The sequence below is a fragment of the Coregonus clupeaformis genome, unplaced genomic scaffold (assembly GCF_020615455.1).
Source record: "Coregonus clupeaformis isolate EN_2021a unplaced genomic scaffold, ASM2061545v1 scaf1011, whole genome shotgun sequence".
In the NCBI taxonomy this organism is placed as follows: domain Eukaryota; kingdom Metazoa; phylum Chordata; class Actinopteri; order Salmoniformes; family Salmonidae; genus Coregonus; species Coregonus clupeaformis.
Window position 1 is genome coordinate 1 of NW_025534465.1, and position 72,089 is coordinate 72,089.

At 43.2% G+C, this 72,089-nt stretch overlaps 1 protein-coding gene and 1 pseudogene across 1 annotated transcript in view; one reads left to right on the forward strand and one right to left on the reverse strand.

Annotated features, from left to right (window-relative positions):
- Positions 1-312: 312 nt before the first annotated feature.
- Positions 313-22,179, reverse strand: LOC123486122 (annotated as a pseudogene).
- A 20,628-nt stretch (positions 22,180-42,807) lies between these two features.
- LOC121562181 (receptor-type tyrosine-protein phosphatase O-like) overlaps positions 42,808-72,089 on the forward strand; it is a gene marked incomplete at its 3' end in the record, with an annotated part of 138,739 nt that continues 109,457 nt past the window's right edge. The window contains 1 exon segment of the mRNA XM_045217329.1: positions 42,808-43,171. Within this exon segment, the coding sequence (XP_045073264.1) occupies positions 43,103-43,171 (69 nt within the window).

Genomic DNA, 72,089 nt, shown 5'->3' on the forward strand with positions numbered 1-72,089 from the left:
TAACCCCTGATACACCTATTTATTTTTCAACCCACAGTGCACACCCCTAACCCCCTACACACACCCCTAACCCCTGATACACACCCCTAACCCTAACCCCCTGACACACAGGGGCGTGGGAGAGAGGTTTCAGCGTTGTGTCATTTTTCTTGGACATTGGCAGTCAGTGTGAAAGACCCCACTGTATATAATACCATGGCTCTGCTCTGTAGCTGCCAGATATATGAACAAAAACACATGAAGACTAGAGCCTTACAACACTAATCATTAACACTGTTCACAACACAGAATGAGGATGAAGGTGAAACTAACCTTAGCCAGAAAGCGTTTGACCGCTGGGTACGGACTCAATCAGGTCCAGGAATGGAGGCATGAGCTTCCTGAAGCGTGTGGTCGTGATGCCAACCAGGAAGGTTCCACGGTCGCTAAGGACGGATGTTGTCAGGGTAACCGGGCATATTGCTCATGATGACCTCCTTTGGTGCCAGCCTTGGGGCCTTTCAGCCAGTACCTGGAGGAGAGAGAGAGAGAGAGGGAGAGAGACTGAGTGAGAGAGACAGAGAGACTGAGTGAGAGACAATCAATCATTTCCAGACCCAGGGACATGTACTAGTCTGTGGCAACCTAAATGCCAGAACTGGACAAGACACCTGACACCCTCAGCACACAGGGGGACAAACACCTACCTGGAGGTGACAGCATTCCCTCCCAATATGCCCCCCTAGGCACAACTACGACAACATAACCAACAAAAACGGGTCACGACTCCTGCAGCTCTGTCGCATGCTGGGTATGTACATAGTCAATGGTAGGCTTCGAGGGGGACTCCTATGGTAGGTACACCTATAGCTCATCTCTTGGCAGTAGTACTGTGAACTACTTTATCACTGACCTCAACCCAGAGTCTCTCAGAGCATTCACAGTCAGCCCACTGACACCCCTATCAGAAAACAGCAAAATCACAGTCTACTTGAACAGAGCAATACTCAATCATGAGGCATCAAAAGCCAAAGGAACTGAATAATATTAAGAAATGCTATAGATGGAAGGAAAGTAGTGTTTAAACCTACCAAAAAATAATTAGGAAACAACAAATTCAATCCATTCTAGACAACTTCCTGGACAAACGTTCCACTGTAATAGTGAAGGTGTAAACTTGGCAGTAGAAAACCTAAACAGTATATTTGACCTCTCAGCTTCCCTATCAAATCCAAAAATCTCTAACAGAAAACCAAAGAAAAGTAATAACAGGATAAATGGTTTGATGAAGAATGCAAAAACCTAAGAAAGAAATTGAGAAACCTATCCAACCAAAAACATAGAGACCCAGAAAACCTGAGCTCATACCTTCACTATGGTGAATCACTAACACAATACAGAAATACACTACGGAAAAAGAAGGAACAGCATGTCAGAAATCAGCTCAATGTAATTGAAGAATCCATAGAATCTAACCACTTCTGGGAAAATTGGAACACACTAAACAAACAACAACACGAAGAGCTATCTATCCAAAACGGAGATGTATGGGTAAACCACTTCTCCAATCTTTTTGGCCCTATAACAGAGAACAAACAGCAAAAAAATATACATGATCAAATGCAAATCTTAGAATCAACTATTAAAGACTACCAGAACCCACTGGATTCTCCAATTACAATGAATGAACTACAGGACAAAATACAAACCCTCCAACCCAAAAAGGCCTGTGGTGTTGATGGTATCCTAAATGAAATTATAAAATATACAGACCACAAATTTCAATTGGCTATACTTAAACTCTTTAACATCATCCTTAGCTCTGGCATCTTCCCCAATATTTGGAACCAAGGACTGATCACCCCAATCCACAAAAGTGGAGACAAATTTGACCCCAATAACTACCGTGGGATATGCGTCAACAGCAACCTTGGGAAAATCCTCTGCATTATCATTAACAGCAGACTAGTTCATTTCCTCAGTGAAAACAATGTACTGAGCAAATGTCAAATTGGCTTTTACCAAATTACCGTACGACAGACTACGTATTCACCCTGCACACCCTATTTGACAAACAAACAAACCAAAACAAAGGCAAAAGTCTTCTCATGCTTTGTTGATTTCAAAAAAGCTTTTGACTCAATTTGGCATGAGGGTCTGCTATACAAATTGATGGAAAGTGGGGTTGGGGGGAAAAACATACGACATTATAAAATCCATGTACACAAACAACAAGTGTGCGGTTAAAATTGGCAAAAAAACACACACATTTCTTTCCACAGGGCCGTGGGGTGAGACAGGGATGCAGTTTAAGCCCCACCCTCTTCAACATATATATCAACGAATTGGCGAGGGCACTAGGAACAGTCTGCAGCACCCGGCCTCACCCTACTAGAATCTGAAGTCAAATGTCTTCTGTTTGCTGATGATCTGGTGCTTCTGTCGCCAACCAAGGAGGGCCTACAGCAGCACCTAGATCTTCTGCACAGATTCTGTCAGACCTGGGCCCTGACAGTAAATCTCAGTAAGACAAAAATAATGGTGTTCCAAAAAAGGTCCAGTTGCCGGGACCACAAATACAAATTCCATCTAGACACCGTTGCCCTAGAGCACACAAAAAACTATACATACCTCGGCCTAAACATCAGCACCACAGGTAACTTCCACAAAGCTGTGAACGATCTGAGAGACAAGGCAAGAAGGGCCTTCTATGCCATCAAAAGGAACATAAAATTTGACATACCAATTAGGATCTGGCTAAAAATACTTGAATCAGTTATAGAACCCATTGCCCTTTATGGTTCTGAGGTCTGGGGTCCGCTCACCAACCAAGAATTCACAAAATGGGACAAACACCAAATTGAGACTCTGCATGCAGAATTCTGCAAAAACATCCTCCGTGTACAACGTAAAACACCAAATAATGCATGCAGAGCAGAATTAGGCCAATACCCGCTAATTATCAAAATCCAGAAAAGAGCCATTAAATTCTATAACCACTTAAAAGGAAGCGATTCCCAAACCTTCCATAACAAAGCCATCACCTACAGAGAGATGAACTTGGAGAAGAGTCCCCTAAGCAAGCTGGTCCTGGGGCTCTGTTCACAAACACAAACAGACCCCACACAGCCCCAGGACAACAACAACAACAACAACACAATTAGACCCAACCAAATCATGAGAAAACAAAAAGAGAATTACTTGACACATTGGAAAGAGCAAACAAAAAAACAGAGCAAACTAGAATGCTATTTGGCCCTAAACAGAGAGTACATAGTGGCAGAATACCTGACCACTGTGACTGACCCAAACTTAAGGAAAGCTTTGACTATGTACAGACTCAGTGAGCATAGCCTTGCTATTGAGAAAGGCTGCCGTAGGCAGACCTGGCTGTCAAGAGAAGACAGGCTATGTGCACACTGCCAACAAAATGAGGTGGAAACTGAGCTGCACTTCCTAACCTCCTGCCAAATGTATGACGATATTAGAGACACATATTTCCCTCAGATTACAGCGATCCACAAAGAATTCGAAAAAACAAACCCAATTTTGATAAACTCCCTTATCTACTGGGTGAAAAACCAGTGTGCCATCACAGCAGCAAGATTTGTGACCTGTTGCCACAAGAAAAAGGGCGGTGTCCAAAGAGGGTGTCCAAAGTTTTGGGACACTATAAAGTCCATGTAGAATAAGAGCACTTCCTCCCAGCTGCCCACTGCACTGAGGCTAGGAAACACTATCACCACCGATAAATCTACAATAATCGAGAATTTCAACAAGCATTTTGTACAGCTGGCCATGCTTTCCATCTGGCTACCACTAACCTGGCCACCAACTCTGCACCCTCTGCTGCAACTTGCCCATGCCCCCCCCGCTTCTCCTTCACACAAATTCAGACAGCTGATGTTTTGAAAGCGCTGCAAAATCTGGACCCCTACAAATCAGCTGGGCTAGACAATCTGGACCCTTTCTTTCTAAAACTAGCCGCCGAAATTGTCGCAACCCCTATTACTAGTCTGTTCAACCTCTCTTTCATAACGTCTGAGATCCCCAGAGATTGGAAAGCTGCCGCGGTCATCCCCCTCTTCTAGATCCAAACTGCTACAGACCTATATCCATCCTGCCCTGCCTTTCGAAAGTATTCGAAAGCCAAGTTAACAAACAGATCACCGACCATTTCGAATACCACCGTACCTTCTCCGCTATGCAATCCGGTTTCCGAGCTGGTCCGGGTGCACTTCAGCCACGCTCAAGGTCCTAAACGATATTAGAACCCACGATTGATAATAGACAGTACTGTGCAGCCGTCTTCATCGACCTGGCCAAGGCTTTCGACTCTGTCAACCACAGCATTCTTATTGGCAGACTAAATAGCCTTGGTTTCTCAAATGACTGCCTCGCCTGGTTCACCAACTACTTCTCAGATAGAGTTCAGTGTGTCAAATCGGAGGGCCTGTTGTCTGGACCTATGGCAGTCTCTATGGGGGTGCCACAGGGTTCAATCTTGGGCCGACACTTTTCTCCGTGTATATCAATGATGTCGCTCTTGCTGCTGGTGACTCTCAGATCCACCTCTACGCAGACGACACCATTTTGTATACATCTGGCCCTTCATTGGACACTGTGTTAACAAACCTCCAAACGAGCTTCAATGCCATACAACAATCCTTCAGTAGCCTTCAACTGCTCTTAAACACTAGTAAAACTAAATGCATGCTTTTCAATCGAACGCTGCTAGCACCCGCCCACCCGACTAGAATCACCACTCTCGACGGGTCTGACCTAGAGTATGTGGACAACTACAAATATCTAGGTGTCTGGTTAGACTGTAAACTCAACTTCCAGACTCACATAAAGAATCTCCAATCCAAAGTTAAATCTAGAATCGGCTTCCTATTTCGCAACAAAGCCTCCTTCACTCATGCTGCCAAACATGCCCTCGTAAACTGACTATCCTACCGATCCTTGACTTCGGCGATGTCATTTACAAAATAGCCTCCAACACTCTACTCAGCAAATTGATGTAGTCTATCACAGTGCCATCCGTTTTGTCTCCAAAGCCCCATACACTACCCACCACTGTGACCTGTACGCTCTTGTTGGCTGGTCCTCACTACATGTTCGTCGTCAAACCCACTGGCTCCAGGCCATCTATAAATCACTGCTAGGCAAATCCCTGCCTTATCTTAGCTCATTGGTCACCATAGCAGCACCCACCCGTAGTCTGCGCTCCAGCAGGTATATCTCACTGGTCATTCCCAAAGCCAACACCTCCTTTGGCCGCCATTCCTTCCAGTTCTCTGCTGCCAATGACTGGAACAGATTGCAAAAATCTCTGAAGCTGGAGACTCTTATCTCCCTCAATAACTTTATGCATCAGTTGTCAGAGCACCTTACCGATCACTGCACCTGTACACAGCCCATCTGAAATTAGCCCACCCAACTACCTCATCCCTATATTGTTATTTATTTTGCTCTTTTGCACCCCAATATCTCTATTTGCACATCATCTCTTGCACATCTAGCATTCCAGTGTTAATACTATTGTAATTATTCTGCACTATAGCCTATTTATTGCCTTACCTCCATAACTTGCTACATTTGCACACACTGTATATATATTTTCTGTTGTATTTCTGACTTTATGTTTTTTTTTACCCCATATGTAACTCTGTGTTGTTTTTATTGCACTACTTTGCTTTATCTTGGCCAGGTCGCAGTTGTAAATGAGAACCTGTTCTCAACCTGGCTTACCTGGTTAAATAAAGGTGAAATAAAAAATAAAAATAAAAAATAAACACCATTGTAAATACAACCCATATTTATGTTGATTTATTTTCCCTTTTGTACTTTAACTATTTGCTCATCGTTACAACACTGTATATAGACATAATATGACATTTGAAATGTCTTTATTCTTTTGGAACTTTTCTGAGTGTAATGTTTACTGTTAATATTTATTGTTTATTTCACTTTTGTTTACTATCTACTTCACTTGCTTTGGCAATGTTAACATACGTTTCCCATGCCAATAAAGCCCTTAAATTGGAGAGAGAGAGAGAGAGAGAGAGAGAGAGAGAGAGAGAGAGAGAGAGAGAGAGAGAGAGAGAGACGGAACCATGATTGTCATCAAACAAAAGGCCTTTCTGTAGTGTGAAGGTTCCAGCCAACACCTCTGATAACAGAATAATATTTACATGTTAAAAGGAAAAAGAGAGGGAGGACAGTTACTATGGAAAACACTGTCCTCCGTATGTGTGTGCGTACCTAAAGATGCATCCGATGCTGGTCTCGGCCAGCAGCAGGAAGCTCTCGTCAGGTGACAGGGCGATGCCGTTGGGCATGTAGAGACCATCCAGCAGGACACGCACATGCCCTGACACAGGGTCAAAGGTCAGGAGACGACCCAGAGCGTTGGTCTCTATCACCTAGAGGTCAGGGTCAGGGGTCAGGGGTTATAGAGCTTCTGAAGAAGAAAGGTCATTTCTAGGAATACAGACGGACAGACCTCAAAGCTTGAGCGTGATCGTCGTCCCCAGCGAGAGGAGGAGTCAGTAAAGTAAATGGTTCCAGTCTGAGAGGAGATCTCCAACCCGTTCAGGAATGCAAACGGAACCCCGTCAGCTCCTAGAGCACAGCACACACAGATATTCCATATGTTAACTGGATTAGGCTTGTTGTGGTAATATCAGTTCTAAACAGATATTCCATATGTTAACTGGATGTACATTAGGCTTGTTGTGGTAACATCAGTTCTAAACAGATATTCCATATGTTAACTGGATGTACATTAGGCTTGTTGTGGTCATATCAGTTCTAAACAGATATTCCATATGTTAACTGGATTAGGCTTGTTGTGGTAATATCAGTTCTAAACAGATATTCCATATGTTAACTGGATGTACATTAGGCTTGTTGTGGTAACATCAGTTCTAAACAGATATTCCATATGTTAACTGGATGTACATTAGGCTTGTTGTGGTCATATCAGTTCTAAACAGATATTCCATATGTTAACTGGATGTACATTAGGCTTGTTGTGGTAACATCAGTTCTAAACAGATATTCCATATGTTAACTGGATTAGGCTTGTTGTGGTAATATCAGTTCTAAACAGATATTCCATATGTTAACTGGATGTACATTAGGCTTGTTGTGGTAACATCAGTTCTAAACAGATATTCCATATGTTAACTGGATGTACATTAGGCTTGTTGTGGTAACATCAGTTCTAAACAGATATTCCATATGTTAACTGGATGTACATTAGGCTTGTTGTGGTAACATCAGTTCTAAACAGATATTCCATATGTTAACTGGATGTACATTAGGCTTGTTGTGGTAACATCAGTTTCTAAACAGATATTCCATATGTTAACTGGATGTACATTAGGCTTGTTGTGGTAACATCAGTTCTAAACAGATATTCCATATGTTAACTGGATGTACATTAGGCTTGTTGTGGTAACATCAGTTCAAACAGATATTCCATATGTTAACTGGATCAGGCTTGTTGTGGTCATATCAGTTCTAAACAGATATTCCATATGTTAACTGGATGTACATTAGGCTTGTTGTGGTCATATCAGTTCTAAACAGATATTCCATATGTTAACTGGATTAGGCTTGTTGTGGTAATATCAGTTCTAAACAGATATTCCATATGTTAACTGGATTAGGCTTGTTGTGGTAATATCAGTTCTAAACAGATATTCCATATGTTAACTGGATGTACGTTAGGCTTGTTGTGGTAACATCAGTTCTAAACAGATATTCCATATGTTAACTGGATTAGGCTTGTTGTGGTAATATCAGTTCTAAACAGATATTCCATATGTTAACTGGATGTACATTAGGCTTGTTGTGGTAACATCAGTTCTAAACAGATATTCCATATGTTAACTGGATGTACATTAGGCTTGTTGTGGTAACATCAGTTCTAAACAGATATTCCATATGTTAACTGGATGTACATTAGGCTTGTTGTGGTAACATCAGTTCTAAACAGATATTCCATATGTTAACTGGATGTACATTAGGCTTGTTGTGGTAACATCAGTTCTAAACAGATATTCCATATGTTAACTGGATGTACATTAGGCTTGTTGTGGTAACATCAGTTCTAAACAGATATTCCATATGTTAACTGGATCAGGCTTGTTGTGGTCATATCAGTTCTAAACAGATATTCCATATGTTAACTGGATGTACATTAGGCTTGTTGTGGTCATATCAGTTCTAAACAGATATTCCATATGTTAACTGGATTAGGCTTGTTGTGGTCATATCAGTTCTAAACAGATATTCCATATGTTAACTGGCTGTACATTAGGCTTGTTGTGGTAACATCAGTTCTAAACAGATATTCCATATGTTAACTGGATGTACATTAGGCTTGTTGTGGTAATATCAGTTCTAAACAGATATTCCATATGTTAACTGGATGTGCATTAGGCTTGTTGTGGTATTATCAGTTCTAAACAGATATTCCATATGTTAACTGGATGTACATTAGGCTTGTTGTGGTATTATCAGTTCTAAACAGATATTCCATATGTTAACTGGATGTACATTAGGCTTGTTGTGGTAACATCAGTTCTAAACAGATATTCCATATGTTAACTGGATGTACATTAGGCTTGTTGTGGTAACATCAGTTCTAAACAGATATTCCATATGTTAACTGGATGTACATTAGGCTTATTGTGGTCATTTCAGTTCTAAACAGATATTCCATATGTTAACTGGATGTACATTAGGCTTGTTGTGGTAATATCAGTTCTAAACAGATATTCCATATGTTAACTGGATGTACATTAGGCTTGATGTGGTAACATCAGTTCTAAACAGATATTCCATATGTTAACTGGATGTACATTAGGCTTGTTGTGGTAACATCAGTTCTAAACAGATATTCCATATGTTAACTGGATGTACATTAGGCTTGTTGTGGTAACATCAGTTCTAAACAGATATTCCATATGTTAACTGGATGTACATTAGGCTTGTTGTGGTAACATCAGTTCTAAACAGATATTCCATATGTTAACTGGATGTACATTAGGCTTGTTGTGGTAACATCAGTTCTAAACAGATATTCCATATGTTAACTGGATCAGGCTTGTTGTGGTCATATCAGTTCTAAACAGATATTCCATATGTTAACTGGATGTACATTAGGCTTGTTGTGGTCATATCAGTTCTAAACAGATATTCCATATGTTAACTGGATTAGGCTTGTTGTGGTCATATCAGTTCTAAACAGATATTCCATATGTTAACTGGATGTACATTAGGCTTGTTGTGGTAACATCAGTTCTAAACAGATATTCCATATGTTAACTGGATGTACATTAGGCTTGTTGTGGTAATATCAGTTCTAAACAGATATTCCATATGTTAACTGGATGTGCATTAGGCTTGTTGTGGTATTATCAGTTCTAAACAGATATTCCATATGTTAACTGGATGTACATTAGGCTTGTTGTGGTATTATCAGTTCTAAACAGATATTCCATATGTTAACTGGATGTACATTAGGCTTGTTGTGGTATTATCAGTTCTAAACAGATATTCCATATGTTAACTGGATGTACATTAGGCTTGTTGTGGTAACATCAGTTCTAAACAGATATTCCATATGTTAACTGGATGTACATTAGGCTTGTTGTGGTAACATCAGTTCTAAACAGATATTCCATATGTTAACTGGATTAGGCTTGTTGTGGTAACATCAGTTCTAAACAGATATTCCATATGTTAACTGGATTAGGCTTGTTGTGGTAATATCAGTTCTAAACAGATATTCCATATGTTAACTGGATGTACATTAGGCTTGTTGTGGTAACATCAGTTCTAAACAGATATTCCATATGTTAACTGGATGTACATTAGGCTTGTTGTGGTAACATCAGTTCTAAACAGATATTCCATATGTTAACTGGATGTACATTAGGCTTGTTGTGGTAACATCAGTTCTAAACAGATATTCCATATGTTAACTGGATGTACATTAGGCTTGTTGTGGTAACATCAGTTCTAAACAGATATTCCATATGTTAACTGGATGTACATTAGGCTTGTTGTGGTAACATCAGTTCAAACAGATATTCCATATGTTAACTGGATCAGGCTTGTTGTGGTCATATCAGTTCTAAACAGATATTCCATATGTTAACTGGATGTACATTAGGCTTGTTGTGGTCATATCAGTTCTAAACAGATATTCCATATGTTAACTGGATTAGGCTTGTTGTGGTAATATCAGTTCTAAACAGATATTCCATATGTTAACTGGATTAGGCTTGTTGTGGTAATATCAGTTCTAAACAGATATTCCATATGTTAACTGGATGTACGTTAGGCTTGTTGTGGTAACATCAGTTCTAAACAGATATTCCATATGTTAACTGGATTAGGCTTGTTGTGGTAATATCAGTTCTAAACAGATATTCCATATGTTAACTGGATGTACATTAGGCTTGTTGTGGTAACATCAGTTCTAAACAGATATTCCATATGTTAACTGGATGTACATTAGGCTTGTTGTGGTAACATCAGTTCTAAACAGATATTCCATATGTTAACTGGATGTACATTAGGCTTGTTGTGGTAACATCAGTTCTAAACAGATATTCCATATGTTAACTGGATGTACATTAGGCTTGTTGTGGTAACATCAGTTCTAAACAGATATTCCATATGTTAACTGGATGTACATTAGGCTTGTTGTGGTAACATCAGTTCTAAACAGATATTCCATATGTTAACTGGATCAGGCTTGTTGTGGTCATATCAGTTCTAAACAGATATTCCATATGTTAACTGGATGTACATTAGGCTTGTTGTGGTCATATCAGTTCTAAACAGATATTCCATATGTTAACTGGATTAGGCTTGTTGTGGTCATATCAGTTCTAAACAGATATTCCATATGTTAACTGGCTGTACATTAGGCTTGTTGTGGTAACATCAGTTCTAAACAGATATTCCATATGTTAACTGGATGTACATTAGGCTTGTTGTGGTAATATCAGTTCTAAACAGATATTCCATATGTTAACTGGATGTGCATTAGGCTTGTTGTGGTATTATCAGTTCTAAACAGATATTCCATATGTTAACTGGATGTACATTAGGCTTGTTGTGGTAACATCAGTTCTAAACAGATATTCCATATGTTAACTGGATGTACATTAGGCTTGTTGTGGTAACATCAGTTCTAAACAGATATTCCATATGTTAACTGGATGTACATTAGGCTTATTGTGGTCATTTCAGTTCTAAACAGATATTCCATATGTTAACTGGATGTACATTAGGCTTGTTGTGGTAATATCAGTTCTAAACAGATATTCCATATGTTAACTGGATGTACATTAGGCTTGATGTGGTAACATCAGTTCTAAACAGATATTCCATATGTTAACTGGATGTACATTAGGCTTGTTGTGGTAACATCAGTTCTAAACAGATATTCCATATGTTAACTGGATGTACATTAGGCTTGTTGTGGTAACATCAGTTCTAAACAGATATTCCATATGTTAACTGGATGTACATTAGGCTTGTTGTGGTAACATCAGTTCTAAACAGATATTCCATATGTTAACTGGATGTACATTAGGCTTGTTGTGGTAACATCAGTTCTAAACAGATATTCCATATGTTAACTGGATCAGGCTTGTTGTGGTCATATCAGTTCTAAACAGATATTCCATATGTTAACTGGATGTACATTAGGCTTGTTGTGGTCATATCAGTTCTAAACAGATATTCCATATGTTAACTGGATTAGGCTTGTTGTGGTCATATCAGTTCTAAACAGATATTCCATATGTTAACTGGATGTACATTAGGCTTGTTGTGGTAACATCAGTTCTAAACAGATATTCCATATGTTAACTGGATGTACATTAGGCTTGTTGTGGTAATATCAGTTCTAAACAGATATTCCATATGTTAACTGGATGTGCATTAGGCTTGTTGTGGTATTATCAGTTCTAAACAGATATTCCATATGTTAACTGGATGTACATTAGGCTTGTTGTGGTATTATCAGTTCTAAACAGATATTCCATATGTTAACTGGATGTACATTAGGCTTGTTGTGGTAACATCAGTTCTAAACAGATATTCCATATGTTAACTGGATGTACATTAGGCTTGTTGTGGTAACATCAGTTCTAAACAGATATTCCATATGTTAACTGGATGTACATTAGGCTTGTTGTGGTAACATCAGTTCTAAACAGATATTCCATATGTTAACTGGATGTACATTAGGCTTGTTGTGGTCATTTCAGTTCTAAACAGATATTCCATATGTTAACTGGCTGTACATTAGGCTTGTTGTGGTAATATCAGTTCTAAACAGATATTCCATATGTTAACTGGATGTACATTAGGCTTGATGTGGTAACATCAGTTCTAAACAGATATTCCATATGTTAACTGGATGTACATTAGGCTTGTTGTGGTCATTTCAGTTCTAAACAGATATTCCATATGTTAACTGGCTGTACATTAGGCTTGTTGTGGTAATATCAGTTCTAAACAGATATTCCATATGTTAACTGGATGTACATTAGGCTTGATGTGGTAACATCAGTTCTAAACAGATATTCCATATGTTAACTGGATGTACATTAGGCTTATTGTGGTCATTTCAGTTCTAAACAGATATTCCATATGTTAACTGGATGTACATTAGGCTTGTTGTGGTAATATCAGTTCTAAACAGATATTCCATATGTTAACTGGATGTACATTAGGCTTGATGTGGTAACATCAGTTCTAAACAGATATTCCATATGTTAACTGGATGTACATTAGGCTTGTTGTGGTAACATCAGTTCTAAACAGATATTCCATATGTTAACTGGATGTACATTAGGCTTGTTGTGGTAACATCAGTTCTAAACAGATATTCCATATGTTAACTGGATGTACATTAGGCTTGTTGTGGTAACATCAGTTCTAAACAGATATTCCATATGTTAACTGGATGTACATTAGGCTTGTTGTGGTAACATCAGTTCTAAACAGATCATCCATATGTTAACTGGATGTACATTGTCAGACCTTGACTGCTGTCCAGTCAGAGTTAACCCTCTGGAGTCTAAGCCCTGTCTAAGCCAGGGAAGGGTTTCTAAGCTAACATACTGTATGGAACTGTTTTAAGATGGTCACACCAAGGATTACCCCCTCCCCCCTCCCCCTCCCCCTCCCCGGCTTAGACAGGGCTTAGACTCGAGAGGGTTAAGGTTAGGGTTAGACTGTCAGACCTGCTGTCCAGTCAGAGTTAAGGTTAGGGTTAGACTGTCAGACCTGCTGTCCAGTCAGAGTTAAGGTTAGGGTTAGACTGTCAGACCTGCTGTCCAGTCAGAGTTAAGGTTAGGGTTAGACTGTCAGACCTGCTGTCCAGTCAGAGTTAAGGTTAGGGTTAGACTGTCAGACCTGCTGTCCAGTCAGAGTTAAGGTTAGGGTTAGACTGTCAGACCTGCTGTCCAGTCAGAGTTAAGGTTAGGGTTAGACTGTCAGACCTGCTGTCCAGTCAGAGTTAAGGTTAGGGTTAGACTGTCAGACCTGCTGTCCAGTCAGAGTTAAGGTTAGGGTTAGACTGTCAGACCTGCTGTCCAGTCAGAGTTAAGGTTAGGGTTAGACTGTCAGACCTGCTGTCCAGTCAGAGTTAAGGTTAGGGTTAGACTGTCAGACCTGCTGTCCAGTCAGAGTTAAGGTTAGGGTTAGACTGTCAGACCTGCTGTCCAGTCAGAGTTAAGGTTAGGGTTAGACTGTGAATGTGAAGGATCAGACCTTGTTTGCTGTCTAGTAGCAGGGTCTTGTGTCCAGTCTGGGGGTTAGGGGTTAGGGGTTACCTGTCTTGCTGTCTAGTAGCAGGGTCTTGTGTCCAGTCTGGGGGTTAGGGGTCAGGGGTTACCTGTCTTGCTGTCTAGTAGCAGGGTCTTGTGTCCAGTCTGGGGGTTAGGGGGTCAGGGGTTACCTGTCTTGCTGTCTAGTAGCAGGGTCTTGTGTCCAGTCTGGGGGTTAGGGGTCAGGGGTTACCTGTCTTGCTGTCTAGTAGCAGGGTCTTGTGTCCAGTCTGGGGGTTAGGGGTCAGGGGTTACCTGTCTTGCTGTCTAGTAGCAGGGTCTTGTGTCCAGTCTGGGGGTTAGGGGTCAGGGTTACCTGTCTTGCTGTCTAGTAGCAGGGTCTTGTGTCCAGTCTGGGGGTTAGGGGTCAGGGGTTACCTGTCTTGCTGTCTAGTAGCAGGGTCTTGTGTCCAGTCTGGGGGTTAGGGGTCAGGGGTTACCTGTCTTGCTGTCTAGTAGCAGGGTCTTGTGTCCAGTCTGGGGGTCAACAGAAAACAGTCCAAAGTAGGAGTCAGCTACGATCAGCTGACCACCGCTGTCCAACCGCACGCCATGAGGACGACCACAGACTGGCTCGTAGTCTGTACTGCTACCTAGAGGAACAACAGACATAACATCATAGTCTGTACTGCTACCTAGAGGAACAACAGACATAACATCATAGTCTGTGCTGCTACCTAGAGGGACACCAGACATAACATCATAGTCTGTACTGCTACCTAGAGGGACACCAGACATAACATCATAGTCTGGACTGCTACCTAGAGGAACACCAGACATAACATCATAGTCTGGACTGCTACCTAGAGGGACACCAGACATAACATCATAGTCTGGACTGCTACCTACAGACACACAACAACAACAGATGGAAATAGACAAACTCATAATTCAGTTATTCCTTTAGCTCAGTCTTCCCTTCTAACCCTTAACCCTTAACCTTCTAACCTTCGAACCCTCTAATCTGAGGTCTTGGGTTGAGATATCAGCTGAGATATCAGAGGAAGACAATCAGCTGCCGGCCACTTCAACAGAGATCTGAACAGAACACTCACATAGTCTGTTTTGGCCTGAGCTCAGAGGAAGACAATCAGCTGCCGGCCACTTCAACAGAGATCTGAACAGAACACTCACATAGTCTGTTTTGGCCTGAGCTCAGAGGAAGACAATCAGCTGCCGGCCACTTCAACAGAGATCTGAACAGAACACTCACAGTCTGTTTAGGCCTGAGCTCAGAGGAAGACAATCAGCTGCCGGCCACTTCAACAGAGATCTGAACAGAACACTCACAGTCTGTTTAGGCCTGAGCTCAGAGGAAGACAATCATCTGCCGGCCACTTCAACAGAGATCTGAACAGAACACTCACAGTCTGTTTAGGCCTGAGCTCAGAGGAAGACAATCAGCTGCCGGCCACTTCAACAGAGATCTGAACAGAACACATATGTAACAGTTTTGCTTCCGTCCCTCTCCTCGCCCCTACCTGGGCTTGAACCAGGGACCCTCTGCACACATCGACAACAGTCACCCTCGAAAGCACCGTTACCCGCCGTGGCCCTTGCAGAGCAAGGGAAACAACTACTTCAAGGTCTCAGAGCGAGTGACGTCACCGATTGAAACGCTACTAGTGCGCACCGCTAACTAGCTAGCCATTTCACACCGGTTACACATACACACAGCTAAACACTTCCCAACAGAAGAAAGAGACATTCTCAGTGTTCCACACCAGGGGCGCACTCCAGTAGAACATCTGAAATATGTTTTCTCACCTGTTTCATACCTACTGAACACAACCCTGATCCGTAGACAGGAGACCCCAAAACAGATTCCATCATACAGTGGGGAAAAAAAGTATTTATTAATTATTAATATTAATATGCCATTTAGCAGACGCTTTTATCCAAAGCGACTTACAGTCATGCGTGCATACATTATTTTTTTGTGTATGGGTGGTCCCGGGGATCGAACCCACTACCTTGGCGTTACAAGCGCCGTGCTCTACCAGCTGAGCTACAGAGGACCACAATTTAGTCAGCCACCCACTTAAAAAGATGAGAGAGGCCTGTAATTTTCATCATAGTGTGATGTCACGAGAGGCTACACAGCTTTCAGCGGGATTGCTCAAGTAGTGCAAGGAGACCAGGTTCAACCAAAACAAGGATTTTATTAAAGGTCTTGGGAAACTAACGAAATTATAACACAATTCTGTTCTCTGGTGGCTCTTAAGGGTTAACAGTTCAGGGATGTCTCTTCCACATCCAAAATCATAACTCTCCCTCGCTCAAATAACTTTTCCCCAGCCTTACTGTATTCCACGTTGCAGCTAGTGGCCAACCCAGCAAAACGTCCTTCCAAATGTCCCACACGTATTTCCACAGGTGCATATATCCAAAGGTGAGTATTTCCCAAAGGTAAGTATCTCCAAATCCTTATATTCCTCATGGAAGTGGACGTGCAGCACTCTTGTCCTCCCGAGAGCCCAGGTTGGAGACCGTGTCTCTTCCCTTCAACAAACCCTCAGCTCATCAGCTCCTGATTGGTTTCAGCTGCGTGGGAAGATTGGCCATAGAGGGTTGGAGTTCCCGACCATACCAGCAGATGGAGCCATAGCTGTCTGGGTTTGCAGCCATCTCAGGGGGATGTAACGTCCCTCCAGGACACAGCCTCTCGTGACATCACAATAGGTACACGTCAACTATGACAGATTACATGGCCATTAAGGCCAGATGGTTCTTCAAGATGTTCAAACGTTCATAAATGACCAGCAATAGTATAAAGTAATACTTCTACACCACCCCCCACCCCACCCCACCCCCCATAAAAAATAAAATACAATAAAAGGTGGTTGTCCCACTGGTTATCATAAGGTGAATGCACCAATGTGTAAGTGGCTCTGGATAAGAGCGTCTGCTAACTGATGTAAATGTAAACGATATTCCCAGTGGTTGTAGAGGGCGCAACAGGTCAGGACCTCAGGAGGAAATGTCACTTGGCTTTTTATAGCCGAGCATTCAGAGGTCGAGACAGCGGGAGAGAGAGAGAGAGAGAGAGAGAGAGCGAGGTTTCCCATGCCAATAACACCCTATGAATTTAATTGAATCGAGAGAGAGTTGAAAACAGCAGGTCCGGGACAAGGCAGCACGTCCGGTGAACAAGCAGTTAAGTTAGTTACTGACCACACTCCTGTAAGTCCTGTCCCATGTGGGTGATGAGGGTTAGAGTCTCCTGCTGGATCCTCCACAGCTTCCCATCCACCGTCCCTGTGTACACGTTACCTAGGAGACAGCAGGGGTTAGAGGTCAGGGGTCAGACAGGCCACAGGGTCTCATAACAGTGGTAGGAGTTCTAAAAAGGTATTTCCAGTGAAAGGTCATATAAACACTGACGAGGCTGATGAAAAGACACGATTAAATTAAAACCTGCTGAGTGATAAAACAACTCAGACAAGAGTTCTTACCCTCCTGGTCGGCAGTGAAGGATTCTGGTCCATGTAGTTGTCCAGTGAACAGTCTGCGTCCGTTCTGTAGTCTGGTGTTGACAGCCAGTGGGCCCTCCAGGAGTGGAGGGGGTCCTTTGAATCTGACAGACAGACAATAACTCTTCAACCCCTAAACTGACAGACAGACAATAACTATTTAACCCCTAAACTGTTTCCCTCTGATAACACCAACCTGTCTCTATACACAACCCTTCACCTCCAACCAAATCCCTAATAACATCTCCTTTCTCCCGAACAACATGTAAGGCTCAGAGTCTATGGGTGAGGGGAAGATGTGTGTGTGTGTGTGTGTGTGCGTGTGTGTGTGTGTGTGTGTGTGTGTGTGTGTGCGTGTGTGTGTGTGTGTGTGTGTGTGTGTGTGTGTGTGTGTGTGTGTGTGCGTGTGTGTGTGTGTGTGTGTGTGTGTGTGTGTGTGCGTGTGTTTGTGACATCACATTTTATATGTCACATGCGCCGAATACAACAGGTGTAGACCTTACAGTGAAATGCTTACTTACAAGCCCTTAACCAACAATGGCATTTAAAAGTTTAAAAAAATAGTTAAGAAATTATTTACTAAATAAACTCAAGTTTAAAAAAAGTAACACAATAAAATAACGAGGCTATATACAGGGGGTACCGGTACCGAGTCAATGTGCAGGGGCACAGGTTAGTCGAAGTAATTGAGGTAATATGTACATGTAGGTAGAGGTAAAGTGACTACGCATAGATAATAAACAGAGTAGCAGCAGCGTAAAAAAAAGGGTGTCAATGCAAATAGTCCGGGTGGCCATTTGATTAACTGTTCAGCGGTCTCATGGCTTGGGGGTAGAAGCTGTTAAGGAGCCTTTTGGAACTAGACTTGGCGCTCCGGTACCGCTTGCCGTTCGGTAGCAGAGAGAACAGTCTATGACTAGGGTGGCTGGAATCTTTGACAATTTTTAGGAGCTTCCTCTGACACCGCCTGGTATAGAGGTCCTGGATGGCAGGAAGCTTGGCCCCAGTGATGTGCTGGGCCGTACGCACTACCCTCTGTAGTGCCTTGCGGTCGGAGGCCAAGCAGTTGCCATACCAGGTGGTGATGCAACCAGTCAGGATGCTCTCGATGGTGCAGCTGTATAATTTTTTGAGGATCTGAGGACCCATGCCAAATCTTTTCAGTCTCCTGAGGGGGAATAAGCATTGTCGTGCCCTCTTCACGACTGTCTTGGTGTGTTTGGACCATGATAGTTTGTTGGTGATGTGGACACCAAGGAACTTGAAGCTCTTGACCTGTTCCACTACAGCCCCATCTATGTGAATGGGGGCGTGCTCTGTCCTCTTTTTTTTCCTGTAGTCCACAATCATCTCCTTTGTCTTGGTCACGTTGAGGGAGATGTTGTTGTCCTGGCACCACACGGCCAGGTCTCTGACCTCCTCCCTATAGGCTGTCTCATTATTGTCGGTGATCAGGTCTACCCCTGTTGTGTTGTCAGCAAACTTAATGATGGTGTTGGAGTCGTGCCTGGCCACGCAGTCGTGGGTGAACAGGGAGTACAGGAGGGGACTGAGCACGCACCCCTGAGGGGCCCCCGTGTTGAGGATCAGCGTGGCAGATGTGTTATTGCCTACCCTTACCACCTGGGGGGCGGCCCATCAGGAAGTCCAGGATCCAGTTGCAGAGGGAGGTGTTTAGTCCCAGGGTCCTTAACTTAGTGATGAGCTTTGAGGGCACTATGGTGTTGAATGCTGAGCTGTAGTCAATGAACAGCATTCTCACATAGGTGTCCCTTTTGTCCAGGTGGGAAAGGGCAGTGTGGAGTGCAATAGAGATTGCATCATCTGTGGATCTGTTGGAGTGGTATGCGAATTGGGGTGGTATGCGAATTGGAGTGGGTCTAGGGTTTTCTGGGATAATGGTGTTGATGTGAGCCATGACCAGCCTTTCAAAGCACTTCATAGCTACAGACATTGTGTTACGGGTCGGTAGTCATTTAGGCAGGTTACCTTGGCGTTCTTGGGCACAGGGACTATGGTGGTCTGCTTGAAACAGGTTGAAAATGTCAGTGAAGACACTTGCCAGTTGGTCAGCGTATGCTCAGAGTACAAGTCCTGGTAATCCGTCTGGCTCTGCGGCCTTGTAAATGTTGTCCTGTTTAAAGGTCTTACTCACATCGGCTACAGAGAGCGTGATCACACAGTTGTCCGGAACAGGTGGTGCTCTTATGCATGCTTCAGCGTTGCTTGCCTCAAAGCATGCATAGAAGTGGTTTAGCTCATCTTCCCTTTGTAGTCCGTAAAAGCCTGCAAGCCCTGCCACATCCGACGAGCGTCAGAGCCGGTGTAGTGTGTGTGTGTACTTACACGTAAGGCTGAGGGTCTATAGGTGAGGGGAGGAGGTAGATCCCCACAGCCACAGATAGCAGGACCACTGAGAGCGCTCTCTTCCAAAGCCTGAAGACAGGAGACAACACAACAGATATCACATACCACATATACACTGAGTCAAAATTTGAGATTTTTGGTTCCAATCGCCGTGTCTTTGTGAGACGCGGTATGGGTGAACGGATGATCTCTGCATGTGTATTTCCCACCGTAAAGCATGGAGGAGGAGGTGTTATGGTGTGGGGGTGCTTTGCTTGTGACACTGTCTGTGATTTATTTAGAATTCAAGGCACACTTAACCAGCATGGCTACCGCAGCATTCTGCAGCGATACGCCATCCAATCTGGTTTGGGCTTAGTGGGACCATCATTTCTTTTTCAACAGGACAATGACCCAACACACCTCCAGGATGTGTAAGGGCTATTTTACCAAGAAGGAGAGTGATGGAGTGCTGCATCAGATGACCAGGCCTCCACAGTCCCCCGACCTCAACCCAATTGAGATGGTTTGGGATGAGTCGGACCGCAGAGTGAAGGAAAAGCAGCCAACAAGTGCTCAGCATATGTGGGAACTCCTTCAAGACTGTTGGAAAAGCATTCCAGGTGAAGCTGGTTGAGAGAATGCCAAGAGTGTGCAAAGCTGTCATCAAGGCAAAGGGTGGCTATTTGAAGAATCTCAAATATAAAATATATTTTGATTTGTATAACACTTTTTTGGTTACTACATGATTCCATATGTGTTATTTCATAGTTTTGACGTCTTCACTATTATTCTACAATGTAGAAAATAGTAAAAATAAAGAAAAACCCTGGAATGAGTAGGTGTGTCCAAACTTTTACATTTTTAGTCATTTAGCAGACGCTCTTATCCAGAGCGACTTACAGTTAATGCATACATTATTTTATTTTTTCATACCCCCTGTGGGTATCGAACCCACAACCCTGGCATTGCAAACGCCATGCTCTATCAACTGAGCTACATCCCTGCCGGCCATTCCCTTCCCTACCCTGGACGACGCTGGGCCAATTGCGCGCCACCCCATTGGTCTCCCGGTCGTGGCCGGCTATGACAGAGCCTGGATTCGAACCAGGATCTCTAGTGGCACAGCTAGCACTGCGATGCCTTAAACCACTGCGCCACTCGGGAGATGACTGGTACTGTATATATACACACAGTATATACTGATAACATGTCATCTCTCCCACCATCAAACAACAACTGAACCTTAACCCTAACAGCCCCTCGCTCTCATATCTTGTAACAAGGAGATACAGTGATTTATCACCTCCTCTCTTCTGTCTCTAGTTAATAAATTAACTGTGTTGTTGTGTCATACCCCCATACCTCCATGTCATTCCCCCCGCCAAGGTAGTGGGTTCGATCCCAGGGACCACCCATACACAAAAATGTATGCACGCATGACTGTAAGTCGCTTTGGACAAAAGCGTCTGCTAAATGGCATATTATTACTATGATAGAGCAAGGTATTTCCACACCATCTTTAATCTCCTCTGAGCTGCAGTTATTGGGTAATATTCTAATAGGCAGTGGTGGAAAAAGTACCCAATTTTCATACTTGAGTAAAAGTATAGATACCTTAATAAACAGTTACTCAAGTAAAAGTGAAAGTCACCCAGTAAAATACTACTGGAGTAAAAGTCTCCATTAAGTATCAAAACTAAATGTAATTGATAAAATATACTTAAGTACCAGAAGTAAAAGTATAAATCATTTCAAATTCCTTATAGTAAGCAAACCAGAAGGCACCACGTGTTCTCTTGATAAGTGCATGAATTGGACAATTTTCCTGTCCTGCTAAGCATTCAACAAATGTAAAAAATGTATGGAGTAAAAAGTACATTATTTTCTTTGGGAATGTAGTGAAGTAAAAGTTGTCAAAAGTACAGATACCAAAAAAAAACTACTTAAGTAGTACTTTAAATTATTTGTACTTTACACCACTGCTAATAGGCTACAATCAAAGTTTAATTTCAATCGTTTCATAACATGTCTTTTTCCCAGGTGAGTTGCACTTGTGTAACAATATCTTTATCATAATTAACAACTCGGACAAAAACGTGAACTCAAAATTCTACCAAAACATGACTGCGGTCTTTCCTCCAACAGTAGCCTATCTAAACTATCTATCTACCAAAAACATAGTTCATCTGCCAACTTGTTTTTGAGTGACAAATACACTCATGCTTAAAATCGTTCACGCTTCTTCAATATTGTTCTATCACGAAGCAAAACAACACCGGTAAAAACGTACATGGTGAATCCCTCTGCAGATCGCGCCCGTCCGGTTAGATCACAGCCTGGTTGGATCCGGTCTCCGGTGAGACTCGCCGCCATGAAGCAAAGCTGCTGGCTGGTCTGGTGAGCGCCACGGAGGTGTGTGTGCTGTTCGGAGAGAGTGTGTGTGTGTGTTGCCCCTTGAGATTATTCATAGTGAGTTCATCCAGGGGACAGATGACTGGAGGGGAGGTGTGAGATGGGCTGGGGGAGGTGTGAAACGGGCTGGGGGAGAATTTGAGACGGGCTGGGGGAGGTTTGAGACGGGCTGGGGGGAGGTGTGAAACGGGCTGGGGGAGGTGTGAGACGGGCTGGGGGGAGGTTTGAGACGGGCTGGGGGAGGTTTGAGACGGGCTGGGGGAGGTTTCATTTGATTTGGGATCTTTGTTGTTCGTCAACTATCATGATATTGTTGATATTGTCTGGCCACTAGAGGGAGCCACTCGACAAGGCCTTGGGCCTGAGCTTTATGGCTCCCTCAGTCTGCACAGTCTGTTTACAGATCAACTTTTATCTGTCACATGCTTCGGAAACAACAGGTGGAGACTAACGGTGAAATGCTTACTGAAGGGCCCTTCCCAACAATGCAGAGAAAAAGACTAACAGGAGGAATAGCTTAGTGGGGCGGCAGGTAGCTTAGTGGTTAAGAGCGTTGTGCCAGTAACCGAAAGGTCGTTGGTTCTAATCCCGGAGCCGACTAGGTGAAAAATCTGTCGATGTGCCCTTCAGCAAGGCACTTAACCTAAATTGCTCTGGATAAGAGCGTCTGCTAAAATGTCAAATAAATAAATGAGTAATGTTAACTTGACACAGTGTACCAGTACCCTACTAGGTCATTGAGGTAGTAGATACAGTGGGGAAAAAAAGTATTTAGTCAGCCACCAATTGTGCAAGTTCTCCCACTTAAAAAGATGAGAGAGGCCTGTAATTTTCATCATAGGTACACGTCAACTATGACAGACAAATTGAGAAAAAAAATCCAGAAAATCACATTGTAGGATTTTTAATGAATTTATTTGCAAATTATGGTGGAAAATAAGTATATGGTCACCTACAAACAAGCAAGATTTCTGGCTCTCACAGACCTGTAACTTCTTCTTTAAGAGGCTCCTCTGTCCTCCACTCGTTACCTGTATTAATGGCACCTGTTTGAACTTGTTATCAGTATAAAATACACCTGTCCACAACCTCAAACAGTCACACTCCAAACTCCACTATGGCCAAGACCAAAGAGCTGTCAAAGGACACCAGAAACAAAATTGTAGACCTGCACCAGGCTGGGGAAGACTGAATCTGCAATAGGTAAGCAGCTTGGTTTGAAGAAATCAACTGTGGGAGCAACTATTAGGAAATGGAAGACATACAAGACCACTGATAATCTCCCTCGATCTGGGGCTCCACGCAAGATCTCACCCATTGGGGTCAAAATGATCACAAGAACGGTGAGCAAAAATCCCAGAACCACACGGGGGGACCTAGTGAATGACCTGCAGAGAGCTGGGACCAAAGTAACAAAGTCTACCATCAGTAACACACTACGCCGCCAGGGACTCAAATCCTGCAGTGCCAGACGTGTCCCCCTGCTTAAGCCAGTACATGTCCAGGCCCGTCTGAAGTTTGCTAGAGTGCATTTGGATGATCCAGAAGAGGATTGGGAGAATGTCATATGGTCAGATGAAACCAAAATATAACTTTTTGGTAAAAACTCAACTCGTCATGTTTGGAGGACATTGAATGCTGAGTTGCATCCAAAGAACACCATACCTACTGTGAAGCATGGGGGTGGAAACATCATGCTTTGGGGCTGTTTTTCTGCAAAGGGACCAGGACGACTGATCCGTGTAAAGGAAAGAATGAATGGGGCCATGTATCGTGAGATTTTGAGTGAAAACCTCCTTCCATCAGCAAGGGCATTGAAGATGAAACGTGGCTGGGTCTTTCAGCATGACAATGATCCCAAACACACCGCCCGGGCAACGAAGGAGTGGCTTCGTAAGAAGCATTTCAAGGTCCTGGAGTGGCCTAGCCAGTCTCCAGATCTCAACCCCATAGAAAATATTTGGAGGGAGTTGAAAGTCTGTGTTGCCCAGCAACAGCCCCAAAACATCACTGCTCTAGAGGAGATCTGCATGGAGGAATGGGCCAAAATACCAGCAACAGTGTGTGAAAACCTTGTGAAGACTTACAGAAAACGTTTGACCTATGTCATTGCCAACAAAGGGTATATAAGAAAGTATTGAGAAACTTTTGTTATTGACCAAATACTTATTTTCCACCATAATTTGCAAATAAATTCATTAAAAATCCTACAATGTAATTTTCTGGATTAATTTTTCTCAATTTTGTCTGTCATAGTTTGGTGTGAACCTATGATGAAAATTACAGGCCTCTCTCATCTTTTTAAGTGGGAGAACTTGCACAATTGGTGGCTGACTAAATACTTTTTCCCCCCCACTGTATGTAAGGGATAAATGGCGACGTTCTGTACGTTACCTTGGAGATAATGGACGACGCAGTCCGCCGTGGCCCTTTGCGGATTTCCTTTTCCCAAGGTAATGTACAGAATAGAGGCTTTAATCCCGCTTATAACACAGTTGCCAAAGAGAACAATACCAAATAACACATTTAGAAAAATAAATGGTTGATATTTTCATACTTGGTCATATTTTGGTTGCTAGAGACGCGACCCAGTGTGATATGTGTTGTTCTGTCTGTTGTTCTCCCTTGGTGCTAGCTAGTCAACTAGCTACGGCTGTTTGTTCTGTCTGTTGTTCCCTTGTTGCTAGCTAGTCAGCTAGCTACGGCTGTTTGTTCTGTCTGTTGTTCTCCCTTGGTGCTAGCTAGTCAGCTAGCTACGGCTGTTTGTTCTGTCTGTTGTTCTCCCTTGGTGCTAGCTAGTCAGCTAGCTACGGCTGTTTGTTCTGTCTGTTGTTCCCTTGGTGCTAGCTAGTCAGCTAGCTACGGCTGTTTGTTCTGTCTGTTGTTCCCTTGGTGCTAGCTAGTCAGCTAGCTACGGCTGTTTGTTCTGTCTGTTGTTCCCTTGGTGCTAGCTAGTCAACTAGCTACGGCTGTTTGTTCTGTCTGTTGTTCCCTTGGTGCTAGCTAGTCAGCTAGCTACGGCTGTTTGTTCTGTCTGTTGTTCCCTTGGTGCTAGCTAGTCAGCTAGCTACGGCTGTTTGTTCTGTCTGTTGTTCCCTTGGTGCTAGCTAGTCAGCTAGCTACGGCTGTTTGTTCTGTCTGTTGTTCCCTTGGTGCTAGCTAGTCAGCTAGCTACGGCTGTTTGTTCTGTCTGTTGTTCTCCTTGGTGCTAGCTAGTCAGCTAGCTACGGCTGTTTGTTCTGTCTGTTGTTCCCTTGGTGCTAGCTAGTCAGCTAGCTACGGCTGTTTGTTCTGTCTGTTGTTCCCTTGGTGCTAGCTAGTCAGCTAGCTACGGCTGTTTGTTCTGTCTGTTGTTCTCCCTTGGTGCTAGCTAGTCAGCTAGCTACGGCTGTTTGTTCTGTCTGTTGTTCCCTTGGTGCTAGCTAGTCAGCTAGCTACGGCTGTTTGTTCTGTCTGTTGTTCCCTTGGTGCTAGCTAGTCAGCTAGCTACGGCTGTTTGTTCTGTCTGTTGTTCTCCCTTGGTGCTAGCTAGTCAGCTAGCTACGGCTGTTTGTTCTGTCTGTTGTTCCCTTGGTGCTAGCTAGTCAGCTAGCTACGGCTGTTTGTTCTGTCTGTTGTTCCCTTGGTGCTAGCTAGTCAGCTAGCTACGGCTGTTTGTTCTGTCTGTTGTTCCCTTGGTGCTAGCTAGTCAGCTAGCTACGGCTGTTTGTTCTGTCTGTTGTTCCCTTGGTGCTAGCTAGTCAGCTAGCTACGGCTGTTTGTTCTGTCTGTTGTTCCCTTGGTGCTAGCTAGTCAGCTAGCTACGGCTGTTTGTTCTGTCTGTTGTTCCCTTGGTGCTAGCTAGTCAGCTAGCTACGGCTGTTTGTTCTGTCTGTTGTTCCCTTGGTGCTAGCTAGTCAGCTAGCTACGGCTGTTTGTTCTGTCTGTTGTTCCCTTGGTGCTAGCTAGTCAGCTAGCTACGGCTGTTTGTTCTGTCTGTTGTTCCCTTGGTGCTAGCTAGTCAGCTAGCTACGGCTGTTTGTTCTGTCTGTTGTCCTCCCTTGGTGCTAGCTAGTCAGCTAGCTACGGCTGTTTGTTCTGTCTGTTGTTCCCTTGGTGCTAGCTAGTCAGCTAGCTACGGCTGTTTGTTCTGTCTGTTGTTCCCTTGTTGCTAGCTAGTCAGCTAGCTACGGCTGTTTGTTCTGTCTGTTGTTCCCTTGGTGCTAGCTAGTCAGCTAGCTACGGCTGTTTGTTCTGTCTGTTGTTCCCTTGGTGCTAGCTAGTCAGCTAGCTACGGCTGTTTGTTCTGTCTGTTGTTCCCTTGTTGCTAGCTAGTCAGCTAGCTACGGCTAACACAGTAACAGCAAAGCAGCTGCATTTGCGTTTTGTTTCAGCTGTTTTCTAGTGACATTCATTTGGATACATCCAGACCAATGAGCTGATGACCCTATGTTGCCTGGCATAGCTAGAAAAGTTGGCCTTCTCCTCGTCAGGACACTTGTTCATTATGAGGAGATCGCATTGCAGATCAAACACTAGGCTAGAAGCTAGCTAAAGAGCTTCTTACTAGCCAATATAACAACCGAATTAAAAAAGATCTGTTGCTGAAAACAGCTGGTCAAACTAGAAACATGTGGGAGGATCTGACAACATTGCGTCATGACTGCAACAGTAGAGACCAGAGGAATTCATGTTCATCCCTCACCACGTTGGGTCATCAGATGCTCCAAATAAAATACTGGATGTCTCTGCAAAAACACGTTTGTCCTCGTTGGACCTGCGTTTACAATGTATCCAATTTCGGTGTGTGTGGTTGTTGGTTTAGCTTTCTGTAACTTTGTTCCAAGTACGGTCTGCATGTGTAGGAGCATATTACGTGATGACTGCAAGGTGTCCTGAGAGTTTGCTAGCCGTATCATACTGGGCACATAATATGTGAGATACACAGATGAACTAAAAACACTAGCACTGCAAACACTCAGAACAAAGAGAGCTGCAGTGCCTGGATTTAGCAGTCTCCCTCTTCAAGTCCCCCTTCCGAGACTGACTGCCTGTTGAGAACAAGTGACACACCTGTACAACAAAAATATCAACGTTTAAATATTTAATTCTTAAATATTGGCAGGTTGGTTTTCACAGCTATTTCACAAGGTGTACATTGTTGTAAATTGAAACATATCCCTTGATGGTATGTTACTTTAACATTATTCACTGTTGTATCCTATTCCCTGCAGTAGGTACATATATATCCAACCACAAGGGGGTGCTAAGGAGCTATGTGAGATAGAAACAATGACTCAGAGGACTAGTGAAATGATGTTATTAAGGGGAGGGAAGCTCAAGATTAAAACATGCCAGCCAGACAAGCGAGTGAATCAAACGGAAATTAATGGAGTGGAAATTATACTGAACAAAAATATAAACGCAACATGTAAAGTGTTGGTCCCATGTTTCATGAGCTGAAATAAAAGATCCCAGATTTGTTCCATACGCACAAAAAGCTTATTTCTCTCAAATTTTGGCCACAAATGTGTTTTTCATCCCTGTTAGTGAGCATTTCTCCTTTGCCAAGATAATCCATCCACCTGACAGGTGTGGCATATCAAGAAGCTGATTAAACAGCATGACAATTACACAGGTGCACCTTGTGCTGCGGACAATACAAGGCCACTCTAAAATGTGCCGTTTTGTCACACAACACAATGCCACAGATGTCTCAAGTTTTGAGGGAGCGTGCAATTGGCATGCTGACTGCAGGAATGTCCACCAGAGCTGTTGCTAGAGAATTGAATGTTCATTTCTCTACCATAAGCCGCCTCCAACATCATTTTAGAGAATTTGGTAGTACGTCCAACCGGCCTCACAACCGCAGACCACATGTAACCACGCCAGCCCAGGACCTCCACATCCGTCTTCTTCACCTGTGGGATCGTCTGAGACCAGCCACCTGGACAGCTGATGAAACTGAGGAGTATTTCTGTCTGTAATAAAGCCCTTTTGTGGGGAAAAATTCATTCTGATTGGCTGGGCCTGGCTCCCCAGTGGGTGGGCCTGGCTCCCAAGTGGGTGGGCCTATGCCCTGCCATGCCCACCCATGGCTGTGCCCCTGCCCAGTCATGTGAAATCCATAGATTAGAGCCTAATGAATTTATTTCAATTGACCGATTTCCTTAAATGAACTGTAACTTGTGAAATTGTTGCATGTTGTGTTTATATTTTAGTTCAGTATAGCTAACTTTGTGATCTGTAAGGTCAGTAACATTAATATGTCAAGCAGATTACATGTTTTCTTTGCTATTTCCAAAACGTAGCAACGTTGAAGACATGGATTTCATGTTGTTGAAACGTTAACAAGGTTCCCAAAAGTAGTTTGATGTAATGTTTTCATCTTATTAGCTAAACAAAACTTGTTTAAACAGCAACATTGTTTTAATTAGATGAAATCAGCTTTGTTTGCAGGGATGAAAATAACATCATTTTGGCTGTAATGATCTCCATAATTCAACGCGTTGATATACCAACGGACGCTAATAGCTTATCGAATCCCATTGTGACGTGGGGGGGGGACACTTTTTGGCAGGGGGACACTATTTATTTTTATTTTTAGGGGTAGATCAGCTTTAATATTGCAGATAGATTGTAACTTCCATCAATGTAATTGTCTGCATCACTTCCAATCCCACATATGTTTTTTTTTCTCGCAAATATATATATATATATATTCATACATACACATACAGTTGAAGTCCTCTGTAGCTCAGCTGGTAGAGCATGGCGCTTGTAACGCCAGGGTAGTGGGTTCGATCCCCGGGACCACCCACACACAAAAAAATGTATGCATGCATGACTGTAAGTCGCTTTGGATAAAAGTGTCTGCTAAATGGCTTATTATTAAGTCAGAATTTTACATGAACTTAGGTTGGGGTCATTAAAACTCGTTTGTCAACCACTCCACACATTTCTTGTTAACAAACTATAGTTTTGGCAAGTTGGTTAGGACATCTACTTTGTGCATGACACAAGTAATTTTTCCAACAATTGTTTACAGACAGATTATTTCACTTATAATTCACTGTATCACAATTCCAGTGGGTCAGAAGTTTACATACACTACGTTGACTGTGCCTTTAAACAGCTTGGAAAATTCCAGAAAATGATGTCATGGCTTTAGAAGCTTCTGATAGGCTAATTGACATCATTTGAGTCAATTGGAGGTGTACCTGTGGATGTATTTCAAGGCCTACCTTCAAACTCAGTGCCTCTTTGCTTGACATCATGGGAAAATCAGAAGAAATCAGCCAAGACCTCAGAAAAAAAGTCTGGTTCATCCTTGGGAGCAATTTCCAAACGCCTGAAGGTACCACGTTCATCTGTACAAACAATAGTACGCAAGTATAAACACCATGAGACCACGCAGCCGTCATACCGCTCAGGAAGGAGACGCGTTCTGTCTCCTAGAGATGAATGTACTTTGGTGCGAAAAGTGCAAATCAATCCCAGAACAACAGCAAAGGACCTTGTGAAGATGCTGGAGGAAACAGGTACAAGTATCGTACTTTTTGGAGAAATGTCCTCTGGTCTGATGAAACAAAAATATAACTGTTTGGCCATAATGACCATCGTTATGTTTGGTGGAAAAAGGGGGGCGCTTGCAAGCCGAAGAACACCATCCCAACTGTGAAGCACGGGGGTGGCAGCATCATGCTGTGGGGGTGCTTTGCTGCAGGATAGACTGGTGCACTTCACAAAATAGATGGCATCATGAGGAAGGAAAATGATGTGGATATATTGAAGCAACATCTCAAGACATCAGTCAGGAAGTTAAAGCTTGGTCGCAAATGGGTCTTCCAAATGGACAATGACCCCAAGCATACTTACAAAGTTGTGGCAAAATGGCTTAAGGACAACAAAGTCAAGGTATTGGAGTGGCCATCACAAGCCCTGACCTCAATCCTATAGAACATTTGTGGGCAGAACTGAAAAACTGTGTGCGAGCAAGGAGGCCTACAAACCTGACTCAGTCACACCAGCTCTGTCAGGAGGAATGGGCCAAAATTCACCCAACTTATTGTGGGAAGCTTGTGGAAGGCTACCCGAAACGTTTGACCCAAGTTTAACAATTTAAAGGCAATGCTACCAAATACTAATTGAGTGTATGTAAACTTCTGACCCACTGGGAATGTGATGAAAGAAATAAAAGCTGAAATAAATGATTCTCTACTATTATTCTGACATTTCACATTCTTAAAATAAAGTGGTGATCCTAACTGACCTAAGACAGGGAATTTTTACTAGGATTAAATGTCAGGAATTGTGAAGAACTGAGTTTAAATGTATTTGGCTAAGGTTTATGTAAACTTCCGACTTCAACTTTATATACTTATGTAGTAGTCTTTTTATTTATCACAATTTTCTTTAACCAATTACAATAGCCATTTACAACATTAACAATTGTCTACACTGTATTTCTGATCAATTTTATGTTATTTTAATGGACAAAAAAATTGCTTTTCTTTCGAAACCAAGGACATTTCTAAGTGACCCCAAACTTTTGAACGGTAGTGTATATATACACACATACACATAAATATACACATACATACATATACATACATTCCTTAAAAAAATATATTTCCCTTTATTACTTTCCAGCCCCACCACCCCTTCCCTAATTGGAGTAAACTAGTGAACAACAACGCTTAGGCCTCTACTTCCAGCCCATACATACTATATACATTTCATGGACACAGTCAAATTCTACAATAATTATATTTTGTTTGTTTTTACTCCTGAACTTCCTCTACCCTCAACCTCTCCGATCATTTTCATGATGTCTATCCGGTTTGCTTCTATATGCCATATCTTTCTAACTGTGCTCTTTCACAAAAAGATTATAGCTCTCAACCTATAATCTATATACTTATTATGGACACCGTATGCTTTACATTAGTTATCTTGTTGTTATTTGTTATTAGTCCCATCCTTCAGCTCCATTCAACACCTCCCATCTATCTCTTAACACCATCCATATTGGATTTCTATTTGCCATATATTTTTCAACTGTACTGTGATGTTTTACAAAAGTTCTGAATCCTTCTATTCTCATTGTTTCTACAGATTGTAAATTGAAAATATATGTTTTTTTAAAATCTTTAAAATCTTTTTAGTTTTTTATTTTATTTCTATTTTTGTATGTTTTTTTTTTTAGGGGGATCAGCTTTAATATTTCAGATAGATTGTAACTTCCATCAATGTAATTGTCTGCATCACTTCCAATCCCCATATGTTTTTTCTCGCAAATATATATATATATATATATATATACAGTGGGGAAAAAAAGTATTTAGTCAGCCACCAATTGTGCAAGTTCTCCCACTTAAAAAGATGATAGAGGCCTATAATTTTCATCATAGGTACACGTCAACTATGACAGACAAAATGAGAAAAAAAAACAGAAAATCACATTGTAGGATTTTTTATGAATTGATTTGCAAATTATGGTGGAAAATAAGTATTTGGTCAATAACAAAAGTTTCTCAATACTTTGTTATATACCCTTTCTTGGCAATGACACAGGTCAAACGTTTTCTGTAAGTCTTCACAAGGTTTTCACACACTGTTGCTGGTATTTTGGCCCATTCCTCCATGCAGATCTCCTCTAGAGCAGTGATGTTTTGGGGCTGTCGCTGGGCAACACGGACTTTCAACTCCCTCCAAAGATTTTCTATGGGGTTGAGATCTGGAGACTGGCTAGGCCACTCCAGGACCTTGAAATGCTTCTTACGAAGCCACTCCTTCGTTGCCCGGGCGGTGTGTTTGGGATCATTGTCATGCTGAAAGACCCAGCCACGTTTCATCTTCAATGCCCTTGTTGATGGAAGGAGGTTTTCACTCAAAATCTCACGATACATGGCCCCATTCATTCTTTCCTTTACACGGATCAGTCGTCCTGGTCCCTTTGCAGAAAAACAGCCCCAAAGCATGATGTTTCCACCCCCATGCTTCACAGTAGGTATGGTGTTCTTTGGATGCAACTCAGCATTCTTTGTCCTCCAAACACGACCAGTTGAGTTTTTACCAAAAAGTTCTATTTTGGTTTCATCTGACCATATGACATTCTCCCAATCCTCTTCTGGATCATCCAAATGCACTCTAGCAAACTTCAGACGGGCCTGGACATGTACTGGCTTAAGCAGGGGGACACGTCTGGCACTGCAGGATTTGAGTCCTTGGCGGCGTAGTGTGTTACTGATGGTAGGCTTTGTTACTTTGGTCCCAGCTCTCTGCAGGTCATTCACTAGGTCCCCCCGTGTGGTTCTGGGAATTTTGCTCACCGTTTTTGTGATCATTTTGACCCCACTGGGTGAGATCTTGCATGGAGCCCCAGATCGAGGGAGATTATCAGTGGTCTTGTATGTCTTCCATTTCCTAATAATTGCTCCCACAGTTGATTTCTTCAAACCAAGCTGCTTACCTATTGCAGATTCAGTCTTCCCAGCCTGGTGCAGGTCTACAATTTTGTTTCTGGTGTCCTTTGACAGCTCTTTGGTCTTGGCCATAGTGGAGTTTGAAGTGTGACTGTTTGAGGTTGTGGACAGGTGTCTTTTATACTGATAACAAGTTCAAACAGGTGCCATTAATCCAGGTAACAAATCAAATCAAATCAAATCAAATTTTATTGGTCACATGCGCCGAATACAACAGGTGCAGACATTACAGTGAAATGCTTACTTACAGCCCTTAACCAACAGTGCATTTATTTTTAACAAAAAAAGTAAAAATAAAACAACAACAAAAAAAAGTGTTGAGAAAAAAAAGAGCAGAAGTAAAATAAAGTGACAGTAGGGAGGCTATATATACAGGGGGGTACCGTTGCAGAGTCAATGTGCTGGGGCACCGGCTAGTTGAGGTAGTTGAGGTAATATGTACATGTGGGTAGAGTTAAAGTGACTATGCATAAATACTTAACAGAGTAGCAGCAGCGTAAAAAGGATGGGGTGGGGGGGCAGTGCAAATAGTCCGGGTAGCCATGATTAGCTGTTCAGGAGTCTTATGGCTTGGGGGTAGAAGCTGTTGAGAAGTCTTTTGGACCTAGACTTGGCACTCCGGTAACGAGTGGAGGACAGAGGAGCCTCTTAAAGAAGAAGTTACAGGTCTGTGAGAGCCAGAAATCTTGCTTGTTTGTAGGTGACCAAATACTTATTTTCCACCATAATTTGCAAATAAATTCATAAAAAATCCTACAATGTGATTTTCTGGATTTTCTTTCCTCAATTTGTCTGTCATAGTTGACGTGTACCTATGATGAAAATTACAGGCCTCTCTCATCTTTTTAAGTGGGAGAACTTGCACAATTGATGGCTGACTAAATACTTTTTTTCCCCACTGTATATTTATGAATGTGTATTTATATGTATGTGTATATGTATGTATGTTATATATATATATATATATATATATATATATATATATATATATATATATATATACTGCTCAAAAAAATAAAGGGAACACTTAAACAACACAATGTAACTCCAAGTCAATCACACTTCTGTGAAATCAAACTGTCCACTTAGGAAGCAACACTGATTGACAATAAATTTCACATGCTGTTGTGCAAATGGAATAGACAACAGGTGGAAATTATAGGCAATTAGCAAGACACCCCCAATAAAGGACTGGTTTTGCAGGTGGTGACCACAGACCACTTCTCAGTTCCTATGCTTCCTGGCTGATGTTTTGGTCACTTTTGAATGCTGGTGGTGCTTTCACTCTAGTGGTAGCATGAGACAGAGTCTACAACCCACACAAGTGGCTCAGGTAGTGCAGCTCATCCAGGATGGCACATCAATGCGAGCTGTGGCAAGAAGGTTTGCTGTGTCTGTCAGCGTAGTGTCCAGAGCATGGAGGCGCTACCAGGAGACAGGCCAGTACATCAGTAGACGTGGAGGAGGCCGTAGGAGGGCAACAACCCAGCAGCAGGACTGCTATCTCCACCTTTGTGCAGGAGGAGCACTGCCAGAGCCCTGCAGAATGACCTCCAGCAGGCCACAAATGTGCATGTGTCTGCTCAAACGGTCAGAAACAGACTCCATGAGGGTGGTATGAGGGCCCGACGTCCACAGGTGGGGGTTGTGCTTACAGCCCAACACCGTGCAGGACGTTCGGCATTTGCCAGAGAACACCAAGATTGTCAAATTCGCCACTGGTGCCCTGTGCTCTTCACAGATGAAAGCAGGTTCACACTGAGCACATGTGACAGACGTGACAGAGTCTGGAGACGCCGTGGAGAACGTTCTGCTGCCTGCAACATCCTCCAGCATGACCGGTTTGGCGGTGGGTCAGTCATGGTGTGGGGTGGCATTTCTTTGGGGGGCCGCACAGCCCTCCATGTGCTCGCCAGAGGTAGCCTGACTGCCATTAGGTACCGAGATGAGATCCTCAGACCCCTTGTGAGACCATATGCTGGTGCGGTTGGCCCTGGGTTCCTCCTAATGCAAGACAATGCTAGACCTCATGTGGCTGGAGTGTGTCAGCAGTTCCTGCAAGAGGAAGGCATTGATGGTATGGACTGGCCCGCCCGTTCCCCAGACCTGAATCCAATTGAGCACATCTTGGACATCATGTCTCGCTCCATCCACCAACGCCACGTTGCACCACAGACTGTCCAGGAGTTGGCGGATGCTTTAGTCCAGGTCTGGAAGGAGATCCCTCAGGAGACCATCCGCCACCTCATCAGGAGCATGCCCAGGCGTTGTAGGGAGGTCATACAGGCACGTGGAGGCCACACACACTACTGAGCCTCATTTTGACTTGTTTTAAGGACATTACATCAAAGTTGGATCAACCTGTAGTGTGGTTGTCTACTTTAATTTTGAGGGTGACTCCAAATCCAGACCTCCATGGGTTGATAAATGTGATTTCCATTGATAATTTTTGTGTGATTTTGTTGTCAGCCCATTCAACTATGTAAAGAAAAAAGTATTTAATAAGATGATTTCATTCATTCAGATCTAGGATGTGTTATTTTAGTGTTCCCTTAATTTTTTTGAGCAGTGTATATATATTTGCGAGAAAAAAAACATATGGGGGATTGGAAGTGATGCAGACAATTACATTGATGGAAGTTACAATCTATCAGCAATATTAAAGCTGATCAGATTTTTTATACAAAATAAAATAAATGTCCACTAGAGTGACACTGGCGCTGTCGTCCTCCGCTCTCCCGGATCGCCGCTCCACCCAGCTCCACCCGCTCGTGATCCGGGTTGGGGGGGGGGGGGGCAGGCCCCTTCCAAGACGTCCTCTGGCCGCCAGCAGGTTGTCGAACCGGATGGCCATGTCCACCAGTTGAGTGAAGGACAACATGGTGTCCCGGCAGGCTAGCTCCCTTCGGACATCCTCCCGTAGATGGCACTGGAAGTGGTCGATGACCCGGACCCAGCTGCTAGAGTCCATAACTCCAGGGCGAAGTCCTGCGTGGTCCTCGTCCCCTGCCTCAGGTGGACCAGCCGCTCGCCTGCCTCTCTACCCTTGGGCGGGTGATCGAAGACAGCCCGAAAGAGGCGAGCGAACTCCCCGTAGTTGTCCAACGCGGCTCCTCCTTCATTCCAGACCGCGTTTGCCCACTCCAGGGCTTTTCCCGAGAGGCAGGAGACGAGGGCGGACACCTTCTCCCGCTCCGATGGGGCCGGCCTGATGCTGGAGAAGTAGAGCTCCAGTTGGAGGAGGAATCCCTGGCAGAGAGCAGCTGTCCCGTCGAACTCCCATGGTCGGGATATATGGATCCCTCTGGGTGCTGGGGTGTGGGTGACTGTATCCGGTCGCCCAGCTGGTCCCGACAGATCGGGTCCCCTCCTCTGCAGGCGTTGGACGACCTGGAGAACCCAATCCATCGCTTCTCCCAAGCTGGCTAGCATCGTCGAATATAAATCACAAAATAACATAATTTATTCCGGAATACAGAGTTACGCAGTAATGCGTCAAAACAGTCCAGTGGCAAAACAGGAGCACTGGAACCAACAAGGCACACGGGGAAAATAACCCGGCAATACAAAATACAAGGAGCTCAACCGAGCTTCACTCTCCTCACAATAAACAATCACACACCAAGACAAGGGGGCAGAGGGAACACTTATACAGGTACTGATGAGGGGATAGGAACCAGGACAAGGGGGCAGAGGGAACACTGATACAGGTACTGATGAGGGGATATGAACCAGGTGTGTGTAATAAACAAGACAAAACAAATGGAATGATGAGATGAGGAGCGGCAGTGGTTAGAAGGCCGGAGACGACGAACGCCGAACCAGGCTTCGGAGGAAGTCGTGAAAATATGCCGATAGTGGACAACCTTGTTTCACTCCCCTTGACAGTTTAAAACTTTCGGAGAAATAGCCATTATTTACTATTTTAAACCTAGGGTTACTATACATAATTTTAACCCATTTTATAAGAGATTCTCCAAAATTGAAATGCTCCAGGCATTTATATATAAACCCCAGTCGTACTTTATCAAATGCCTTTTCGAAGTCTGCCATGAATAGCAGGCCTGGTTTCCCATATTTTCCATAGTGTTCTATTGTTTCCAGTACTTGCCTTATATTATCTCCAATGTTTCTTCCATGTAAAAAACCTGTCTGATTAGAATGAATAATGTCCGACAATACCTTTTTAATTTTATGCGCTATACATTTTGCTAGAATTTTTGCATCACAACACTGAAGTGTAAGGGGCCGCCAATTTTGTAAATGGACTGGATGGCAAAAAAACTTCTCAGATGGCTATATTGGTCTGCTAATAGAGGACTAGTAAAGGCCTGGTGTACTCAACAAATGTGTTCATATTTTGTATTTTTCTTCCTATTTTTCAGGGAGTTCTACAGCACCCTCAGAACCTCTACTTCCCACCACTACGTCGACACTCTGGAGCCCTGGGAAAGGGGTCAAAGTAGCATCAAACAGTTAGTGTTTACAGTGAATACAATGTTGGAAGTCACAGCTTCAGAATCGTTTTTTTAACAACGGGAGGGTTTAGAATGTTGAATAAATCCCATTAAAGTGGATAAAAGTTGAATAAAAGTTGAATAGTTTAAAAAGTAGAAGAGTGCAAGCAACTTAATCCACACCAGTCTACACAGTTTTCAGTATGAATGGTGGGTCCACCGTAAACGGTGTAAGGGAAGTAGCATTCCAAAGAATAATAAACGTCTGAAATAATTGAAAGTGTGGTTGCTTAGGAAGTCACACTAACAAAGTTGTTCAAGTTGATGATTTTTTAAAAATGTATCTAAGTGAGGATTTGTGTCTCTGTCTGTCTGTGATTCTATTGTGTCGGTCAGCCATGTGCTATCTACTGAGGTCAAAGAAGAGGAGAGAGGAATCAAAGTCCTCATTTTACAATCCTGCCCTTTTCAACTGTACATTACTGTAAATGTTAACTCTGTTTGTTACCAGTGGAGGACCCATGTACAAAGGAGGTGGTTTTACAGATTAAACTGTATTCACAACATGGTTCACAGTATCACTTATGTTCATAAATTCCACCATAGCCTAGCAGTCACTGTCATAACGCAGTCCGCCCCCCCACTCCCCTACCCAGATAAAACAATGTGAATTTGTCAGCCAGACAAGACAGCCACTCACAAAGTATAGACTACCAATTGCTGGGATCGCTGTCCATGGTGATGAAATTGCGGCTGCCTTTAGAATTGATGATAGGCTCCCTGTGGTGCCAGGGTATGAAGCCTATAGCTTTGCTTTAGCTAATGGGTAAATGTTGGTCATCATTTTCTCATGTTAAGCCTAACATTTCACAAAGCTATACACGGTGTCCCAATGCAGCCATTTAGACTCCTGGCTGGTTGCAGCTAATGCAATTAGCCTGTTCAGTCATTAAAGTTGGATATTCAAACATTGCAGATTGTAAAATAAATGTTTGATGCAACAGCGTACTAATCAGCTACCAGCAGTCCTGTACAGAGGAACCTGAACCTGCATGACATGGAGCCATCCTCCAGCTCTCTCCCAGCTTGGATAGATGGAGTCATCCTCAAGCTCTCTCCCAGCTTGGATAGATGGAGTCATCCTCCAGCTCTCTCCCAGCTTGGATAGATGGAGTCATCCTCAAGCTCTCTCCCAGCTTGGATAGATGGAGTCATCCTCCAGCTCTCTCCCAGCTTGGATAGATGGAGTCATCCTCAAGCTCTCTCCCAGCTTGGATAGATGGAGTCATCCTCCAGCTCTCTCCCAGCTTGGATAGATGGAGCCATCCTCCAGCTCTCTCCCAGCTTGGATAGATGGAGTCATCCTCCAGCTCTCTCCCAGCTTGGATAGATGGAGTCATCCTCCAGCTCTCTCCCAGCTTGGATAGATGGAGTCATCCTCCAGCTCTCTCCCAGCTTGGATAGATGGAGTCATCCTCAAGCTCTCTCCCAGCTTGGATAGATGGAGTCATCCTCCAGCTCTCTGGATAGATGGAGTCATCCTCAAGCTCTCTCCCAGCTTGGATAGATGGAGTCATCCTCCAGCTCTCTCCCAGCTTGGATAGATGGAGTCATCCTCAAGCTCTCTCCCAGCTTGGATAGATGGAGTCATCCTCCAGCTCTCTCCCAGCTTGGATAGATGGAGCCATCCTCAAGCTCTCTCCCAGCTTGGATAGATGGAGTCATCCTCCAGCTCTCTCCCAGCTTGGATAGATGGAGCCATCCTCCAGCTCTCTCCCAGCTTGGATAGATGGAGTCATCCTCCAGCTCTCTCCCAGCTTGGATAGATGGAGTCATCCTCCAGCTCTCTCCCAGCTTGGATAGATGGAGTCATCCTCCAGCTCTCTCCCAGCTTGGATAGATGGAGTCATCCTCCAGCTCTCTCCCAGCTTGGATAGATGGAGCCATCCTCAAGCTCTCTCCCAGCTTGGATAGATGGAGTCATCCTCCAGCTCTCTCCCAGCTTGGATAGATGGAGTCATCCTCCAGCTCTCTCCCAGCTTGGATAGATGGAGTCATCCTCCAGCTCTCTCCCAGTTTAGATAGATGGCGTCATCCTCCAGCTCTCTCCCAGCTTGGATAGATGGAGTCATCCTCCAGCTCTCTCCCAGTTTAGATAGATGGCGTCATCCTCCAGCTCTCTCCCAGCTTGGATAGATGGAGTCATCCTCCAGCTCTCTCCCAGTTTAGATAGATGGCGTCATCCTCCAGCTCTCTCCCAGCTTGGATAGAAACCAGTCTATTAATGCCAAATAATCCAGTCAGTCCACCCTCAGAACACCAGCTTACTGGGGATTGTTTCATTATGCAGTGTACTATCTATAGCTACACTATATACCGTATTTAGCTGCTATTTCACTGCTATTCAGAAACTTTTAATAAAAATTACACATCAAATAACCAACAATGAGGACAAAAGTAGTCGGCTTGAGGATAAATTCAGCCACTATTTATTGTTGAACTCATCGGGTTGTGTCTGACTAATAGCCTACACAAATGGGCTGCAATATTCAAGGTAAATTAAATTAAATCAAATTAAATCCAACTTGACAGACTCTCCTGGTCTCCTGAAGTCCTCCTTTTTTGTGTGTAAATGTTTTCACCACAGCCTTTAGGTCCAGGTTACTGTTTTCTAGACTGAGTAGCCTATTACCAATCCAGACAGTCTGCAGCTGAGACATTGTGCATTATAGGCCTACGTCCATGACGCTGCACACAATGGAAAGATATACCAGAGGTAAGCGACTGTTGATATTTGCATCAACACAACTCAAAACGCCGGTTCACCAGTATGAACGAAATCGCATACCGCTTATTTTGTTCAAGCCTTCAAGAACTGTTGTCTGCTAAATATGACAATCTGTTTCTGCATCTGCCAATTTTTTTGCAAGGTGTTTTAACAGCAGCCTGAAGGACACAACACCTGTCAGGAGCTGGAGAGCTGGCTGAGAGCGGTTGACCGGTCAGGACTGCCCGGCCAGTCAAAGGCCTGGATGTATCAGCGTGGCATCCTCCCGAGGATGCTCTGGCCTCTGCTCTTCTACGAAGTCCGCATCTCCACTGTCGAGTACTTGGAGAGGAAGGTCAGCAGACATCTCTGAATGCGGCTGGGGTTGCCCAGGAGCCTGAGCAGCATCGCCCTCTATGGAAACAGCAACAAGCTGAGGCTGCCCCTGAAGTCCCTGGAAGAGGAGCGACCCAAAAGGTGGCCCAAGCGGGGATAGTGGTCAATACAGGGAGTGGAGTGACCCAAAGCTGGCCCAATGGAGGATAGTGGTCATTACAGGGAGTGGAGCGACCCAAAGGTGGCCCAAGCGGGGATAGTGGTCAATACAGGGAGTGGAGCGACCCAAAGGTGGCCCAAGCGGGGATAGTGGTCAATACAGGGAGTGGAGCGACCCAAAAGGTGGCCCAAGCGGGGATAGTGGTCAAGACCGGGAGGAAATGGAGAGCAGAGAAGGCTGTGCTGCAGGCTGAGTCTTGGCTGTGCCACAGTGTCCTGGTGGGAGCAGTGACCCGGGGAAGAGCTGGTCTGGGAACCTTCTCAACCCCCCGGTACGACACTGCCAAGGGGAAGGAGAGATGCAGGCTGGTTCAGGAGGAGGTGAGAGCAGCTGTGGAAGACGAGAGGTCCAGCAGAGCAGTGGGAATGAGACAGCAAGGTGCCTGGACGAGGTGGGAGCAGGCGGTGGACAGGAAAGTATTGTGGACTGACCTCTGGCAGGTGGAACCACAGCGCATTAAGTTCCTGGTCCAGGTGGTGTATGATGTCCTACCCAGCTCATCAAACCTGTTCTGCTGAGGGAAAGTGGAAACTCCTGCATGCCCGCTATGCTCCAAGAGAGGCACACTGGAGCACATCCTAAGCTGCTGTCCTAAAGCTCTGGGAGGTGGCCGTTATCGCTGGTGCCATCACCAGGTTCTCGAGACCATCGCGGAAGCAACCTGCACAGGAATCAGCAAGAGTAAGCGAGCTCGGAGCTCGGCCCACCTGTCAGAGGAGGAGAGCCAGCACCAGCACCGTGGAGGCAGCTGGAAAAGCCTCAAGATGGCTCTGGATCAAGAGAGGAGATCCATGGGGGAGCAGCATAATGGACACAGGTCGAGGTCTGATCAACCTCGGTCTGATGTTGTAAAGACCCAAAACACCCTTTGACCCCAGGTTACATCACTGATGATGTGTCCAGGAGCATCAAGAGATGGATTCATTCAACCTGTCCAGTATCCAGACGGCCTGTTCCCAGAGCTTCCTATACAGGTCATCTCTTTTGGTAAGGTGATGACGCCGGCAATTAAGGAGAATGAGAGGCTCAAGTAAAGATGTTGCAGAACGGCTGTATTTGAAGCACCACTCCCTCCTGCCCAGTTTCCCTGATGTTGCTACGGCAGTCAAGCTGTTTTTAACCATCCCTGTAACTGTCGCTTCCGCAGAGAGATTGTTCTCTAAACTAAAACTCCTAAAGAACTATCTGAAGGGTCTCGGTCTGATATGCGCTTTTTGAACACCTCAGTAAGCTCCGCTCATTGCACTGGCGCCGTCGTAGCCTTGACCACGGTATTTGTTCACCGATGTCCCCCTTACAGTTGTTCTTTTTCAAGGCCTGAGGCGCTTTTTCTGTCACATTCCTGAAGCCCAACAAACTGTCACGCCCTGACTCTGGGGACTCTTATTTGTTGAGTCAGGGTGTGATTTTCTATGTTGTGTAGTTCTATGTTTTCTATCTAGTATGTCTAGATCTATGTTTGGCCGGGTGTGTTTCCCAATCAGAGGCAGCTGTCTCTCGTTGTCTCTGATTGGGGACCATACTTAGGCAGCCTATTGGCACTAGTGGGTTGTGGGATCTTGTTCCGTGTGAGGTATGTTTGTGTTCTACCTTGGACTTCACGTTTCGTTTCGTTTGTCGTTGTGTTTATTCGGTATAATAAACATGTATGCATATCACGCTGCGCCTTGGTCTGACCCGTCTATGAACGAACGTGACACAAACAAACACTTACCTTCCTAATACATATGGAAATTAAAACGGATGCTCTTGACCGTGAAATAAATAAATAATACCATTTATTTTTCCTCAACATCCCTTTCTCAAAAGAAGAGCACAGACTACTGTAATGTAGGCTATTCATGTTATATAATATAGGCTTATCACCGAGAAGGGGGCATTCAATTAAATAAACACAATATTTCAATTTACACTGTTAACCTTGTGGGCTTCAATTAGGGCCAATAGTCCAATACCCTCTTACAAAACCCTGTTGTAACCCTATTACTGATGCATTCAGTCAGCAGACATAAGGCAGCCATCTCCTCTGCCTCCCTCCCTCCCTCCCTCCCTCCCTCCATTCATCCCTCCCTCCCTCCCTCCCTCCCTCCATTCATCCCTCCCTCCCTCCCTCCCTCCATTCATCCCTCCCTCCTCCCTCCCTCCCTCCCTCCATTCATCCCTCCCTCCCTCCCTCCCTCCCTCCCTCCATTCATCCCTCCCTCCCTCCCTCCCTCCCTCCCTCCCTCCCTCCCTCCCTCCCTCCCTCCCTCCCTCCCTCCCTCCCTCCCTCCCTCCCTCCCTCATCCCTCCTCCCTCCCTCCCTCCCTCCCTCCCTCCCTCCCTCCCTCCCTCCCTCCCCCTTCCCTCCCTCCCTCCCTCCCTCCCTCCCTCCATCCTGCTATCTGATGATGACAGTAGCCTAGCCGGTGCTGTTCCTGCCTCCCTCTGTACAGATTAGGGCGGGGCGTTGGAGGAGAGAGAGACAGAGAGAGAGAGAGAGGGGTGGGAGAATGCAGCCTCTGTCTCTGCTCCCCTTCCGTGTGTAGGATCATCAGGCAGCCTCTGTCTCCGCTCTAAAATGATGGCCACTAACGCGTTACTCCCTCCATCCATGTCTCCGACCCATCGCGGATGTTAGGACGGCTGTTGCAGGGGAGGCTATTGTGCTCCTAGGGTCGGCGGGGAGAGAGAGAGGATAGCTCGATGGTCTGATGGTGCAGAAAATCGCCATTGTCTGGATGTGCAAATCGCCGGCGAGCCCTGAGAACAGAAGCCCGATCGACTCCTTCAATGAACAATAGTAGAGATACCATGATCTCATCGGTGCCTTGCGTTTTATATCTGCTGTGCTGTATCCAGGTAAGAAGGAGCAGTTTATATTAAATCATTATTGATCAATAGAGAGAGAGAGAGACAGAGCCGCACATGAAGCGTGACTCTGGTCTGGGCTTTCGGGCAACAGCCTCTGGTCTAATGTCCGAGGATAGCCGTTCAACGTGTATTTATGGTTAAAACACGACCGATAATCCTCGTATTCCTATATCATGCCAGAATGTGGTCTACGTCTGGAGATAACACGCTATGGCATGCTGGGTCTGGGTTCTGTAATATTTCTCCAGGCTAAATTGGGTCATTCGACTGTGAGGCTGTCGGGGGTGTTCGCGCTTTGATTCCACTGTATGTCAGCATCACTAGACTGACATCATCCTGGAGCAGGGTAGAACGGAACGATGCAGCTTCTGGCATCATATATATTACAACTGCAGGCCTACGAAACAATGTATCCAGCCCTGAAACAGGTTGCGTTCCGATCCCAGCTGTCTGTCTGACTAGAATGAGTTTCCGTTCCATCTAGACTCGGAGCTACATTGTATCATTTACAGACAGACAACAGGATGGGTCCATGATGCTGCAGGCCGAGGCTACTGCATAACACAGAACACATTGATACAATGTAGCATCCTATGTTCTTTTTAAACCATGTAGGCTATCGAATAAGGTTTCTTGTGCCTCAAGAAAGGAATCAACATTATTTTGAGTAAACTTATTTTACATTTACATTTTAGTCATTTAGCAGACACTCTTATCCAGAGCGATTTACAGTTAGTGAGTGCATACATTTTTCATACTTAGATTTTCACCGGTATCCTGACAGAATTCTATCACCAGTTCTCTGTGTAAAATACATTCTGTATTGTGTGTAGTCACAACGTAGGCTACTTGATAGGTAGCTCTAGTTTATAGCTGTGTTGTGTGTAGTCACAACGGAGGCTACTTGATAGGTAGCTCTAGTTTATAGCTGTGTTGTGTGTAGTCACAACGGAGGCTACTTGATAGGCTCTGTCATAGCCGGCCACGACCGGGAGACCCATGGGGCGGCGCACAATTGGCCCAGCGTCGTCCAGGGTAGGGGAGGGAACGGCCGGCAGGGATGTAGCTCAGTTGGTAGAGCATGGCGTTTGCAACGCCAGGGTTGTGGGTTCTATTCCCACGGGGGGCCAGTATGAAAATAAATAAATAAATATATATATATATATAATAATGTACCACTAACTGTAAGTCGCTCTGGATAAGAGTGTCTGCTAAATGACTAAAATGTAAATGTAGCTGTAGTTTATAGCTGTGTTGTGTGTAGTCACAAGGGAGGCTACTTGATAGACTATGAGGTGGATGTATAGACTATGAGGTGGATGTATAGACTATGAGGTGGATGTATATTCTATTAGGTGGATGTATAGACTATGAGGTGGATGTATAGACTATGAGGTGGATGTATAGACTATGGGGTGGATGTATAGACTATGAGGTGGATGTATAGACTATTAGGTGGATGTATAATCTATTAGGTGGATGTATAGACTATGAGGTGGATGTATAGACTATTAGGTGGATGTATATTCTATTAGGTGGATGTATAGACTATGAGGTGGATGTATATTCTATTAGGTTGATGAATAGACTATGAGGTGGATGTATATTCTATTAGGTGGATGTATAGACTATGAGGTGGATGTATATTCTATTAGGTGGATGTATAGACTATGAGGTGGATGTATATTCTATTAGGTGGATGTATAGACTATGAGGTGGATGTATATTCTATTAGGTGGATGTATAGACTATGAGGTGGATGTATATTCTATTAGGTGGATGTATAGACTATGAGGTGGATGTATATTCTATTAGGTGGATGTATAGACTATGAGGTGGATGTTTATTCTATTAGGTGGATGTATAGACTATGAGGTGGATGTATATTCTATTAGGTGGCTGTATAGACTATGAGGTGGATGTATATTCTATTAGGTGGAAGTATAGACTATTAGGTGGATGTATATTCTATTAGGTGGATGTATAGACTATGAGGTGGATGTATAGACTATGAGGTGGATGTATATTCTATTAGGTGGATGTATATTCTATTAGGTGGATGTATAGACTATGAGGTGGATGTACAGTGGGGAAAAAAAGTATTTAGTCAGCCACCAATTGTGCAAGTTCTCCCACTTAAAAAGATGAGAGAGGCCTGTAATTTTCATCATAGGTACACGTCAACTATGACAGACAAATTGAGAAAAAAAAATCCAGAAAATCACATTGTAGGATTTTTTATGAATTTATTTGCAAATTATGGTGGAAAATAAGTATTTGGTCACCTACAAAGAAGCAAGATTTCTGGCTCTCACAGACCTGTAACTTCTTCTTTAAGAGGCTCCTCTGTCCTCCACTCATTACCTGTATTGATGGCACATGTTTGAACTTGTTATCAGTATAAAAGACACCTGTCCACAACCTCAAACAGTCACACTCCAAACTCCACTATGGCCAAGACCAAAGAGCTGTCAAAGGACACCAGAAACAAAATTGTAGACCTGCACCAGGCTGGGAAGACTGAATCTGCAATAGGTAAGCAGCTTGGTTTGAAGAAATCAACTGTGGGAGCAATTATTAGGAAATGGAAGACATACAAGACCACTGATAATCTCCCTCGATCTGGGGCTCCACACAAGATCTCACCCCGTGGGGTCAAAATGATCACAAGAACGGTGAGCAAAAATCCCAGAACCACACGGGGGGGACCTAGTGAATGACCTGCAGAAAGCTGGGACCAAAATAACAAAGCCTACCATCAGTAACACACTACGCCGCCAGGGACTCAAATCCTGCAGTGCCAGACGTGTCCCCCCTGCTTAAGCCAGTACATGTCCAGGCCCGTCTGAAGTTTGCTAGAGTGCATTTGGATGATCCAGAAGAGGATTGGGAGAATGTCATATGGTCAGATGAAACCAAAATAGAACTTTTTGGTAAAAACTCAACTCGTCGTGTTTGGAGGACAAAGAATGCTGAGTTGCATCCAAAGAACACCATACCTACTGTGAAGCATGGGGGTGGAAACATCATGCTTTGGGGCTGTTTTTCTGCAAAGGGACCAGGACGACTGATCCGTGTAAAGGAAAGAATGAATGGGGCCATGTATCGTGAGATTTTGAGTGAAAACCTCCTTCCATCAGCAAGGGCATTGAAGATGATACGTGGTTGGGTCTTTCAGCATGACAATGATCCCAAACACACCGCCCGGGCAACGAAGGAGTGGCTTCGTAAGAAGCATTTCAAGGACCTGGAGTGGCCTAGCCAGTCTCCAGATCTCAACCCCATAGAAAATCTTTGGAGGGAGTTGAAAGTCTGTGTTGCCCAGCGACAGCCCCAAAACATCACTGCTCTAGAGGAGATCTGCATGGAGGAATGGGCCAAAATACCAGCAACAGTGTGTGAAAACCTTGTGAAGACTTACAGAAAACGTTTGACCTGTGTCATTGCCAACAAAGGGTATATAACAAAGTATTGAGAAACTTTTGTTATTGACCAAATACTTATTTTCCACCATAATTTGCAAATAAATTCATTAAAAATCCTACAATGTGATTTTCTGGGAAAAAAATTCTCATTTTGTCTGTCATAGTTGACGTGTACCTATGATGAAAATTACAGGCCTCTCTCATCTTTTGAAGTGGGAGAACTTTCACAATTGCTGGCTGACTAAATACTTTTTTTCCCCACTGTATATTCTATTAGGTGGATGTATAGACTATTAGGTGGATGTATATTCTATTAGGTGGATGTATAGACTATGAGGTGGATGTATAGACTATGGGGTGGATGTATATTCTATTAGGTGGATGTATAGACTATTAGGTGGATGTATAGACTATGAGGTGGATGTATAGACTATGAGGTGGATGTATAGACTATGAGGTGGATGTATAGACTATGAGGTGGATGTATAGACTATTAGGTGGATGTATATTCTATTAGGTGGATGTATAGACTATGAGGTGGATGTATAGACTATGGGGTGGATGTATAGACTATGAGGTGGATGTATAGACTATTAGGTGGATGTATATTCTATTAGGTGGATGTATAGACTATGAGGTGGATGTATATTCTATTAGGTGGATGAATAGACTATGAGGTGGATGTATATTCTATTAGGTGGATGTATAGACTATGAGGTGGATGTATATTCTATTAGGTGGATGTATAGACTATGAGGTGGATGTATATTCTATTAGGTGGATGTATAGACTATGAGGTGGATGTATTTATAGGTGGATGTATAGACTATGAGGTGTATGTATATTCTATTAGGTGGATGTATAGACTATGAGGTGGATGTATATTCTATTAGGTGGATGTATAGACTATGAGGTGGGTGTATAGACTATGAGGTGGATGTATATTCTATTAGGTGGATGTATAGACTATGAGGTGGATGTATAGACTATGAGGTGGATGTATAGACTATGAGGTGGTTGTATATTCTATTAGGTGGATGTATATTCTATGAGGTGGATGTATAGACTATGAGGTGGATGTATAGACTATGAGGTGGATGTATATTCTATTAGGTGGATGTATAGACTATGAGGTGGATGTATAGACTATGAGGTGGATGTATAGACTATGAGGTGGATGTATATTCTATTAGGTGGATGTATATTCTATGAGGTGGATGTATAGACTATGAGGTGGATGTATAGACTATGAGGTCGATGTATATTCTATTAGGTGGATGTATAGACTATGAGGTGGGTGTATAGACTATGAGGTGGATGTATATTCTATTAGGTGGATGTATATTCTATTAGGTGGATGTATAGACTATGAGGTGGATGTATAGACTATGAGGTGGATGTATAGACTATGAGGTGGATGTATATTCTATTAGGTGGATGTATAGACTATGAGGTGGATGTATAGACTATGAGGTGGATGTATAGACTATGAGGTGGATGTATAGACTATGAGGTGGGTGTATATTCTATTAGGTGGATGTATAGACTATGAGGTGGCTGTATAGACTATGAGGTGGATGTATAGACTATGAGGTGGATGTATAGACTATGAGGTGGATGTATAGACTATGAGGTGGGTGTATAGACTATGAGGTGGATGTATATTCTATTAAGTGGATGTATATTCTATTAGGTGGATGTATAGACTATGAGGTGGATGTATAGACTATGAGGTGGATGTATATTCTATTAGGTGGATGTATAGACTATGAGGTGGATGTATAGACTATGAGGTGGATATATAGACTATGAGGTGGATGTATAGACTATGAGGTGGGTGTATAGACTATGAGGTGGATGTATATTCTATTAGGTGGATGTATAGACTATGAGGTGGATGTATAGACTATGAGGTGGATGTATAGACTATGAGGTGGGTGTATAGACTATGAGGTGGATGTATAGACTATGAGGTGGGTGTATAGACTATGAGGTGGATGTATATTCTATTAGGTGGATGTATAGACTATGAGGTGGATGTATAGACTATGAGGTGGATGTATAGACTATGAGGTGGATGTATATTCTATTAGGTGGATGTATAGACTATGAGGTGGATGTATAGACTATGAGGTGGATGTATAGACTATGAGGTGGATGTATATTCTATTAGGTGGATGTATATTCTATGAGGTGGATGTATAGACTATGAGGTGGATGTATAGACTATGAGGTGGATGTATAGACTATGAGGTGGATGTATATTCTATTAGGTGGATGTATAGACTATGAGGTGGGTGTATAGACTATGAGGTGGATGTATATTCTATTAGGTGGATGTATATTCTATTAGGTGGATGTATAGACGATGAGGTGGATGTATAGACTATGAGGTGGATGTATAGACTATGAGGTGGATGTATATTCTATTAGGTGGATGTATAGACTATGAGGTGGATGTATAGACTATGAGGTGGATGTATAGACTATGAGGTGGATGTATAGACTATGAGGTGGGTGTATATTCTATTAGGTGGATGTATAGACTATGAGGTGGCTGTATAGACTATGAGGTGGATGTATAGACTATGAGGTGGATGTATAGACTATGAGGTGGATGTATAGACTATGAGGTGGGTGTATAGACTATGAGGTGGATGTATATTCTATTAGGTGGATGTATATTCTATTAGGTGGATGTATAGACTATGAGGTGGATGTATAGACTATGAGGTGGATGTATATTCTATTAGGTGGATGTATAGACTATGAGGTGGATGTATAGACTATGAGGTGGATGTATAGACTATGAGGTGGATGTATAGACTATGAGGTGGGTGTATAGACTATGAGGTGGATGTATATTCTATTAGGTGGATGTATAGACTATGAGGTGGATGTATAGACTATGAGGTGGATGTATAGACTATGAGGTGGGTGTATAGACTATGAGGTGGATGTATAGACTATGAGGTGGGTGTATAGACTATGAGGTGGATGTATATTCTATTAGGTGGATGTATAGACTATGAGGTGGATGTATAGACTATGAGGTGGATGTATAGACTATGAGGTGGATGTATATTCTATTAGGTGGATGTATATTCTATGAGGTGGATGTATAGACTATGAGGTGGATGTATATTCTATTAGGTGGATGTATAGACTATGAGGTGGATGTATAGACTATGAGGTGGATGTATATTCTATTAGGTGGATGTATAGACTATGAGGTGGATGTATAGACTATGAGGTGGATGTATAGACTATGAGGTGGATGTATAGACTATGATGTGGATGTATATTATATTAGGTGGATGTATATTCTATGAGGTGGATGTATAGACTATGAGGTGGATGTATAGACTATGAGGTGGATGTATAGACTATGAGGTGGATGTATATTCTATTAGGTGGATGTATAGTTTATTAGGTGGATGTATATTCTATTAGGTGGATGTATAGACTATGAGGTGGATGTATATTCTATTGAGTGGATGTATAGACTATGAGGTGGATGTATATTCTATTAGGTGGATGTATAGACTATGAGGTGGATGTATAGTCTATTGAGTGGATGTATATACTATGAGGTGGATGTATATTCTATTAGGTGGATGTATAGACTATGAGGTGGATGTATATTCTATTAGGTGGATGTATAGACTATGAGGTGGATGTATATTCTATTAGGTGGATGTATAGACTATGAGGTGGATGTATAGACTATGAGGTGGATGTATAGACTATGAGGTGGATGTATAGACTATGAGGTGGATGTATAGACTATGAGGTGGATGTATAGACTATGAGGTGGGTGTATAGACTATGAGGTGGATGTATATTCTATTAGGTGGATGTATAGACTATGAGGTGGATGTATAGACTATGAGGTGGATGTATAGACTATGAGGTGGATGTATATTCTATTAGGTGGATGTATATTCTATGAGGTGGATGTATAGACTATGAGGTGGATGTATATTCTATTAGGTGGATGTATAGACTATGAGGTGGATGTATAGACTATGAGGTGGATGTATATTCTATTATGTGGATGTGTAGACTATGAGGTGGATGTATAGACTATGAGGTGGATGTATAGACTATGAGGTGGATGTATAGACTATGATGTGGATGTATATTATATTAGGTGGATGTATATTCTATGAGGTGGATGTATAGACTATGAGGTGGATGTATAGACTATGAGGTGGATGTATAGACTATGAGGTGGATGTATATTCTATTAGGTGGATGTATAGACTATTAGGTGGATGTATATTCTATTAGGTGGATGTATAGACTATGAGGTGGATGTATAGTCTATTGAGTGGATGTATAGACTATGAGGTGGATGTATATTCTATTGAGTGGATGTATAGACTATGAGGTGGATGTATATTCTATTAGGTGGATGTATAGACTATGAGGTGGATGTATAGTCTATTGAGTGGATGTATAGACTATGAGGTGGATGTATATTCTATTAGGTGGATGTATATACTATGAGGTGGATGTATATTCTATTAGGTGGATGTATAGACTATGAGGTGGATGTATATTCTATTAGGTGGATGTATAGACTATGAGGTGGATGTATAGACTATGAGGTGGATGTATAGACTATGAGGTGGATGTATAGACTATGAGGTGGATGTATATTCTATTAGGTGGATGTATAGACTCTGAGGTGGATGTATAGACTATGAGGTGGATGTATAGACTATGAGGTGGATGTATAGACTATGAGGTGGATGTATAGACTATGAGGTGGATGTATATTCTATTAGGTGGATGTATATTCTATTAGGTGGATGTATATTCTATTAGGTGGATGTATAGACTATGAGGTGGATGTATAGACTATGGGGTGGATGTATATTCTATTAGGTGGATGTATAGACTATTAGGTGGATGTATAGACTATGAGGTGGATGTATAGACTATGAGGTGGATGTATAGACTATGAGGTGGATGTATAGACTATGAGGTGGATGTATAGACTATTAGGTGGATGTATATTCTATTAGGTGGATGTATAGACTATGAGGTGGATGTATAGACTATGAGGTGGATGTATAGACTATGAGGTGGATGTATAGACTATTAGGTGGATGTATATTCTATTAGGTGGATGTATAGACTATGAGGTGGATGTATATTCTATTAGGTGGATGAATAGACTATGAGGTGGATGTATATTCTATTAGGTGGATGTATAGACTATGAGGTGGATGTATATTCTATTAGGTGGATGTATAGACTATGAGGTGGATGTATATTCTATTAGGTGGATGTATAGACTATGAGGTGGATGTATATTCTATTAGGTGGATGTATAGACTATGAGGTGTATGTATATTCTATTAGGTGGATGTATAGACTATGAGGTGGGTGTATATTCTATTAGGTGGATGTATAGACTATGAGGTGGGTGTATAGACTATGAGGTGGATGTATATTCTATTAGGTGGATGTATAGACTATGAGGTGGATGTATAGACTATGAGGTGGATGTATAGACTATGAGGTGGTTGTATATTCTATTAGGTGGATGTATATTCTATGAGGTGGATGTATAGACTATGAGGTGGATGTATAGACTATGAGGTGGATGTATATTCTATTAGGTGGATGTATAGACTATGAGGTGGATGTATAGACTATGAGGTGGATGTATATTCTATTAGGTGGATGTATATTCTATGAGGTGGATGTATAGACTATGAGGTGGATGTATAGACTATGAGGTGGATGTATATTCTATTAGGTGGATGTATAGACTATGAGGTGGGTGTATAGACTATGAGGTGGATGTATATTCTATTAGGTGGATGTATATTCTATTAGGTGGATGTATAGACTATGAGGTGGATGTATAGACTATGAGGTGGATGTATAGACTATGAGGTGGATGTATATTCTATTAGGTGGATGTATAGACTATGAGGTGGATGTATAGACTATGAGGTGGATGTATAGACTATGAGGTGGATGTATAGACTATGAGGTGGGTGTATATTCTATTAGGTGGATGTATAGACTATGAGGTGGCTGTATAGACTATGAGGTGGATGTATAGACTATGAGGTGGATGTATAGACTATGAGGTGGATGTATAGACTATGAGGTGGGTGTATAGACTATGAGGTGGATGTATATTCTATTAGGTGGATGTATATTCTATTAGGTGGATGTATAGACTATGAGGTGGATGTATAGACTATGAGGTGGATGTATATTCTATTAGGTGGATGTATAGACTATGAGGTGGATGTATAGACTATGAGGTGGATGTATAGACTATGAGGTGGTTGTATATTCTATTAGGTGGATGTATATTCTATGAGGTGGATGTATAGACTATGAGGTGGATGTATAGACTATGAGGTGGATGTATATTCTATTAGGTGGATGTATAGACTATGAGGTGGATGTATAGACTATGAGGTGGATGTATATTCTATTAGGTGGATGTATATTCTATGAGGTGGATGTATAGACTATGAGGTGGATGTATAGACTATGAGGTGGATGTATATTCTATTAGGTGGATGTATAGACTATGAGGTGGGTGTATAGACTATGAGGTGGATGTATATTCTATTAGGTGGATGTATATTCTATTAGGTGGATGTATAGACTATGAGGTGGATGTATAGACTATGAGGTGGATGTATAGACTATGAGGTGGATGTATATTCTATTAGGTGGATGTATAGACTATGAGGTGGATGTATAGACTATGAGGTGGATGTATAGACTATGAGGTGGATGTATAGACTATGAGGTGGGTGTATATTCTATTAGGTGGATGTATAGACTATGAGGTGGCTGTATAGACTATGAGGTGGATGTATAGACTATGAGGTGGATGTATAGACTATGAGGGTGGATGTATAGACTATGAGGTGGGTGTATAGACTATGAGGTGGATGTATATTCTATTAGGTGGATGTATATTCTATTAGGTGGATGTATAGACTATGAGGTGGATGTATAGACTATGAGGTGGATGTATATTCTATTAGGTGGATGTATAGACTATGAGGTGGATGTATAGACTATGAGGTGGATGTATAGACTATGAGGTGGATGTATAGACTATGAGGTGGGTGTATAGACTATGAGGTGGATGTATATTCTATTAGGTGGATGTATAGACTATGAGGTGGATGTATAGACTATGAGGTGGATGTACAGTGGGGCAAAAAAGTATTTAGTCAGCCACCAATTGTGCAAGTTCTCCCACTTAAAAAGATGAGAGAGGCCTGTAATTTTCATCATAGGTACACGTCAACTATGACAGACAAATTGAGAAAAAAAAATCCAGAAAATCCCATTGTAGGATTTTTAATGAATTTATTTGCAAATTATGGTGGAAAATAAGTATTTGGTCACCTACAAACAAGCAAGATTTCTGGCTCTCACAGACCTGTAACTTCTTCTTTAAGAGGCTCCTCTGTCCTCCACTCGTTACCTGTATTAATGGCACCTGTTTGAACTTGTTATCAGTATAAAAGACACCTGTCCACAACCTCAAACAGTCACACTCCAAACTTCACAATGGCCAAGACCAAAGAGCTGTCAAAGGACACCAAAAACAAAATTGTAGACCTGCACCAGGCTGGGAAGACTGAATCTGCAACAGGTAAGCAGCTTGGTTTGAAGAAATCAACTGTGGGAGCAATTATTAGGAAATGGAAGACATACAAGACCACTGATAATCTCCCTCGATCTGGGGCTCCATGCAAGATCTCACCCCGTGGGGTCAAAAAGATCACAAGAACGGTGAGTAAAAATCCCAGAACCACACGGGGGACCTAGTGAATGACCTGCTGAGAGCTGGGACCAAAGTAACAAAGCCAACCATCAGTAACACACTACACCGCCAGGGACTCAAATCCTGCAGTGCGAGACGTGTCCCCCTGCTTAAGCCAGTACATGTCCAGGCCCGTCTGAAGTGCATTTGGATGATCCAGAAGAGGATTGGGAGAATGTCATATGGTCAGATGAAACCAAAATATAACTTTTTGGTAAAAACTCAACTTGTCATGTTTGGAGGACAAAGAATGCTGAGTTGCATCCAAAGAACACCATACCTACTGTGAAGCATGGGGTTGGAAACATCATGCTTTGGGGCTGTTTTTTCTGCAAAGGGACCAGGACGACTGATCCGTGTAAAGGAAAGAATGAATGGGGCCATGTATCGTGAGATTTTGAGTGAAACCCTCCTTCCATCAGCAAGGGCATTGAAGATGAAACGTGGCTGGGTCTTTCAGCATGACAATGATCCCAAACACACCGCCCGGGCAACGAGGAGTGGCTTCGTGAGAAGCATTTCAAGGTCCTGGAGTGGCCTAGCCAGTCTCCAGATCTCAACCCCATAGAAAATATTTGGAGGGGAGTTGAAAGTCTGTGTTGCCCAGCGACAGCCCCAAAACATCACTGCTCTAGAGGAGATCTGCATGGAGGAATAGGCCAAAATACCAGCAACAGTGTGTGAAAACCTTGTGAAGACTTACAGAAAACGTTTGACCTGTGTCATTGCCAACAAAGGGTATATAACAAAGTATTGAGAAACTTTTGTTATTGACCAAATACTTATTTTCCACCATCATATGCCAATAAATTCATAAAAAATCCTACAATGTGATTTTCTGGATTTTTTCTATTTTGTCTGTCATAGTTGACGTTTACCTATGATGAAAATTACAGGCCTCTCTCATCTTTTTAAGTGGGAGAACTTGCACAATTGGTGGCTGACTAAATACTTTTTTTCCCCACTGTATATTCTATTAGGTGGATGTATATTCTATTAGGTGGATGTATAGACTATGAGGTGGATGTATAGACTATGAGGTGGGTGTATAGACTATGAGGTGGATGTATATTCTATTAGGTGGATGTATAGACTATGAGGTGGATGTATAGACTATGAGGTGGATGTATAGACTATGAGGTGGATGTATATTCTATTAGGTGGATGTATATTCTATGAGGTGGATGTATAGACTATGAGGTGGATGTATATTCTATTAGGTGGATGTATAGACTATGAGGTGGATGTATAGACTATGAGGTGGATGTATATTCTATTAGGTGGATGTATAGACTATGAGGTGGATGTATAGACTATGAGGTGGATGTATAGACTATGAGGTGGATGTATAGACTATGATGTGGATGTATATTATATTAGGTGGATGTATATTCTATGAGGTGGATGTATAGACTATGAGGTGGATGTATAGACTATGAGGTGGATGTATAGACTATGAGGTGGATGTATATTCTATTAGGTGGATGTATAGTTTATTAGGTGGATGTATATTCTATTAGGTGGATGTATAGACTATGAGGTGGATGTATATTCTATTGAGTGGATGTATAGACTATGAGGTGGATGTATATTCTATTAGGTGGATGTATAGACTATGAGGTGGATGTATAGTCTATTGAGTGGATGTATATACTATGAGGTGGATGTATATTCTATTAGGTGGATGTATAGACTATGAGGTGGATGTATATTCTATTAGGTGGATGTATAGACTATGAGGTGGATGTATATTCTATTAGGTGGATGTATAGACTATGAGGTGGATGTATAGACTATGAGGTGGATGTATAGACTATGAGGTGGATGTATAGACTATGAGGTGGATGTATAGACTATGAGGTGGATGTATAGACTATGAGGTGGGTGTATAGACTATGAGGTGGATGTATATTCTATTAGGTGGATGTATAGACTATGAGGTGGATGTATAGACTATGAGGTGGATGTATATTCTATTAGGTGGATGTATATTCTATGAGGTGGATGTATAGACTATGAGGTGGATGTATATTCTATTAGGTGGATGTATAGACTATGAGGTGGATGTATAGACTATGAGGTGGATGTATATTCTATTATGTGGATGTGTAGACTATGAGGTGGATGTATAGACTATGAGGTGGATGTATAGACTATGAGGTGGATGTATAGACTATGATGTGGATGTATATTATATTAGGTGGATGTATATTCTATGAGGTGGATGTATAGACTATGAGGTGGATGTATAGACTATGAGGTGGATGTATAGACTATGAGGGGGATGTATATTCTATTAGGTGGATGTATAGACTATTAGGTGGATGTATATTCTATTAGGTGGATGTATAGACTATGAGGTGGATGTATAGTCTATTGAGTGGATGTATAGACTATGAGGTGGATGTATATTCTATTGAGTGGATGTATAGACTATGAGGTGGATGTATATTCTATTAGGTGGATGTATAGACTATGAGGTGGATGTATAGTCTATTGAGTGGATGTATAGACTATGAGGTGGATGTATATTCTATTAGGTGGATGTATAGACTATGAGGTGGATGTATATTCTATTAGGTGGATGTATAGACTATGAGGTGGATGTATATTCTATTAGGTGGATGTATAGACTATGAGGTGGATGTATAGACTATGAGGTGGATGTATAGACTATGAGGTGGATGTATAGACTATGAGGTGGATGTATATTCTATTAGGTGGATGTATAGACTCTGAGGTGGATGTATAGACTATGAGGTGGATGTATAGACTATGAGGTGGATGTATAGACTATGAGGTGGATGTATAGACTATGAGGTGGATGTATATTATATTAGGTGGATGTATATTCTATTAGGTGGATGTATATTCTATTAGGTGGATGTATAGACTATGAGGTGGATGTATAGACTATTAGGTGGATGTATATTCTATTAGGTGGATGTATAGACTATGAGGTTGATGTATAGACTATGAGGTGGATGTATAGACTATGAGGTGGATGTATAGACTATGAGGTGGATGTATAGACTATGAGGTGGATGTATATTCTATTAGGTGGATGTATATTCTATGAGGTGGATGTATATTCTATTAGGTGGATGTATATTCTATGAGGTGGATGTATAGACTATGAGGTGGATGTATAGACTATGAGGTGGATGTATAGACTATGAGGTGGATGTATATTCTATTAGGTGGATGTATAGACTATGAGGTGGATGTATATTCTATGAGGTGGATGTATAGACTATGAGGTGGATGTATAGACTATGAGGTGGATGTATAGACTATGAGATGGATGTATAGACTATGAGGTCGATGTATAGACTATTAGGTGGATGTATATTCTATTAGGTGGATGTATATTCTATGAGGTGGATGTATAGACTATGAGGTGGATGAATAGACTATGAGGTGGATGTATAGACTATGAGGTGGATGTATAGACTATGAGGTGGATGTATATTCTATTAGGTGGATGTATATTCTATGAGGTGGATGAATAGACTATGAGGTGGATGTATAGACTATGAGGTGGATGTATAGACTATGAGGTGGACTTGCTTCCATATAAGAAATTGGTTGACCTCTGTCCATACAGTTGTGGTTGTGGTTGTTGTGCATGTACATTTAGCAGACACTCTTATCCAGAGCGACTTAGGTCGTGTCTACACTTGACACTTACATGCGACTTCTGCTATCAGAATACAAAGATCACATTGAAAAGACGGGTCTAGACGCACAAAAGTCTCTTTGTGGTCTGACTGTGTTCAGATCTGTCTGACCACTCAGTCTACCGAAAGCGCATACAGTGGGCGACTCAAGTCTCCAGAAAACTTGAGTTTTGGGACCGAGGCACATTTTCATTAAGACGTTGGAGTAAATACGTTCCTAGCGTGTGAGGAACGTGTTTGCTGGCCTCATAAATGCTAGCCAGCTAGCTAATATTTAGAAAAATATGTTTTGTTTGGCTAGAGTTATGCTAACCCGTTTGCAATTCCTTTAGCGTTGCTTGCTAGCTTGTTGGCTAGCTACAGAGGTTAGCTGGCTAGTTAGCTACTGTAGTTAGCTTCTGCCATCAGTTGTTTTATTATTATCATATTTTGCCTGATTCACCGTTTTGTAGAATGCATACTGGCATTTGAATATAGCGGTGGAAAAGGGAATCTGGACACACTGTGGACACGGTAGACACATTTACATGTAGGTGTAGACGCCATGACGCTTTCGGAATTCCATGATCAGAACTCTATGATCAGAATACTAAAGCTGCATGAACTGTGAAGTCTAGACACGGCCTTACAATCATTTGAGTCCCACTTGAGTCCATACTGAAAATACACTCAGTGGCCAGTTTATTAGGTACACCAACCCATTCACGAAAATGGTTCGCTCCTACAGACAGTGAGTCACGTGGCCGTGGCTTGCTATATAAAGCAGGCAGACAGGCATCGAGGCATTCAGTTACTGTTCAATTGAACATTAGAATGGGCAAAACGAGTGACCTAAGAAACTTTGAGCCTGGTATGATCGTCGGTGCCAGGTGCGCAGGATCCAGTATCTCAGAGACGGCCGGCTTCTTGGGCTTTTCACGCACCACAGTGTCCAGGGTTTACCGAGAATAGTGCATCAAACAGATAAAACATCCAGTCAGCGGAAGCCCTGTGGACGAAAAACAGCTTGTTGATGAGAGAGGTCCAAGGAGAATGGCAAGAATCGTGCACGCTAACAGGCGGGCCAGAAACAGACAAATAACGGCGCAGTACAACAGTGGTGTGCAGAACGGCATCTCGGAACGCACAACTCGTCGGTCCTTGTCACGAACAGGCTATTGCAGCAGACGACCACACCGGGTTCCACTCCTATCAGATAGAAACAAGAAGAAGCAGCTCCAGTGGACACGCCATCACCACCACTGGACAACTGGAAAAACATTGAATCGATGAATCCCGGTTCCTTTTGCGTCATGCTGATGGCAGAGTCAGGATTTGGTACAGGCTGGTGGCGGTGGTGTAATGGTGTGGGGAATGTTTTCCTGTATGAGGTTCAGGCTGTTCTGTATGTGGTTTTCACTCTGAAGCAGATTCTCTTCAAGGACACTACAGGTTACATAATACCTGATTTCAGGCAGAGAAAGACTACAGGTTACATAATGACTGGTTTCAGACAGAGAAAGCCTACAGGTTACATAATGACTGGTTTCAGACAGAGAAAGCCTACAGGTTACATAATGACTGGTTTCAGGCAGAGAAAGACACTACAGGTTACATAATGACTGGTTTCAGACAGAGAAAGACACTACAGGTTACATAATGACTGGTTTCAGGCAGAGAAAGACTGCAGGTTACATAATGACTGGTTTCAGGCAGAGAAAGCCTACAGGTTACATAATGACTGGTTTCAGGCAGAGAAAGACACTACAGGTTACATAATGACTGGTTTCAGACAGAGAAAGACACTACAGGTTACATAATGACTGGTTTCAGGCAGAGAAAGACTGCAGGTTACATAATGACTGGTTTCAGGCAGAGAAAGCCTACAGGTTACATAATGACTGGTTTCAGGCAGAGAAAGCCTACAGGTTACATAATGACTGGTTTCAGGCAGAGAAAGACACTACAGGTTACATAATGACTGGTTTCAGGCAGAGAAAGACACTACAGGTTACATAATGACTGGTTTCAGGCAGAGAAAGCCTACAGGTTACATAATGACTGGTTTCAGGCAGAGAAAGCCTACAGGTTACATAATACCTGATTTCAGGCAGAGAAAGCCTACAGGTTACATAATGACTGGTTTCAGGCAGAGAAAGCCTACAGGTTACATAATGACTGGTTTCAGGCAGAGAAAGACACTACAGGTTACATAATGACTGGTTTCAGGCAGAGAAAGACACTACAGGTTACATAATGACTGGTTTCAGGCAGAGAAAGACACTACAGGTTACATAATGACTGGTTTCAGGCAGAGAAAGACACTACAGGTTACATAATGACTGGTTTCAGGCAGAGAAAGACACTACAGGTTACATAATGACTGGTTTCAGGCAGAGAAAGCCTACAGGTTACATAATGACTGGTTTCAGACAGAGAAAGCCTACAGGTTACATAATGACTGGTTTCAGGCAGAGAAAGCCTACAGGTTACATAATGACTGGTTTCAGGCAGAGAAAGACACTACAGGTTACATAATGACTGGTTTCAGACAGAGAAAGCCACTACAGGTTACATAATGACTGGTTTCAGACAGAGAAAGCCTACAGGTTACATAATGACTGGTTTCAGGCAGAGAAAGCCTACAGGTTACATAATGACTGGTTTCAGGCAGAGAAAGCCTACAGGTTACATAATGACTGGTTTCAGGCAGAGAAAGCCTACAGGTTACATAATGACTGGTTTCAGGCAGAGAAAGACACTACAGGTTACATAATGACTGGTTTGGTCTAGCCATGGTCTGAGCAGAGTCTGGTCTAGGACCTCCCTCATCATTCCTGGAGAATAAACTATTCCAGGGTTACACATGATTGATCCTGCTCTACTAGCACAATGAGGTTCAGGCTGTTCTGTATGTGGTTCAGGCTGTTCTGTATGTAGTTCAGGCTGTTCTGTATGTGGTTCAGGCTGTTCTGTATGGAGTTCAGGCTGTTCTGTATGTGGTTCAGGCTGTTCTGTATGGAGTTCAGGCTGTTCTGTATGTGGTTCAGGCTGTTCTGTATGGAGTTCAGGCTGTTCTGTATTTAGTTCAGGCTGTTCTGTATTTAGTTCAGGCTGTTCTGTATTTAGTTCAGGCTGTTCTGTATGTAGTTCAGGCTGTTCTGTATGGGGTTCAGGCTGTTCTGTATGTAGTTCAGGCTGTTCTGTATGTAGTTCAGGCTGTTCTGTATGTGGTTCAGGCTGTTCTGTATTTAGTTCAGGCTGTTCTGTATGGAGTTCAGGCTGTTCTGTATGAGGTTCAGGCTGTTCTGTATGTGGTTCAGGCTGTTCTGTATTTAGTTCAGGCTGTTCTGTATGGAGTTCAGGCTGTTCTGTATTTAGTTCAGGCTGTTCTGTATTTAGTTCAGGCTGTTCTGTATGTAGTTCAGGCTGTTCTGTATGGGGTTCAGGCTGTTCTGTATGTAGTTCAGGCTGTTCTGTATGTAGTTCAGGCTGTTCTGTATGTAGTTCAGGCTGTTCTGTATGTAGTTCAGGCTGTTCTGTATGTGGTTCAGGCTGTTCTATATGTGGTTCAGGCTGTTCTGTATGTGGTTCAGGCTGTTCTGTATTTAGTTCAGGCTGTTCTGTATGGAGTTCAGGCTGTTCTGTATTTAGTTCAGGCTGTTCTGTATTTAGTTCAGGCTGTTCTGTATGTAGTTCAGGCTGTTCTGTATGGGGTTCAGGCTGTTCTGTATGTAGTTCAGGCTGTTCTGTATGTAGTTCAGGCTGTTCTGTATGTAGTTCAGGCAGTTCTGTATGTAGTTCAGGCTGTTCTGTATGTAGTTCAGGCTGTTCTGTATGTAGTTCAGGCTGTTCTGTATGTAGTTCAGGCTGTTCTGTATGTAGTTCAGGCTGTTCTGTATGTAGTTCAGGCTGTTCTGTATGTGGTTCAGGCTGTTCTATATGTGGTTCAGGCTGTTCTGTATGTGGTTCAGGCTGTTCTGTATTTAGTTCAGGCTGTTCTGTATGGAGTTCAGGCTGTTCTGTATTTAGTTCAGGCTGTTCTGTATTTAGTTCAGGCTGTTCTGTATGTAGTTCAGGCTGTTCTGTATGGGGTTCAGGCTGTTCTGTATGTAGTTCAGGCTGTTCTGTATGTAGTTCAGGCTGTTCTGTATGTAGTTCAGGCTGTTCTGTATGTAGTTCAGGCTGTTCTGTATGTAGTTCAGGCTGTTCTGTATGTAGTTCAGGCTGTTCTGTATGTAGTTCAGGCTGTTCTGTATGTAGTTCAGGCTGTTCTGTATGTAGTTCAGGCTGTTCTGTATGTAGTTCAGGCTGTTCTATATGTGGTTCAGGCTGTTCTGTATGTGGTTCAGGCTGTTCTGTATTTAGTTCAGGCTGTTCTGTATGGAGTTCAGGCTGTTCTGTATTTAGTTCAGGCTGTTCTGTATTTAGTTCAGGCTGTTCTGTATGTAGTTCAGGCTGTTCTGTATGGGGTTCAGGCTGTTCTGTAGGTAGTTCAGGCTGTTCTGTATGTAGTTCAGGCTGTTCTGTATGTAGTTCAGGCTGTTCTGTATGTAGTTCAGGCTGTTCTGTATGTAGTTCAGGCTGTTCTGTATGTAGTTCAGGCTGTTCTGTATGTAGTCCAGGCTGTTCTGTATGTGGTTCAGGCTGTTCTGTATGGGGTTCAGGCTGTTCTGTATGTAGTTCAGGCTGTTCTGTATGTAGTTCAGGCTGTTCTGTATGTAGTTCAGGCTGTTCTGTATGTGGTTCAGGCTGTTCTGTATGTAGTTCAGGCTGTTCTGTATGTAGTTCAGGCTGTTCTGTATGAGGTTCAGGCTGTTCTGTATGTGGTTCAGGCTGTTCTGTAGGTAGTTCAGGCTGTTCTGTAGGTAGGTCAGGCTGTTCTGTATGAGGTTCAGGCTGTTCTGTATGTGGTTCAGGCTGTTCTGTATGTAGTTCAGGCTGTTCTGTATGTAGTTCAGGCTGTTCTGTATGTAGTTCAGGCTGTTCTGTAGGTAGTTCAGGCTGTTCTGTATGTAGTTCAGGCTGTTCTGTATGTAGTTCAGGCTGTTCTGTATGTGGTTCAGGCTGTTCTGTATGTGGTTCAGGCTGTTCTGTAGGTAGTTCAGGCTGTTCTGTATGAGGTTCAGGCTGTTCTGTATGTAGTTCAGGCTGTTCTGTATGGGGTTCAGGCTGTTCTGTATGTAGTTCAGGCTGTTCTGTATGTAGTTCAGGCTGTTCTGTATGTAGTTCAGGCTGTTCTGTATGTAGTTCAGGCTGTTCTGTATGTAGTTCAGGCTGTTCTGTATGTAGTTCAGGCTGTTCTGTATGTAGTTCAGGCTGTTCTGTATGTGGTTCAGGCTGTTCTGTATGGGGTTCAGGCTGTTCTGTATGTAGTTCAGGCTGTTCTGTATGTAGTTCAGGCTGTTCTGTATGTAGTTCAGGCTGTTCTGTATGTGGTTCAGGCTGTTCTGTATGTAGTTCAGGCTGTTCTGTATGTAGTTCAGGCTGTTCTGTATGAGGTTCAGGCTGTTCTGTATGTGGTTCAGGCTGTTCTGTATGTAGTTCAGGCTGTTCTGTATGTGGTTCAGGCTGTTCTGTATGGGGTTCAGGCTGTTCTGTATGTAGTTCAGGCTGTTCTGTATGTAGTTCAGGCTGTTCTGTATGTAGTTCAGGCTGTTCTGTATGTGGTTCAGGCTGTTCTGTATGTAGTTCAGGCTGTTCTGTATGTAGTTCAGGCTGTTCTGTATGAGGTTCAGGCTGTTCTGTATGTGGTTCAGGCTGTTCTGTAGGTAGTTCAGGCTGTTCTGTAGGTAGTTCAGGCTGTTCTGTATGAGGTTCAGGCTGTTCTGTATGTGGTTCAGGCTGTTCTGTATGTAGTTCAGGCTGTTCTGTATGTAGTTCAGGCTGTTCTGTATGTAGTTCAGGCTGTTCTGTAGGTAGTTCAGGCTGTTCTGTATGTAGTTCAGGCTGTTCTGTATGTGGTTCAGGCTGTTCTGTATGTGGTTCAGGCTGTTCTGTAGGTAGTTCAGGCTGTTCTGTATGAGGTTCAGGCTGTTCTGTATGTGGTTCAGGCTGTTCTGTATGGAGTTCAGGCTGTTCTGTATGTGGTTCAGGCTGTTCTGTATGTGGTTCAGGCTGTTCTGTATGTAGTTCAGGCTGTTCTGTATTTAGTTCAGGCTGTTCTGTATGTAGTTCAGGCTGTTCTGTATGGGGTTCAGGCTGTTCTGTATGTAGTTCAGGCTGTTCTGTATGTAGTTCAGGCTGTTCTGTATGTAGTTCAGGCTGTTCTGTATGTAGTTCAGGCTGTTCTGTATGTAGTTCAGGCTGTTCTGTATGTGGTTCAGGCTGTTCTGTATGGGGTTCAGGCTGTTCTGTATGTAGTTCAGGCTGTTCTGTATGTAGTTCAGGCTGTTCTGTATGTAGTTCAGGCTGTTCTGTATGTGGTTCAGGCTGTTCTGTATGTAGTTCAGGCTGTTCTGTATGTAGTTCAGGCTGTTCTGTATGAGGTTCAGGCTGTTCTGTATGTGGTTCAGGCTGTTCTGTATGTGGTTCAGGCTGTTCTGTAGGTAGTTCAGGCTGTTCTGTAGGTAGTTCAGGCTGTTCTGTATGAGGTTCAGGCTGTTCTGTATGTGGTTCAGGCTGTTCTGTATGTAGTTCAGGCTGTTCTGTATGTAGTTCAGGCTGTTCTGTATGTAGTTCAGGCTGTTCTGTAGGTAGTTCAGGCTGTTCTGTATGTAGTTCAGGCTGTTCTGTATGTAGTTCAGGCTGTTCTGTATGTAGTTCAGGCTGTTCTGTATGAGGTTCAGGCTGTTCTGTATGAGGTTCAGGCTGTTCTGTATGTAGTTCAGGCTGTTCTGTATGTAGTTCAGGCTGTTCTGTATTTAGTTCAGGCTGTTCTGTAGGTAGTTCAGGCTGTTCTGTATGTAGTTCAGGCTGTTCTGTATGTAGTTCAGGCTGTTCTGTATGTGGTTTAGGCTGGTCTGTATGTAGTTCAGGCTTTTCTGTATGAGGTTCAGGCTGTTCTGTATGTAGTTCAGGCTGTTCTGTATGGGGTTCAGGCTGTTCTGTATATAGTTCAGGCTGTTCTGTATGTGGTTCAGGCTGTTCTGTATGTGGTTCAGGCTGTTCTGTATTTAGTTCAGGCTGTTCTGTATGTAGTTCAGGCTGTTCTGTATGTGGTTCAGGCTGTTCTGTATTTAGTTCAGGCTGTTCTGTATGTAGTTCAGGCTGTTCTGTATGTGGTTCAGGCTGTTCTGTAGGTAGTTAAGGCTGTTCTGTATGTAGTTCAGGCTGTTCTGTATGTGGTTCAGGCTGTTCTGTATGTAGTTCAGGCTGTTCTGTATGTGGTTCAGGCTGTTCTGTAGGTAGTTCAGGCTGTTCTGTATGTAGTTCAGGCTGTTCTGTATGTGTTTCAGGCTGTTCTGTAGGTAGTTCAGGCTGTTCTGTATGAGGTTCAGGCTGTTCTGTATGTAGTTCAGGCTGTTCTGTATGTGGTTCAGGCTGTTCTGTATGGGGTTCAGGCTGTTCTGTATGTGGTTCAGGCTGTTCTGTATGAGGTTCAGGCTGTTCTGTATGTGGTTCAGGCTGTTCTGTATGGAGTTCAGGCTGTTCTGTATGTGGTTCAGGCTGTTCTGTATGTGGTTCAGGCTGTTCTGTATGTGGTTCAGGCTGTTCTGTATGTAGTTCAGGCTGTTCTGTATGTAGTTCAGGCTGTTCTGTATGGGGTTCAGGCTGTTCTGTATGTAGTTCAGGCTGTTCTGTATGTAGTTCAGGCTGTTCTGTATGTAGTTCAGGCTGTTCTGTATGTGGTTCAGGCTGTTCTGTATGTAGTTCAGGCTGTTCTGTATGTGGTTCAGGCTGTTCTGTATGGGGTTCAGGCTGTTCTGTATGTGGTTCAGGCTGTTCTGTATGTAGTTCAGGCTGTTCTGTATGTGGTTCAGGCTGTTCTGTATGTAGTTCAGGCTGTTCTGTATGTAGTTCAGGCTGTTCTGTATGTGGTTCAGGCTGTTCTGTATGTGGTTCAGGCTGTTCTGTATGTGGTTCAGGCTGTTCTGTAGGTAGTTCAGGCTGTTCTGTAGGTAGTTCAGGCTGTTCTGTATGTGGTTCAGGCTGTTCTGTATGTGGTTCAGGCTGTTCTGTATGTAGTTCAGGCTGTTCTGTATGTAGTTCAGGCTGTTCTGTATGTAGTTCAGGCTGTTCTGTAGGTAGTTCAGGCTGTTCTGTATGTAGTTCAGGCTGTTCTGTATGTAGTTCAGGCTGTTCTGTATGTGGTTCAGGCTGTTCTGTATGAGGTTCAGGCTGTTCTGTATGAGGTTCAGGCTGTTCTGTATGTAGTTCAGGCTGTTCTGTATGTAGTTCAGGCTGTTCTGTATTTAGTTCAGGCTGTTCTGTAGGTAGTTCAGGCTGTTCTGTATGTAGTTCAGGCTGTTCTGTATGTAGTTCAGGCTGTTCTGTATGTGGTTTAGGCTGGTCTGTATGTAGTTCAGGCTTTTCTGTATGAGGTTCAGGCTGTTCTGTATGTAGTTCAGGCTGTTCTGTATGGGGTTCAGGCTGTTCTGTATATAGTTCAGGCTGTTCTGTATGTGGTTCAGGCTGTTCTGTATGTGGTTCAGGCTGTTCTGTATTTAGTTCAGGCTGTTCTGTATGTAGTTCAGGCTGTTCTGTATGTGGTTCAGGCTGTTCTGTATTTAGTTCAGGCTGTTCTGTATGTAGTTCAGGCTGTTCTGTATGTGGTTCAGGCTGTTCTGTATGTAGTTCAGGCTGTTCTGTATGTAGTTCAGGCTGTTCTGTATGTGGTTCAGGCTGTTCTGTATGTAGTTCAGGCTGTTCTGTATGTGGTTCAGGCTGTTCTGTAGGTAGTTCAGGCTGTTCTGTATGTAGTTCAGGCTGTTCTGTATGTGTTTCAGGCTGTTCTGTAGGTAGTTCAGGCTGTTCTGTATGAGGTTCAGGCTGTTCTGTATGTAGTTCAGGCTGTTCTGTATGTGGTTCAGGCTGTTCTGTATGGGGTTCAGGCTGTTCTGTATGTGGTTCAGGCTGTTCTGTATGTGGTTCAGGCTGTTCTGTATGTGGTTCAGGCTGTTCTGTATGTAGTTCAGGCTGTTCTGTATGTAGTTCAGGCTGTTCTGTATGTAGTTCAGGCTGTTCTGTATGTAGTTCAGGCTGTTCTGTATGTGGTTCAGGCTGTTCTGTATGTAGTTCAGGCTGTTCTGTAGGTAGTTCAGGCTGTTCTGTATGTAGTTCAGGCTGTTCTGTATGTGTTTCAGGCTGTTCTGTAGGTAGTTCAGGCTGTTCTGTATGAGGTTCAGGCTGTTCTGTATGTAGTTCAGGCTGTTCTGTATGTGGTTCAGGCTGTTCTGTATGGGGTTCAGGCTGTTCTGTATGTGGTTCAGGCTGTTCTGTATGTGGTTCAGGCTGTTCTGTATGTGGTTCAGGCTGTTCTGTATGTAGTTCAGGCTGTTCTGTATGGGGTTCAGGCTGTTCTGTATGTAGTTCAGGCTGTTCTGTATGTAGTTCAGGCTGTTCTGTATGGGGTTCAGGCTGTTCTGTATGTAGTTCAGGCTGTTCTGTATGTGGTTCAGGCTGTTCTGTATGGGGTTCAGGCTGTTCTGTATTTGGTTCAGGCTGTTCTGTATGTGGTTCAGGCTGTTCTGTATGTGGTTCAGGCTGGTCTGTATGTAGTTCAGGCTGTTCTGTAGGTAGTTCAGGCTGTTCTGTAGGTAGTTCAGGCTGTTCTGTATGTAGTTCAGGCTGTTCTGTATGGGGTTCAGGCTGTTCTGTATGTGGTTCAGGCTGTTCTGTATGTGGTTCAGGCTGTTCTGTATGTGGTTCAGGCTGGTCTGTATGTAGTTCAGGCTGTTCTGTATGTGGTTCAGGCTGTTCTGTATGGGGTTCAGGCTGTTCTGTATGTAGTTCAGGCTGTTCTGTATGTAGTTCAGGCTGTTCTGTATGTAGTTCAGGCTGTTCTGTATGTGGTTCAGGCTGTTCTGTATGTGGTTCAGGCTGTTCTGTATTTAGTTCAGGCTGTTCTGTATGTGGTTCAGGCTGTTCTGTATGTAGTTCAGGCTGTTCTGTATGTAGTTCAGGCTGTTCTGTAGGTAGTTCAGGCTGTTCTGTATGTAGTTCAGGCTGTTCTGTATGTGGTTCAGGCTGTTCTGTAGGTAGTTCAGGCTGTTCTGTATGTGGTTCAGGCTGTTCTGTATGTGGTTCAGGCTGTTCTGTATGTGGTTCAGGCTGTTCTGTATGTAGTTCAGGCTGTTCTGTAGGTAGTTCAGGCTGTTCTGTATGTAGTTCAGGCTGTTCTGTATGGGGTTCAGGCTGTTCTGTATGTAGTTCAGGCTGTTCTGTATGTGGTTCAGGCTGTTCTGTATGTGGTTCAGGCTGTTCTGTATGTAGTTCAGGCTGTTCTGTAGGTAGTTCAGGCTGTTCTGTATGTAGTTCAGGCTGTTCTGTATGGGGTTCAGGCTGTTCTGTATGTAGTTCAGGCTGTTCTGTATGTAGTTCAGGCTGTTCTGTATGGGGTTCAGGCTGTTCTGTATGTGGTTCAGGCTGTTCTGTATGTGGTTCAGGCTGGTCTGTATGTAGTTCAGGCTGTTCTGTATGTAGTTCAGGCTGTTCTGTAGGTAGTTCAGGCTGTTCTGTATGTAGTTCAGGCTGTTCTGTATGTAGTTCAGGCTGTTCTGTATGGGGTTCAGGCTGTTCTGTATGTGGTTCAGGCTGTTCTGTATGTAGTTCAGGCTGTTCTGTAGGTAGTTCAGGCTGTTCTGTATGTAGTTCAGGCTGTTCTGTATGGGGTTCAGGCTGTTCTGTATGTGGTTCAGGCTGTTCTGTATGTGGTTCAGGCTGTTCTGTATGTGGTTCAGGCTGGTCTGTATGTAGTTCAGGCTTTTCTGTATGTAGTTCAAGCTGTTCTGTATGTGGTTCAGGCTGTTCTGTATGTAGTTCAGGCTGTTCTGTATGTAGTTCAGGCTGTTCTGTATGTAGTTCAGGCTGTTCTGTATGTAGTTCAGGCTGTTCTGTATGTGGTTCAGGCTGTTCTGTATGTGGTTCAGGCTGTTCTGTATTTAGTTCAGGCTGTTCTGTATGTGGTTCAGGCTGTTCTGTATGTAGTTCAGGCTGTTCTGTATGTAGTTCAGGCTGTTCTGTAGGTAGTTCAGGCTGTTCTGTAGGTAGTTCAGGCTGTTCTGCATGAGGTTCAGGCTGTTCTGTATGTGGTTCAGGCTGTTCTGTAGGTAGTTCAGGCTGTTCTGTATGTGGTTCAGGCTGTTCTGTATGTGGTTCAGGCTGTTCTGTATTTAGTTCAGGCTGTTCTGTATGAGGTTCAGGCTGTTCTGTATGTGGTTCAGGCTGTTCTGTATGTGGTTCAGGCTGTTCTGTATTTAGTTCAGGCTGTTCTGTATGTGGTTCAGGCTGTTCTGTATGTAGTTCAGGCTGTTCTGTATGTAGTTCAGGCTGTTCTGTAGGTAGTTCAGGCTGTTCTGTATGTAGTTCAGGCTGTTCTGTATGTGGTTCAGGCTGTTCTGTAGGTAGTTCAGGCTGTTCTGTAGGTAGTTCAGGCTGTTCTGTATGAGGTTCAGGCTGTTCTGTATGTAGTTCAGGCTGTTCTGTATGTGGTTCAGGCTGTTCTTTAGGTAGTTCAGGCTGTTCTGTATGTGGTTCAGGCTGTTCTGTAGGTAGTTCAGGCTGTTCTGTATGTAGTTCAGGCTGTTCTGTATGTAGTTCAGGCTGTTCTGTATGTAGTTCAGGCTGTTCTGTATGTGGTTCAGGCTGTTCTGTATGTGGTTCAGGCTGTTCTGTATGTAGTTCAGGCTGTTCTGTATGTAGTTCAGGCTGTTCTGTATGTGGTTCAGGCTGTTCTGTATGTAGTTCAGGCTGTTCTGTATGGGGTTCAGGCTGTTCTGTAGGTAGTTCAGGCTGTTCTGTATGTGGTTCAGGCTGTTCTGTATGTGGTTCAGGCTGTTCTGTATGTAGTTCAGGCTGTTCTGTATGTAGTTCAGGCTGTTCTGTATGTAGTTCAGGCTGTTCTGTATGTAGTTCAGGCTGTTCTGTATGTGGTTCAGGCTGTTCTGTATGTAGTTCAGGCTGTTCTGTATGTAGTTCAGGCTGTTCTGTATGTGGTTCAGGCTGTTCTGTATGTGGTTCAGGCTGTTCTGTATGTAGTTCAGGCTGTTCTGTATGTGGTTCAGGCTGTTCTGTATGTAGTTCAGGCTGTTCTGTATGTAGTTCAGGCTGTTCTGTAGGTAGTTCAGGCTGTTCTGTATGTAGTTCAGGCTGTTCTGTATGTGGTTCAGGCTGTTCTGTAGGTAGTTCAGGCTGTTCTGTATGTAGTTCAGGCTGTTCTGTATATGGTTCAGGCTGTTCTGTATGTGGTTCAGGCTGTTCTGTATTTAGTTCAGGCTGTTCTGTATGTGGTTCAGGCTGTTCTGTATGTAGTTCAGGCTGTTCTGTATGTAGTTCAGGCTGTTCTGTATGTAGTTTAGGCTGTTCTGTATGTAGTTCAGGCTGTTCTGTATGTAGTTCAGGCTGTTCTGTATGTGGTTCAGGCTGTTCTGTATGGGGTTCAGGCTGTTCTGTATGTGGTTCAGGCTGTTCTGTAGGTAGTTCAGGCTGTTCTGTAGGTAGTTCAGGCTGTTCTGTATGTAGTTCAGGCTGTTCTGTATGGGGTTCAGGCTGTTCTGTATGGGGTTCAGGCTGTTCTGTATGTAGTTCAGGCTGTTCTGTAGGTAGTTCAGGCTGTTCTGTATGTGGTTCAGGCTGTTCTGTATGTGGTTCAGGCTGTTCTGTATGTAGTTCAGGCTGTTCTGTATGTGGTTCAGGCTGTTCTGTATGTGGTTCAGGCTGTTCTGTATGTGGTTCAGGCTGTTCTGTATGTAGTTCAGGCTGTTCTGTATGTGGTTCAGGCTGTTCTGTAGGTGGTTCAGGCTGTTCTGTATGTAGTTCAGGCTGTTCTGTATGTGGTTCAGGCTGTTCTGTAGGTGGTTCAGGCTGTTCTGTATGTAGTTCAGGCTTTTCTGTATGTAGTTCAGGCTGTTCTGTATGTAGTTCAGGCTGTTCTGTATGTGGTTCAGGCTGTTCTGTATGTAGTTCAGGCTGTTCTGTAGGTAGTTCAGGCTGTTCTGTATGTAGTTCAGGCTGTTCTGTATGTGTTTCAGGCTGTTCTGTAGGTAGTTCAGGCTGTTCTGTATGAGGTTCAGGCTGTTCTGTATGTGGTTCAGGCTGTTCTGTATGTAGTTCAGGCTGTTCTGTATGAGGTTCAGGCTGTTCTGTAGGTAGTTCAGGCTGTTCTGTATGTGGTTCAGGCTGTTCTGTATGGGGTTCAGGCTGTTCTGTATGTGGTTCAGGCTGTTCTGTATGTGGTTCAGGCTGTTCTGTATGTGGTTCAGGCTGTTCTGTATGTAGTTCAGGCTGTTCTGTATGGGGTTCAGGCTGTTCTGTATGTAGTTCAGGCTGTTCTGTATGTAGTTCAGGCTGTTCTGTATGGGGTTCAGGCTGTTCTGTATGTAGTTCAGGCTGTTCTGTATGTGGTTCAGGCTGTTCTGTATGGGGTTCAGGCTGTTCTGTATGTGGTTCAGGCTGTTCTGTATGTGGTTCAGGCTGTTCTGTATGTGGTTCAGGCTGGTCTGTATGTAGTTCAGGCTGTTCTGTAGGTAGTTCAGGCTGTTCTGTAGGTAGTTCAGGCTGTTCTGTATGTAGTTCAGGCTGTTCTGTATGGGGTTCAGGCTGTTCTGTATGTGGTTCAGGCTGTTCTGTATGTGGTTCAGGCTGTTCTGTATGTGGTTCAGGCTGGTCTGTATGTAGTTCAGGCTGTTCTGTATGTGGTTCAGGCTGTTCTGTATGGGGTTCAGGCTGTTCTGTATGTAGTTCAGGCTGTTCTGTATGTAGTTCAGGCTGTTCTGTATGTAGTTCAGGCTGTTCTGTATGTGGTTCAGGCTGTTCTGTATGTGGTTCAGGCTGTTCTGTATGTAGTTCAGGCTGTTCTGTATGTGGTTCAGGCTGTTCTGTATGTAGTTCAGGCTGTT